The following is a 72,089-nucleotide window of genomic DNA, read 5'->3' as shown; positions in this document are numbered from 1 at the left end:
CATGAAGTTCACCTCTTCTGTCTTAAAAAGCATGAAGTAGGCTTTGGAGAAATGTTTTACCATGGTTTACTTGATGGTGGGTGGAGGCGGGATGAGGATATCTAGGGTAATTAGCTTATGGTTGGATCTGACTTCAGGTGTGGAACACCGGTCACTCATGTTGGTAATGACTAGGTGTAGGATATTGTTGCCCCTGGTGGGGGTGTGGATAAGTTGATCTAGGGCACTGGAATTTATGAATTTTAGAAAGCGTTGAGTGAAGAATTTGGTACATGAGTAGTTTTCCCAGTTAATGGTGGGGTAGTTGTAATCACCCATTATTAGGGTGTTTGGTTTAACCCTAATATTTTCCAGTATATCAAGAAAAGAGGAGTGGAAATCCTGGGGTATGGTGGGGGATCTGTAGCAAACTACAATTTGGATTGCAGTTTTGCCCAGAGTTAGTTGTACTTGGATAACCTCGGATGCATTATGCTGCGCAACTAGCCTGGAGGTGTGAATATCCTTAATGAATATGGACACACCTCTGCCTTAAGTGTTCTGGTCCAGGTTAGATGGCCAAAATTGCTGTTAGTACCACTGACTGAATGTAGTCTGACATGCTGTATTCTGTTTGTGTTCCAGGTGTTTGTGTGTCTGCAGGCTGTGGGCTTGCGATACTACCAACATGGAATATGGCAGCGTGGAACAACACCAACCATTTCATAGCCAAGGTATAGATTTATATGTACGTTTACCAGGCATGTATGCATGTAACAGTGTGTGATGGACACTGTTGTCAGACAGTGTGACCTTGCATACATACGCCTTGTCACAGACAGGTAGCCTTCAGACATGTCATCTTAGTGTTATGTATTACCACAGGCTCATACATATGGAACTAGTTACTGGAGCACTGTCAGTAGGTCCCTCACAAGCTTAGCCTTTAGATTGACTGCAACAGATTCATGTGTCAGCACCTGTTGCCCCTGCCATTTCTTTTTCATACACTCAACCCTGATGCAGTTGGTGAGGGCATGCATGGTACTGTGTATCACAGGTTTGCGGTATGTATTCCTGAGTTCACAGGGTGGAACAAGGAGACAAAATGGTATATCCTTGGCATACACACAGTAAAGACTGACACAGGGGATGTGCATACAGTAGCACAAACACAATTTGCAATAGACAGATTTGTAAACCTACATATCCACTTTAATGTACTATAGTGCTACATATACATGACATGCCCCACATAGATTATAGGTGTGAGACACAACCCACTACCTCTTACAACATGTACTGTTGTCAATGCCTTCATGGAGGGTGAGATAACCCACCAGGAATAGCAACTGGAGTCATCTATTGCTCCTACAAACCTGGACAAGTGACAGGGTAACAGACATTGTATCAGCATGATGTTTCAGTCAGGTATGATATCTGATGCTGGCATGTGCGTCAGTACACTAACTGTGACCAATTTGGCAACAATATCACATACATGGCCATTGTTAGGGGACACAGCCCACATATGGGTTGCAAACATCCAGATATTCTGTAGACATCTGTACAGATGACTGGAATGGCCTGTACGATGGTTTAACATGCTGCATATGAGGCATATGCCATTAACATGCTATATAAAGTAATGCCATCGGGAGATGGTAAACAGGCATGGATGGTACACACATCAAAATGATATAACCCATGCAGGATATGACTCTCAACCCAAACACACACACACAAATAGTTGCCAGTATTGAGATTAGAACCCCTGTCTATCTACTTACTTCTACTATAGTGTTATGCAGTTATCAGATGCACCAGGGAGATTATATGAATTCACCTTCTCCTAAGGTACTTCTAAGGTGAATGACATCAGCAGGGCCTGCAAAGAAGGATGATGGGAAATGTACAGGGTGGTACACTACTCAAAATAGTATAACCCACAAAGGATATGATTCTCAAGCCAAACACATACACACACACACACACACACACACACACACACACACACACACACACACACACACACACACACACACACACACACACACACTTCCCAATATTGAGATTAGAACCTCTACCTATCTAGTTATTTCTACAACAGTGTTAGAGATTTATCAGATGTGCCACAGAGCTTATATGATTTCACCTTGTCCCAAGGTACTTCTAAGGTGAATGACATCAGCAGGCCTTATAAAGTAAGGTGATGGGAAGTGTACAGGGTGGTACGCAACTCAAAATGGCACAACCCACAAAGGATATGATTCTCACACACAAACACACCTACTTGCCAGTATTGAGATTAGTACTCCTGCCTATCTAGTGATTTATACTAAACTGTTACACAGTTATCTCACGTGCTACAGAGCTTACTGGGCTGACAACTGGCCAAAGATACTGATGGGGGAATGAAATCAGCAGGATTGATGAAGTAGGGCACTGGGTGGGAAATTTATCAAACTACTTCTTCTTACAAACATACACACACACTTATACTCCCACACACACATTTGCTGGATCTGAGATTAGATCCCCTGCCTAACTAGTGATTTGTACTATAGTGTTACAGTTATCACACACCCTACAGAGCTTACTGGGCTGACAACAGGGCAAAGGTGCTCATAAGGGGAATGACATCAGCATGTCTAATAAAGTAGGGCACTGGGTGGGAGACTTATCAAAATACGTCTTCTTACAAATATACACACACACTTATACTCCCACACACACATTTGCTGGATTTGAGATTAGAACCCCTGCCAAGCTAGTGATCTGTACTATAGTGTTATGCAGTTATCTCATATGCTACAGATCTTACTGGGCTAACAATTGGCCAAAGGTGCTAATAAGGAGAATGACATCAGCAGGACTGATAAAGTGAGGCACTGGGAAGTGCTGTGGATGGAGTGGCCTAAAACTGTTTCACCTACAAACAAACAAACAAATACACACTCCCTCACTCTCACATACACAACTGTCACATACACACACATTTGCCAGTATTGAGATTAGAAGCCCTACCTATCTAATTATTTGTACTATAGTGTTACACAGCTATAGCCTGCACTACAGAGCTTAGAGGGGTGATTGGTGTCCAATGGTACATCTAAGGTGAATGACAGCAGCAGATCTTGTGAAGTAGGACAATGTGAAGGGTACTGAGTGGGAACAGTCTCTCAATACTTATACACACACACACACACACACACACACACACACACACACACACACACACACACACACACACACACACACAAATGCTGAGGCAGGTGATGTGATATTATAAACCCAACCTCAGTACTGTTACACAACAGAGCTCACCTTTAATGCTGGCATGTGCAACTGTTTACAACTAGTATGCCACTGTCCACAGCAGGACATAACTGTATGCCATTCAGGGTATCCATGTGTGTGACTCATTCTGTCTGTGTCCCCCTGTGTCTCTCTCTCTATCAGTGTCTGTCTCTCACTTCCAAAATCTATGTGTGTGTTTATGCTTAAAATATGTTGTTATCTGTTGCCCATATATATGTGTATGTATCTCATGCAATAGATGCAGATATATCACATATGGGCCACCTACAGCTAGCTGAGGGTAATCCTGTCTGATGTGTGTGTGTGTGTGGGGGGGACAATTGAGGTGTACATAGCTGTCTGTATGCATAGACATATATACACAATACAGTCATATATTCCGATGTGGGTTCCAACATGTCCTGTGATTCTCCAAGTGTAGAGCATGCCCAGTGTGACCTCCTATAATTAGAGTGGGACTCCATTCTAGAAATAGGTTAACTCCAGTCCAGAGTTTTGTGTGCTACAGCCATACCTCTCAAGAGTACACAGGACTTTCCTCAGCGTACTGGCTTTGTTTAACAGACATTTTCCAACATATATGTAGTCTGACACTGCAATGTATTGTGTCATTACCTAGAGCCAGACATCCTCCAATCATCATAGTGCTTTACCAGAGGAATACTAGTTGTATGATGCATAAACTAATATTATGAGGGCAGCTATGTACATTCTTGCCCAACAAGGCCATTTGTGAGGTGCGGCTACAGCTGGTTTAGTAATGATGCACTGTGTAAACAGTCCTGCAACCTGGTGATATACTGGCTGGGGATCTCCTGCTTGTGTGGTATCTTTTTAACCTGAGATGTCATATCCTTGTGTGGGTATACCTCTCACCTGTACATTTTTTGGCAGGTTGTCCAGGTGTTTGGCTAGAGGTTTCATCCTGTCTATGTAAACTTCTGTTTTTATGTCAAATTAGTTACATATAATTGAGTGATGTTACAAAATAATGACAGACATTACTGTTTCAGACTACATAACTTTCAGACAATTCCCACTACTGCAAAACCCTCACCCTACCAACTTTCTCAGTATTTAAGGGTGATATTTATAACACATGCCTATCATTGTGCCTTTGTTCCACTTTTATTCCTGCCCTTGTCCAGACATCTTACTGTAAGAGGCTGGGAGTTATGGGTGTGGGTAGAGAGTGCATTCTACTGTGCAGGCATGTCCATTACATGTAAAAGCAAACAAAAGAAAAAAGGTTTATTGAGAATAACTACTGGCAACAGTACCAAAAAGCACTTATATTTACAAAAGCTTTGGCACAACAGCTCCACATCCTTCAAGACCCCCTTATATGTGTAGTATACTCCACATAGCACTGTGACTTCCAGGTATGTCAGTGGCAGAACAGTGGGTGTCATTGGTATGCATAACAGTTGGCACTGCAGTTATCTTCCCATGGTCCTGTCAAAGACAGCACTGTACCTAGGGCACTAAAAGACAACTGCCAGGAGAATGTGCTGGCCACATCCAGACAGTATTAACCACACATACACTTTGCTCACTGACCCCTGCATATTGTGGACAGGCAACATGTTTTCATGTTTATTGGTACAGCCCTGCCAATGTGTGCATTGCTGCTATTTCCCTGCAAACATACATGTTACTGCATTTGTGTGAGTATATGGGGGAGGCACACCTGTCAACTGTACACATTTGGACCGACTGTGCTGATATTTGCTTTACATTTTGGTTCCATTTACCATACTATTGTGCCTCATCTTGGGGACTAGAGGCATATCAGTAATGAGCACAGATCAGATTGTACTGACATACATTTGAGTTTCAGACTTCTTGCCCTTCATAGCCTTACTGCAACTGCAGGTCCTGCTGTGCTATCATTGTGTGTGTTTGTAGGAGGGTAATGCAACATTTCCACCATTTCTGTGCCTTTACCAGACATTTGTTTGTGGTTTTCTACAGCTGACTTACTGTGTGGGTGTGAGGGGTGGGTATGGGACCCCCACACTGTCAGCCATGCCTGTGACCTATGACCCCCAGTTAGTTGTCCCCACACATATACTGCAGTGGGATTTGCCACCTTGGGTACTACTGCATAATGTGTGGAGGCCAGTTTTGGCCAGACATTTCTTGGTGTCCCACATAGCTGTCAGTTGTGTGCTGCTATTCCAGTAGGCCATCCCATTCTCTTGCATGCATGCAGCATTACCATAGATATGCTAGCAAAACATATTGTTAAGAAGACTGACTTACCTTGTGCTTGCAGCAGTTGTGAGGACGGTGCTTGAGGGCCGTCTATGTTGGATGCACACAGTACACTGCCTATACATGGTAGGTTACATGGAATGTGATGTGTGTGTCATCCATTTTACTGTGTGTGCGAGTCAGAGAGAGGTGATAAGATCATTTGAAGAAGTCCTTGGGGTTGAAAATGCTTGGGAATTGTTAGTGTGTTTATGGTTATTAAACAGCTGCCTGCATGATCCACAGTGTCGTGTATTTGTTGGACCTCCTGGTGTCTGGTGCCTTGCCCTTAAAACATACTTGTCTCTTCTCAATATACATTTATTTTTTCACAATCCATTAACATATGTGTCCAATCAGCTTTTAAATCTTTACTACATCTCCAACAGACTAAAGAACTCATTTTACTAAACTTAGAGATTTTGTAGGGAGCAGCAAATATTCTATGTATATTTAATTTAATTTTCGATAACTCATTAATGATTTTCTTTTGTTGCCATTATTTAATCCATTTACATTAATAGATTAAAATGTCCATACTATGTATTTAAAAATATTTCTTTTAAAATATAATATGGCACATTTATCCACTATAATAATTTAATTATGTATAAGACTCTAATACATTTCTCTAACACTATCTTAACATCCCACATTTTTAATTCAACCTTTCTACAAACTAAACTACTAAAATTAGAAAATAAAAATAAATCTACAACTATAACTTTATATTTTACTAATAAAACACAACCTACCATGGATAACAAAGTTCCTAGGTTGCCTTTCAAAAATCAAACTACTATACTATCTCTCTACCTGCCAATACATAAAAATTTGTCAAAAATACCCAAACGTTGCCATTACTTACAAATAATTAATACAATATTATATCTAAGTTAAAATATAAAGAGACTATTAATTTAGTTATATATGTTGGCATTTAAATCTAAAAAGTTTAATAGACCTCTTCTGCTAATCACAAATATCAAATGATCCAACAAACAGTGTACTATATACCTATTTATGTAATAGTATTACAAATTATCCATTAAATATTTCAAAATTATTCACTCATTCAACACTATTATAAATAAATTTCTAAATAAATAAGTAGAACAAAGTGGGACGTGAAGAGATAAAGATATCTGTAAACTTATGGGTGACAGGTAATCTTATCATACTAAAGTGTTAGACAAAAGGAAAATAAATGCACATATATATTCATCATGCTAAAAGTTATACACATATTTTATCAATCTCACAAAAGCTCTGAATAAATTTTAAAAGTACAAGTATCTATATCTCAAAATTGTGTAATACTCTTAATTTGATTAATATCAAAATATTTAAAAATCATTTAGCTTATTAAACTAATTCATACAAATATGTACATCACTGAGGTCAAAAAGAATATCGTTATTTCTATGGATTCAAAAAATTGCAGTCTATATTGTATTCAAAAGTTACAATGTACGTAATTCAAATCCCATTTTCCCTTCTCTGATTCAAACATATTGACAAATCTACTTTACTTTCTATCAAAATAGATGTACTGATTCAGCAATATAACATTCAAATTTCAGCTCTTACTTATGAAACAAGTTATTTCAGGTAGTATCAATGATTCTAATAACATATAATATGCAAAAAGCTTCAAAGTTCACATGACCAAGCTTCAAATTTCAGCTTTAAGGATATTTCCAAATATTTTCATTTGATTTTCTATGTAAATTATTTGAAATCTTATACATCCGCATTTCTGCCATATTCAGTTATACGCAATATGCAACTTTCTTATATAAATAGCATTTTCTGTCTTATTTGCCCACTAATAGCCTGCCTTATTATATATAACTTGTATTTCTAAACTCTCCCATCAAAGAGCTATTTAATCATCAGCTCTCTATTAGAGATTACAGTATGTGTATGCCTATTATTCATAAGATGTTTATTCTTTCTATTAATTCTAGTATTACAAACAATCTTAACTATATATGAAAGAAGTGCTGCTTGTTTAATTTGAATGTGTGTTTCAGCCATTGTGAACTGCTGTTTTGATCTAGTCTTCATATCTTGACATTAGAATTTGATTACTGTATGTGAAAATGACAACTCACACAGTATATGCAAATTTCCTCTGTATGTTTCTCATTCTTCTTAATTCTTTTAATCTGTTCTAATCAGGAACAAACATCTAACTTTACTTCTTTCCATTAAGATGTACAGTTAGAGTTAATAACACTCCAGCATAAGCTATTAACATTCAACAAAATGTAAGCCAATTATATGTCAGCAATAGCTCAATGTGAAATATTATTGCTTTTCTTTTACCAATTCTTTACTTCTAAGAAAAGAAAAAACAATGCTATTGTAAGTAGGTTTCTCACATGGATCCACTACGTAATTTTGAAAGTTCAAAATCCCGAGAATCTCAATCCCAACACTCAGATGCTCAAAATTTTTAAATCTCGAAATAAAAAAAAAAACCACACAAAACAGTCCAAACTCACATTTTTGCAGGGGGGCAAGCCCCCTGCACTCCCCCCATTACTTAAATATACTAACTCCAAGATCGCACTACAATGTAAAGAATGGGAAAGCTCCCATTCCGCATTGTACAGTGATCTCCATTATACACTTTTTGGGATTTCAAAACCTCGAGCATCTGAGCGTCGGGATTCTGATGCTCGAGATTTTGACATTTTGAAATTGTAAAGTGGACCCTTCTCATATATATATATATATATATATATATATATATATATATATATATGAAAAAGAAGAAAGAAAAAGAAAGTCCCTTTTTGTTTTCACAGACATCAGTGATGGACTTTGACCTAGATTTTTTCCAAAACAGCTCAAGGAGGAAACCAAGGCAAGCAAGAATCCATCATTCTGACACAACTAACACATTCTTTTGTTCTCAAACTTTTTAAAATAAAGTTATCAAGATTTTTAAGTGTTAATTTCTTCATAAGTGACCTTTTACTTAAATGAAAATTAATTGTTTCAGAAAATAAAAGTATTGCAATCAGAGAATAAAAGTCATTTGTTTTTAAGCTTTTTAATTCTAGAAGTAGTTTTCCAGGAATTCAGCTCACACTGTCTGTTGAGGAATATACTGTTCTAATCAATTTATTCAGTAATATTAAGGATTTTACTTTTTTTGACAAAAGTGGATTCCTCCTCTAGTATGTCAAATATTTTATTTCCTTCAGAACAAAATAATTTGGTCTTTGCAGGAAACACCAAAATGGCTTTAATATTGTTCTTTTCAAGTTTTTGATCAGCGGTAAGCAGGCTTTTACTCATTAACTTACTAGAATAATCATTGTCAAATCTGACTACATGTTCACCTATTTAATAGGTCATCTGGACCATGCTGTTTTTAATATTTGATCTTTTTCTAAGCTAGACATAAACTTAACTAGAATTGAACATGGTGGTGAGTTTCCTTCTTCGAAGGTGCTCTAAGGCATCTATGCACCCTTTAAATTCTAAAAGATAAAGCTTCAGGTAGATTTAACTTGTAATGTAGCCAGATTATTAAGACGTTTATTATATTGTTTCCCTCATACTTTTCAGAGATACCATAAATTCTAATGTTATTTCATCTCAGTCTATTTCTAAATCATCAATGTTCTCTATGAGCCAGTTATTTTGTTTTAAAAGAAATTTAGTCTGAGGCTTACCTTCAGTTCTTCTCCATTGATGATCATTTAAATGTTCCATACTGCTGATTTGTGCACTTTGTTGTTATATAAGAATTTCTAAATGTTCCATCTTCTTTCTGGTCTCTTCTTTAAAGCCTTCTATTTTGGTATCCAGTTCATCCATTTCTAGTAATACATCCTGCATACCAAATATTACTGACTGGATGTCTTTTTTAATGCAAGAATCCTAAGCGCCATTTCTTGAGTGGTTCATGTTGAAGTCTGTTCTCTCTTAACCAAGCACTTGGAATTCTGACAGGAAAATTATAGCTTTTGAAGAATTTGAAGTGCTAAATCTTTTTTTCTGACTATTAGTGAAAAAATGTTTAACAGATATCTCCAAATTTTAATTTTTTGATTATATTTTCTGTCAGAGAAAAGTTTTCAGTCATAGAGCTTTCACCAGTTGGTGCTCTTAGTTAGCCATCTTGGCCATACCCCTATTAATTATTTTTTGAATTGTTCAACTGCACTTTGTAGATAGATAAATATAGATATAGATAGGAAGACAGAGGAATCAGCATATGTATGCGTTGTGTTCTATATACAGAAGATGATTGTTTGCAAAGCATTTTAGAACATGTATAGACATGATTTTACAAAATATAGATAAGAAGGAGTCTCAGTGAAGCCCATTTTCAAACATATCAATATTAAAAAAGATGGGTTCCAGGTGCTGAATCTGATTAAGTTAGTTTATAGAGGTAAGGACTATGAGTCATTTTTGCTCTTGAGTAAATAAAAACAGTAGTAATGTCTCCAAACAAATTAAAAGTTACATTAGCAATTTTCTCTTGAACCATGGTTAAAAGTGAAATGTTTAAACTTAATATATGAAGCTCAACAAGGATATTATTAATGATTTTGTTCATAATATACAATGATCACACATTTCTGACTCACAAAATACTGCACATTATAGAAACACATCATGGAATTGCATAGGTGCCGGAAGCTGTTAAAGACTGGGGGCGGAGGGTGACAGGGGCACTTATGAACTAAAAAAGAGTCATTTTTTATAACTATTTGCTACCACAGCATAGGTTCACTTGGAAGACATTTTAAGCTTAGTCAATTCCCTTTTGGTACTTGAATTAACATTTTCTGATTGGTCTTAGCTATCCCCATGGCTGATAATTATATATTAGCCCTAGTGAGAACAACTGTGATCATACCATAGATAATTTGAGGGGGCCATGTAACAGATGCAGCATTTAGGAACTGCCTCTATCCATTAGTGGCATGAGAGGAAATCCTGGAGCACATTTTCTATTACCCATCCTTAGATCCAAGTTGCATTTGAATATGGATGGATGAGCTTTGCTTTATTTTTATGGCTAGTCTTTTCTGGAACAGTGGTAGCCTCTGTGATATATATCCATCTCTCCACAACATTCAGTTTAGATACCTGGACTGAGTATTTCTGATGCCATTTGACTTGCTGATGTTCAGTAGGTCCATCTGTAGTATGTCAGAGGATGCTTTGTATGCCAGACATGTAACCTCTAAGCACTCTGTAGGATACTGAGTATAGTAATAAATCTTTGAGGTGGTCCATGCAAGACATATTGTTTAGGACTTTTATCCTTTTAGTAAGTTATCTCTGAAGGTATTCCAAGTATTGCATGGGGCTGGACAGATACATGCCAAAGTGGGCATTATACAAAATGATTGACATAATGAGAGCTTTGTAAAGGGAGAGAACATCATCTCTAAATCTAGTCACAATCAATTTGTTTATAAGCCGTGCAATATAAAAAGGCTTTATGACTCTGGGCACATGTTGGTCAAAAGTTAGGTCACTGTACACACAGTTCCCAAAATGCCAAACAATTGGATCAGTTCTCAGAGGGCATTGTCATGATTTTGACACCAGTTATTATTTGGGACAAACCTTCCTGTATGATGGTTAAGTCATTTGGGGATTCAATAACTTCTCCTAGCTTGCAGTCATCTCAAACTTAGCTGGCCAAAGCTCTTTGGTATTTCCTTTTACTTATGAGATGTATATGCCAAACAGAAAAAGTCTCAGCACTGAACCCTGGGGGACTCCATTGGTGACTGGTCTCTTCCTCTGTTTTGATCTCCTGTATCCTGTGAGCCAAGCTGGCAATGCAGCTGGTGATGTAAGTGTTTGCTCCTATATTATTCATCTTTTGTACTACATCTGAGTAGGGGGTTGTGTCAAAAGGCTTGGCCAGGTCAAGGTAATATGGTGTGAACTGTTTTGCCTTCATCCATTGCTTTAGTAACAAGAGTAAAGCTTAAAATTTGCCCATGATTTTGAGCTTTTCACACTTTCCTCTGAGCTGTTTTCAAACACATTTTTAGGGCCATGCATACATGTATGCATTCCTTGATTCACCTTCCTGATTGTATTAAATTATATTCCTTGTATAATACAGCACACTTGTTAGACTTAAGTTAAAGCGCATTTTAAAATTATTGTTTAAACATTTTTCCAGTAGGCAATGAAACAAAAATGCATTAACCAATAATGACAAAACTGCCCTATTCAGAACATTTCCATCATAAAGGTCTACTTCCACACACAACTGCATTTTAAATTTATTGTTTGAGCATTTTTCCAGTAGGCAATGAAGCAAAATGCATGCACCAATAATGACAAAACTGCCCTATTCAGAACATTTCCATGATAACAGTCTACTTCCACACACACAACTGTAGTTTAAATTTATTGTTTGAACATTTTTCCAGTAGGCAATGAAGCAAAATGCATGCATCAATAATGACAAAACTGCCCTATTCAGAACATTTCCATGATAACAGTCTACTTCCACACACAACTGCATTTTAAATTTATCATTTGAACATTTTTCCAGTAGGCAATGAAGCAAAATGCATGCACCAATAATGACAAAACTGCCCTATTCAGAACATTTCCATGATAACAGTCTACTTCTACACACAATATATAAATACAGAATCACAGTAGACTGTAAGCCATAGGCATGTTGCACAGCTTCTTGAACTTATTTTTAATTGGGGGGGCAAAAGGCCAAAAACCAGGGACACATTTTAAACATTCCGTGCATAATTTTGGAAAGTTGCTTGCATAAAATGTTATTGCCACCATGCATTTCACTGCCAAGTCTTGAACCCAGAACACTGTGCACTACAGGTGGAGCAATATACCACTAAACTAAACCAGCAGTTTTTTGAAAGACAGGAAGACAAACTTAAATGTCTATCATATCATTTAGTGAATTCAGTTCTCACTTCTCATCATAGCTCTCAACCTCTTAGTACAAAAATAAAGAACAAAGCCAATAATGGGGGAATACAGCCTCAAACTATGGACACATTTCAAATACTAATTTTATAACCTTAGAAATATAATTTTGGAAAGTTGCTTGCATAAAACATTGTTACCACCATGCATTTCACTGCCAAGTCTTGAACCTAGAACACTCTGCACTTCAGTCAGAGCAACATACCACTAAACTAAACCAGCAGTTTCTTGAAAGAAAGGAAGACAAACTTAAATTGCTATCATATCATTTAGTGAATTAATTTCTCACTTCCCACCGTAGCTCTCAACCCCTTAGCACAAAAATACAGAACAAAGCCAATAATGGGGGAACACAGCCCCAAAATAGGGACACATTTCAAAAATACTGATTTTATAACCTTAGAAATATAATTTTGGAAAGTTGCTTGCATAAAACATTGTTACCACAATACATTTCACTGCCAAGTCTTGAACCTAGAACACTATGCACTACAGTCGGAGCAACATACCACTAAACTAAACCAGCAGTTTCTTGAAAGATAGGAAGATAAACTTAAATGGTTATCATATAATTTAGTGAAATCAGTTCTCACTTCTCACCATAGCTCTCGACTTCTTAGCACAAAAATACAGAACAAAACCAATAATGGGGGAATACAGCCCCAAAATAGGGACACATTTCAAATACTGATTTTATAACCTTAGAAAATTGCTGCAAACTAGAAAGAACAGAACAAAAATGTGAGGCAGAAATTCACAAGTGATGGTGGCTAGGGACTTTAGGCTCTTATTTTACCTGTACCCAAGGTACAGGGTTTGAGCCTGAGTACCTCTAGCCACCAGATGTACCCTGCTGGTGGGATTTGCACACACACACCACTGCTAAACAGACTTTTTGTTCCCACACACCACTTTGCTAGAAAGACTCTCTGTTCCCACACACCACTCTGCTAGACAGACTCTCTGTTCCCACACACCACTCTGCTAGATAGACTCTCTGTTCCCACACACCACTCTGCTAGACAGACTTTCTGTTCCCACACACCACTCTGCAATTAGTGTACTCACTCTGCTAGACAGACTCTCTGTTTCCCTGCTCCACTCTGTAATTCCAAACTCCATCTGCAGCAGCTTATATCGCAAATAACAGCTGGAACTCCATTCTGCAGCAGCAGCTTCTGAATATCCCGCTCGTAAATAACGGCCGGAAATGCACTGATGTCATTGCGGCAAATGCTTGCAAAACTGAAAGAGACAGAGGTGATCTGCAAAGTGGGGGGGGCTCCCCTCCCCCCGTGCTCTATGGTTCTGGTGCCCATGTGGAATTGGAAGCTAAGATTAGGATATTTTTCTCTGAATTGTTGACATCATAAACTTAGGGGGCTTGTTGATCATACCCCCTACAGAAATTTCTAATTTTATTTTATTTTTCATTTGTTTTTGTGCAGGAAAAAGTAAACTGGAATCCTTAGATACACACATACACACACACACTCATACACACACACACACACACACCCACGCATACCCACACACACACACACACACACACACACACACACACACACACACACACACACACACACACATTCACATGCACACATGCCAATGTAGTCACAGACACACTCATACACATGTTATCATCATCAGTCATCATCATTTATTTATTTATTTATTTTATTTTATTTATTTATTTATTGTCATTTGTTAACCGGGTTAGTCCAACTGGGCTTTTGGCCCATTTTCAGTGGAGACCCGAGGAGAAAAGCTCCAGAAAATTGCATAAAAGTACATTGATTGCACAAAGAAGTATAGTTCTAAAATAGCTAAAGGATTTACAAAGCTGTTAATAATAACAAAGTTGAGTAAACAATAACAAACTCAAAAGACAGGCACAGCAGATCAGCAAGAGATGTTTATTTTTACTCCACGAACAAACCTCACAGTACAGAAACAAAAACAATTGTTGTTGGTGTTGTTGTTTTTGTTTCTGTACTGTGAGGTTTGTTCGTGGAGTGAAAATAAACATCTCTTGCTGATCTGCTGTGCCTGTCTTTTGAGTTTACCAGTGTGAGTTTGGGCACATTGACCATTTATTTTTATTAAACCATAACAAAGTTGAGTGCAGAAAAGAACAATTACAAAGCTGTTAATACATAAAATATATACATGAAGTTCTATCATCAAATGTTTTTTTTGTTTAGCGAATGGTGTGTAGAAAAGTGTGAGACAGAAGAGGGAGACTAGGTGGGTTCATGACAGGAGCAAGTCTTGGAGTTAAGTAGAAAAGTTTTTCATTCATTTTTAAACTGGGTGTAGTGGGTAATGGACCGTAGGCTAAGGGGGAGTTTGTCCAGCCATTGGCGATAGTATGTTTATAGAATATTTTCCCAATAGATTTGTTTGGGTGATATATGTCTAGTAGCTGTTGGTTTGATGTACAGAGGGACCGGGATGGAGTATTGGTGGAGACTAAGGGTGAGAGAGATGGACAGAAAGAGGGTTTGTAGAGAATAGAGTGTAGTATTTGAAATTGAGATAGAAGCAGTTGTTGGGGGAGTTCTAACCATTGGAGAGAGTTTAATGCAATACAATGGTGTGTGTTGTATGGTGAGTTGGTGATGAATCTAGCTATTTTGTGATAGGTTTGTTGGAGTTTATTCAGGGTGGTGACTTGTATGTTGGTGAGAACAGGGGCGGCGTAAAGGAGGGAGGGGAGGAGTAATAGTGCCAGTCCAAGTGTCAGTCTAGCCTCTGGGGTGAGAATTTTTTTGTTTCGATAAAGTAGACCTAGTTTTTGATGTAATTTCTTTTCTTTTCTTCATCACCTCCATTTTCCCCATTTTTTATGTGTGGTCCAGCTGTCACATCAACTGTCACCATCTTTCTCGATTTAGTGCCACTCTAATGCAACAGTCATGTCTGATTGTCACAGGTCTTCTCTCACTCAAGCAACTGCCTCCACTGCCAAGTTTTCTGTACCATACTGAAGTACTTGTCACACTACTGTTTTGTACACTTTATTTTTCAGCTTCTTTGGCATTCTTCTGTCACTTACTATCCCTGACACTGTGTGCCAGTTGGCTCAGTTCCTCTGATACTAGTTTTAACCTCATCATTCAGACTTCCCTTCTCCTCAAACACCCTCCCAGATACTTGAATCTGTTAACCTGTTCCACTATTTTCCCTTCTATCTCAGATTTCATCTTCTTCTGATTTCCCCCATTTGATGCCATTAAAACTGTAGTCAATTTCATCCTATGTACTTCAGTTTTGAATTCTATTTCCCTAACCTTTCCTGTAGCTATTGTTCAGACTCTGCCTGCAGCAGATTTAACTCATTCGCTCAGTACAGCTCTATCAAGTCTGTACCTTTAACTCCCAGTGGGTGTTGCTTGAGCCTTTAAAAAATGAATTTATCACCTTTCAGTTCAAACCAGTACTCATTGACAGATTAGTCATCATGTATACTTGAAGATGAAATATTCTGATACCTTTTATGTAGCACGGTTTTGGAATTATTAATGCAAATATGACCAAGCAATATTTGACGCCTAGAGGCACAGTAGGAGATAACTGCAGAAATGCTTGGAGGCACGCTCAGCTGTAATGATCAAACCCCTGCAACCTGTTTGCTAGTGTAGTCCATCAATACTATGAACAGCAGTAGGCTCAGAGCTGAACCCTGATGCACACCCATTCTCACTGGGAACCCCTCTGTGAGTCTGAGCACTGTTCATACTTGTGTCATTGGGTCCTTGTACATAGTGTGCAGCAATTCTACCAACATTTCTGGGACTTCAATCCATTGCATGACTGCTCAAGCCAGCTTTCTTGACACCTTGTCAGATACTTCTGTAAAAAGTCTGGGAAAGTCCATTTGGGTTCTTTCTTTATCTCTAGCTTCTTCTCAACTAAACATCTCACTGCAAACATCAGGACAGGTATGATGCATCCTAATATGAATCTAAACTGTTCATATCTCCCATCGTACTTTCTACTGCTCTGTATATTCATTTTGCCATCATCCTGTCCAGAACTTTCATACTGTGTGATAGGAGTTTGATACTTCTGTGCTGCCTACAGTTGTGAATGTCCACTTTGCTCTTATGCATTGGCACAAGAATGCTTGTTCACCAGTCATCTGGAATGCAGCTTTCTCTCCATACTGCTATGAGTAACTTCTGGAGCCATTTTTCCATAACTCACTCAACATCTTGATCTTATCTGCTGTGACCTCATCTGAGCCTAATACTTTCCATGACTTTATTTTCCTCAGTGCTGTTATTACTTCTAGGTTGGGTTCCTCTTCTTCCTCTTTCATTGTACGTTGTGCCTGGGGCATAGCTCATTTGGAAGCTGCTGGAAGTACCTCTTCCATCTGTCTTTGATGTCCTGTACTCTGGTAAGCAAGTTATTGCTGACATCCCTTATGAAGAGTGTTTGATGACTATCTTCTTTATTCTTCTTTATTGTTCTGTTTTTGCCTTGCAACATGATAGAGTTTCTTTGTGCCATCTGCAGAGAATTTATCCAGAAGCTGGTAGATTGCCTCTGATGCCTTTTTATTTGCTATTTCAACTGTTCGCTTAGCCTCTTTGTTAGCCAGCCAGTATTCTTCCTTAGCCTGGTCCATCTTTTCTGTCTTCCACTTATTCCTGCACTCTTTCCTTCTTTGGATTACTTCATGAAATTCTGCATTCTATCACTTGGTTTTCTTATGTACCATATTTCCATATCTGCTGTGTCCACATATCTGCTCTATAGTCCTTACAAATGCTATTTTGAGGTGATGTCATTCTTCTTCAACTCCACCTATTTTCTCTTCTTCCTAAGGTGCTAGATGACTAAGTATTTCCTTGAACTCCTGCACTTTTTTTCCAGTTAGCTTCCAGGTCTTCAGCCTAGTCTCTGTTGAGCATAGAGCATTCTCTGACCAATGCTTGCAACTGATTATGGCAATCAGCCTTTTATGCTGTGGAATGACTGATTCACTGAAGATGACTTTATAAAAATGATTTTATACAAATGTTCTTTCCTTACTAGGAGAAAGTCTATCTGAGTTACATGTTGGCCACTCTTGTATGTGATCTAGTGACTGTGTCTCTTGCTGAGCTATATTTTGGCCACCATCAATCCATTTGGCAAAAATAAGTCTAGAATGGTCTCTCCTTCTTTATTCCTGTTACTCCATCCATGTGGACACAGGAAGTTCTCATATTCTCCTCTGTTTGATCTGATATGTGCATTCAGGTCATCCATAATCAAAGCCAACTTACATCCTGCTTTTCTAGTATGTCCTGAAACAGCTGTCTGAATCATCTCTTTTCCTTGGTATTCCAAACCTGCTGTGGGGCATAGGCTGAAATATGAATACTATCCTAACCTTACATTGGAGTTTTATTGCCATGAGTCTGTCACTAATTCTGATGACATCCTTCACTGTCTTCTGAAGCCTCTTCCACACCATAATTGCCGTACCATTTCTAGTCTCTTCCCCCTGAGTGGTAGACCCTGAATCCTGAGCCAAATGGCTTTGCTGAACTGCCATTCCATATTATCTACTAAAAACAGAGGATATGTAGTCTCCTCCTTACCATATGCCATTCACTTCCAAGCTGCCTCCTGTCAGTGAATCTATACTGAGTGTAGCAGTTCATGCTTGGCAAGTTGATTGGTTTTACTTCCAGCTTTCACCCAAGCTGGGCAAATTGATACCAGATGGCTAGTAGTTTATTGGCCCACAGCTACATGGCCTTAAAGCATGCACACACTGGCCAATAAGGGTATATAGACCCCACACCACCGTTAGCATGGGTCAGTGGAGTAGGTCAGATCCTCAACCCACTTATTACTGGCAAATACCTATGCCCATATTCGGTAACATTAGTCAATGTTACTAAATCAACTAGAACCAATTTTTACACCACTGAGTGGCTAGCCCTGACACAGCATGCAGTCTGTGATTTATGTGTTCTAGCGAATACTGTGCACCAGCATTGATGCCCAAAGTGGTTGGTCTATAAAACTCTTCCCGCTATACTGCAACATCTAGAGTCGCCAACACATGCCATTTATAAAGTACAGGTGACCCAAGATGTACAGCATTAAAAAAGAAAGGAAACAACACAAAGAGACACTACATATATGTGGAAATGCAAACAACCATGTTTCAATTTAGATGAGTTGCGACTGACACATGGGGAGAAGTGTTGATAGTAGCATAGGTAAACCTATCATTCAAGAATCATTGGCAACCTATGCACCTATCCCATGTTACATTTTGTGGTCCATTTTAAGGAAAAGTGTTATTGTTACACATGCAGGACAAGTACAGTTTAGTAGTGATGACACACTTATATGCTTGCCACTATCAAAGATTTGTACAGTGTAATCTAGAAGAGACCACTGCCTGAAGGAGAAGTAAAGGCAGGTTTTCCATAAGAAATATGCAGGTGAAATAGGCAACTAAAGCTCCTGTTATGTAGACATTACCAGTACACATACACATAAAGAAGTCTTAGAAGTACAAAGAGACACATCTGCATAATCAACATTAGTTTATTTTAAAACATAACAGCTTAACAAAACACACACACACACACACACACACACACACACACACACACACACACACACACACACACACACACACAAAACAAAAACACAGAACAAAAAATGTTAAAGTATTCAAGGCTGAGTCTGTGAGAACTAGTTACTGGGGTATTGTACCATTAAGTACATGACAAAAACATTCTAGCAGGGGCTTCAATCTCAGTAGCCATGCTGGCAGCACAGTTTCCCTACTCCCCTGCTCTTGTTGTTGCACTGTAGGGTCAGCTGTTCTGACTCCAACATTTGAGCCAAAAGTCTAAGATTCTGCACTGTCCTGCTGTCAGTGTCATCCATCCTGTTCCTGTTTGTCACATCTCCTATCACAGAATAATGAAGCTGCCTTTGGAGTGGGGGTGCACACTGGTACCAGGCCAATGAATCATCATCATCATCATCATCATCAGCTCACTTTTTCCCATTTTTCTACGGGGTATCGTGTTAACTGTCACCAACTCTTTCGATTCAGTGCCACACTCCTGCCTTCTTCAACACTCATACCTGACTGTTGCAGATCTTCTTTCACACAAACGATCCACCTTTTTGCTGGAGATCCTCGTTTCCTCTTACCTTCTTCCTGTCTGTCTCAAATCTTCCTTGCCAGATTGTCTTCTGCTTTTCTACATGTGTCCAAACCACCATAATCTGTTCTCTTTGATCTTTTCTGCAACTGGAGATACTTTGGCTTCTGTTCTTATGTCCTCCTTTCTTCATCTGTCCCACAGTGTGCATCCTACAACCTTTCTCAGGCACTTCATTCCCATCACCTCTACCTTCTTCAACTGTTCTGCCTTTACTGCCCAGGTTTCTGTACCATACAGTAGTACCAGTCACACCACTGTCTTGTACACCTTACTTTTCAGCTTCTTTGGCATTCTTCTGTCATAGACTACATCTGATACTCTATGCCAGTTGGCTGCAGCCCCTCTGATTCTAGCTTTGACCTCTTCATTCAGACTACCCTTCTCCTCAGCTACTCTTCCCAGATTCTTGAAGCTGTTTACCTTTTCCACTATCTTCCCTTCTATCTCTATTCTCAGCTTCTTCTGATTTTCCCAATTTGCTGCCATTACCACAATCTTCTTGGTGCTTAGTTTCATCCCATGTGCTTTCAGATTTGCATTCCATTCTCCTATCCTTTGCTGAAGTTCTAGCTCAGAGTCTGCCTGTACTGCCACATCGTCTGCATACTGCAGCTTTGTTGATCTGTCCCCTCCAACCAGGTCAATGAATATGCACTGCAAAGGTTGGCAAAAATAATAGATATGAGCATCACTGACAGGAGTGACAGCTGTTACTCATGCAGACTTCTCTTACTCACAGTACAACATGGCCTGAGCATGCTCTTTACATGCTGCACATGAAGACTAAATCATAATTGGACGTCCATAAGATGTACAGCCCCTAGACAATGCATGCACATGTAGATATCAAAATCTAAGCCTGCTTATAGCACTGCATAGAAGACCCATATGCAACCTTCATGTCTATCATTGATAACTTTCCAGTAAGATGTCACTATACATAGTTGTAATAGAGCTCATCTTGTGGCTCATGCTAATATACAGAACTGAAATATGATAAGGAGTGTTTAGAAGTAAGCCACTGACTATCAAATGTCATATGTACACAGTGCTCTAACTCAATGTGGCTGCATCTAGAGCTGTGTATATGCAGCAGGTACATCGTTGTAATGCCATGTAGGCATTCATTTATTTATATTTATTTATTTATTGACATTTGTTTATCAGGAAAGTCCAACTGGGCCTGTTGTGCCCATTTTCAGCAGAGGCCTGGGGAGAAAAACTCCATAATCTCAATTATTAAAAAAAACAGAGGAAAACAACAGAAAATATATCAAAAAACAAATGTAACAAACAACATAACTGGAAAAATGTAGGAGCAGAAACACAGTAGATTATTCCTTAACAAGAAGATCTAAAGTAATGTATAATCATCATGTTGACTGTAGATCACAATCAAAGCAATATTACACTTATAAAGCAGTTTATTGAGGGTTAAACAGAGATTAGGTAACCACCTCGGGTAGTTAGTAAAAAAAGGAGCAAAGAGAAATCATACTTCATGGTCCAGCTGGTTTGGTTCTCTCAAATAAACATCAGTCATGTTGGCTACTGAATACTGTATGCATCCAAAAACAAACTCACTACACATGGTCAGACAAGATCTCTCAGCTCTGACAGTGACTTCTCTAAAATAACTCATAGACGGAAAAAAAAATATATGAAAAGCAAACTTACTACAATATAGGACATGCAGAGGATGACAGTACATATTTTATATATTCATCTATCTATCTATCTATCTATCTATCTATCTATCTATCTATCTATCTATCTATCTATCTATTTATCTATCTATCTATCCATCCATCTGTCTGTATTTGTTAACAATGGTGCAGCACTAATCCACATAAACCTTTTTCCAGACTCATCCTGGGCTCACTGTTTGGTTAGGTAACTTGCACAGAATTTTACACACTGAATATAACACTATAATGCTACAGTAGTCCATCTTTGAAATATTCATGTAAATGGCATACATCATTAAACTGTCCTTTTATACTATGCTACAGCCCCTTGCTTGATTTATATTGTGTATTGGAAGCTGCTGTGCCCATAGTCCATGCTATGGAATGTTGTTCTGGGCATGATAATCAATATGACAGGTGGTTATCATATGGCAGCACCTTACTTGGATGCCTTTACTGAAACCCACGTAAACTGCACTGTTAGTTATACAGACTCTACCTGTGGTGTCATGCACTACATCAGTATTGCTATGCTAAGTATCTTTCATTTGCTCAGGTCTGTGGTGTTACACACTAACATTGGTATTGCTATGCAATGTGTCTTTCACCTTCTCAGATCTGCAGTTTTATGCACTAACATTGGTATTGCTATGCTATGTGTCTTTCACTTCCTCAGATCTACAGTATTATGCATTAACATCAGTATTGCTACGCTATGTATCTTTCATTCGCTCAAATCTGTGATGTTAGGCAATAATATCAGTATTACTATGCTATGTGTGTCTTTCATTTACTCAGATCTGTGGTGTTACACACTAACATCGTTATTGCTATGCTATGTATCTTTCATTCGCTCAGAAAGAGAAAGAGTACAGGCACCTGTTACTCCAGTAGCAGCTATAGAAAATTAATTTAGGTTCATAGGTTGGTACTAGGCTATCGGCCCTAGGGCCTATGCAAGCCTAGCCATAACAATTCCCTGGATATTTCTTCCCACAATATTTACTTCTCCAGGCCCCTGTCTAGCAGGGCAACTGACATGGTATAGGTTCATGAACAATACCCTTGCAAGTTTCAAACACAGGACCTTGCACACTATAACTCAAGTGCTTTATCAGTAAGCCATGTTAGATATGAAAATCATTCATTTCAACTGATCCTCATTAACTTTCAGGTGCCATACAGCCATTTGGCATCCAGCTTAGATTGCTCATATGAGCCCATGCTGTCCAGGCATTAGTTTGAAGATCTGCTAAACACTGATTAGCAACATTTTTAAATATAACGCCATTGTGCAACACAAGTCTTATGTTAATGCACCATCATTATCATGTGTCAGAATACTGTTCCTCAATACTTTTCGGTGCAAATAATGAATTCCATTACTCTGTTAATCTAATGCTGTAACAAGCTGCACAGCATTATTATCTATCAAAACATTGGTCTGTATCTATGTTTTTAAACTGATGAAACACTGAATTGGATTATAATGTGTGTTACCAAAATATGAAGGTGTAGACCACCAGCATACTATGCTGCTTACATTTTGTAGGTTTCACTGTCAAATGGCAAACGATGCCAAGGCAGAAAAATGTAGTGTTATAGAAACAAACAGTCCTCCCGCAGGCCATGAGGGAGCATGGTCTCATTTTATTCTGGAAGAATGGCCTCTCCAGGGAGCAAGGTGAACAGCCAAAGTAGGCTGTCTACAGCAGATCAGTGCAATCAGAGACCATGGCAAGATGCTCCCACACTGTGGCCACATAGCTATTGACATGACTGAACCAAATTATAAAAAGGTATGGGACATCAGTGCATAATGGAATGTCACTGGCTGGGTAGGCCAACTACTAGCCAGCTGACAGACATTGAGGCCTTTCTAGTATCCCTGACTGGATCTCATGTTTTAATTTTTTGGGTAGGGGGGCCCACAAAAAGCAAGCTACCCTGACCTGGAGAAGACGGGGGGGGGGGTAGAAGTGAGGACATGAACAAAAGAGCGATCTGAGAGAGAACCTTGAGTCATCAGCACATAATTTACCACTCCCACCCCTTTCCTGATCACTTAATTCCTACTCCTAATGTCAAATGGCAAAACATCCAACTTTTCTGCTCAAAACTCAACCCACACCCCCTGCTAATTACATATACACACTCAGAAATTGCATGACAGTGGAAGAAGGCCAAATTCCCCAAACTATGTTGTACCATAATCTTAGGCAGAACAAAAAATGGCAATGTGAAATCAGCTGACTTTTGATCAGCTATAATGGCTTTTTTCGGTTTGACCACATGAATTCTTGAAAAGAAGTAGGTATCACATATGTGTGCATTGCATTTGTCAAAACTGCATTTTAACGAAAAATTTCTTGCTGACACAATTGTTTGAGTGGTTGGATGATTGAGCATAGCATTTCTTAAAGTGATGAATATTGAATAAAAGATAAATGGGATTAGATAGTAAAGCAAAAACTTTCATTTACAATGAAATTTTTGACATTCAGGTTGAATGTGTGTGTATGTATGTATGTGTTTGCAGGTGGGGGTTAAAGTTAGAGCTAGGGAATAGGATAAAAGTGTTTGGGGCTTGTGTTAGAGCAAAGGTAAAGTAAGTGTGTGTGTGTGTGTGTGTGTGTGTGTGTGTGTGTGTGTGTGTGTGTGTGTGTGTGTGTGTGTGTGTGTGTGTGTGTGTGTGTGTGTGTGTGTGTGTGTGTGTGTGTGTGTGTGTGTGTGTGTGTGTGTGTGTGTGTGTGTGGGTGTGTGTGCGGTATGTGTGTGTCTTTTTTATTAGTATTGTTAGGGAAAGGATATTTAGTACCCTAGTGTGTAGAGTTGTGTTGAGTATAGGTACAAGGACGGCTTCAGTGAAAATTGTTTGAAGAATTGTGATCCATTGTAAGGATTTTTTTCTTTACTTTATGCTTATACATTTTCTATATTTATAGCACCTGATAACACTGGTTATCTGTGTTCCTCATGTCAAAAGTTGGATGATTTTCTTACCATTATTAGTATTTTATTTATTTTTATTTTATTTTACATTTGTTGACTGGGAATGTCCGACTGGATACATGTCCATTTTCAGCGGAGGCCCGGGGAGTAAAGCTCCAAAGGAAGTTATACAAACATCTTTACAAAGTACACATTAACTCAGTTTACAAAGTCTGTGGATAGATATAAGTCATACATGAAACACTTATTAAAGAACTACAAAACAAAGGGGTTCCAAAAAATAGTATAACTATACGATTCAAGCCTAACAATCAGTCAGACTTGGAGCATGGACATAACCACTGAGACTTGAAATACTGCTTGAGACATTTCTTGAAGCAAGATAAGGATGTATCTAGGGTAATGTCAGCAGATAAAGAGTTCCAAATGTTGCCAACATAACTGGCAAACAAGGAGCCTCCAGCAGAGTTATTGGATTTGATAGTTTGAACTACTGGTCTATTAGAAGAGCGTAGTGTTCTAAGATTAAGGTGGGGATAGATAATATCTTTTAATGCTATAGTCTTTTCAGGTTGTTTGAGTACTTTATAAGCCAGTATAAGTTGGTTATACTGAAACAGTCTGGGTAGCTCTAGCCATCCAAGATTACTTAGGTTAACACAGTGGTGTGTTCTATAGGGCAAGCCAGTGGCAAATCTGGCTATGTGATTGTAGCATCTAGAGAGCTTGTTAAATTCTGTTTTATTTAAGTTGGTAAGTAGAAGGGAGGCATAGAGTAGGGTAGAGAGTAGATTGGAGCGGGCAATGGCAGTTCTGGTAGATGGGGTTAGGAAAGGCTTTATCCTATATATGGATTCAAGTTTTTTGTTAATGGTTTTGACAGTTTTATTGATGTGCACATCAAATTTAAGATTGTTGCCGATAATAACTCCTAGGAGTTTAGTATGAAGGTCTGGGGAGGTTATGATTCCATTATTGGACATGATGGAAAAGGATAACAGTGGGGACCTGTGGGTGGGGGAGAAGAGTAGGAGCTTTGTTTTGCTGGGATTTAAATAAGACAGCGGTCAGCAAACCAGTTTTCTACTTGGTTAAAGGAACTCTGCGTGATTGCCTGCAGCTTTAGTTGAGAGGTAACAGTGCAGACCAACGTGGAGTCATTCGCATATTGGATGCAATTTACCTTTGGAATAACAGTGTGAAGGTCATTAATAAATACTGAAAACAGAAGAGGTCCCAGAATAGAACCCTGGGGAACACCCAGTGTGTTGGGCAGGAGATTAGTTTGTTATGCCATAGGATGGCTTGTTGCCTATTATGCAGGTATGATTGAAACCATTGGAGAGAGTGTTCTCCCAGTGACATTGTTTTCAGGGTCTTGATAAGTAGATGGTGGTTGACCATATCAAAAGCCTTTGATATATCCAAGAAGAGAGCAGAGGATAATTTGCTATTGTTCCTGTTGTGGTTGATAGTATTAGAGAAGGAGAGTAGAGCTGTGGTGGTACTTTGGTGTGGCCTAAAGCCATGCTGAGAGTTGGCCAGTAGATTATTCTGAATTAGATGGGACAGAAGTTGTTTTTGGATGCATTTTTCCATAATTTTAGCAAGTGAGGATAAGACAGCTATGGGCTTAAAATTGGACAACTCAGTAGAGCTTCCAACTTTATGGAGGGGTATGACCAGTAATATTTTTCAGATAGAGGGGACTTTTGCTTCTGATATAGAGCGGTTTATTAGAATAGAGATGGAGTATGCTATAGCTTCTGCAGCTTTTTGCAAGTATTCAGCAGGGAGTAGATCAGCAGCTAGAGTAGTGGGTTTTAACTTTTTGATTAGAGAACAAATGAAGGCTGCAGGTACTGGATGGAAGCTAAAGGATGACTGAATTTTGGGAATAGTTACCTGTGTGCTAGAGGAGTTTACAGGAAATTGGCTATCTAGGGTTTGGATAGTCTTGGTAAAGAAACTATTGAAGGTGTTAGCGACCTCCTCTGGAGATTTATCAGTAGAGGCTGAAGGAGGTGGGGTAGTGATATGACCTGGGTGCATAAGTTTATTTATCCCTGCCCAGAACATTTTAGGATTATTTTGGTTTCTCTGTTGGAGTTGGAAGTAGTAATTTTTTTTTTTGTCTAGTAAGGTGTTTCTTTTCTTGTCGTTCCTTAATTGCTAAAATTTAATTTGATCTAGAACCGCTTTTGTGGCACACCATTTATTCCATGCCTGATTTCTGAGTTTGATATTAGATCTGGTCTTTGTAGAGAGCCAAGGTGCGATTTTAGTTTTGGTCCTAGTTGAGTGTGCAGGAGCATGAGAATTGAGGATGGTGAGGAATTTATTGTTGAAGTAGGCAACAGCCTCTTCAACGAGCATATTTTTAAGGGCCGACCATTTACATGTTTTGAGTTCATCTTGAAACCTGATAGGATTAGTAGTAGTAAATCAAGACTTGCTGATGGTGATTGGACTTGTGAAATTGGCACAGCTTGGAAAACTGTTGTTACATATATTAATGACTGGACTGGTGAAATAAATAATGTTACGCAAAGAGCAAACAGGAATGGATATGTCTATTGTCTGTGAAGATCACTTAACCCCTACAAAATAAGATAATGCCAATGACAACTTTGGAATTCTGTATAGATGTAGTCAGCAATCTCAGGATTCAGAGTGTATAGAATGGAATAAAAAAGAAAGAAAAGATGAGGTTGACAACAAATAACAAAGAAGAAAAAGAAATGTCTGTAAGGCAGATAATTCATATTAAAAATGACATTGCTTTTGTTATGAAACATACAGATTAAAATGAATGATAACATTTTTCTAAAAGTAAATCTTCAGTCTACAGAAAAAAGCATATGTTTTCCAAAAGAGAAGCTAGAGGAAAGAGTCAAGGGGAAGGTGAAAAGGAAGAAGTCAAAATTGAACATGGAAAGACAGAAGAACATTACTGTGAGAAAAAGAGGAGAAAGACAGATGGCAACATGGCTCAAGCTGTGGATGTACAAAGCCAGCTGGATGAGAACTGTATGCTTGTAAATGTAATAAGCAACAAAAACAGTAGGATTAATACGACTAATGGTGATGAAGATCATTCATTTGTAACAATTGATAGAGCAGATATTGCTGAATTAGAAGATGAAGGTTCTTCAGACCTGGTTCGAAAATATATTCATGTAATTGGAGATTCAGTTATTAGATGAACTGATAACTTAAATTTGCAGAGAAGATAATGAACATCGAATAGTGTTATGCTTGCCATGAGCAAAAAAGAGGATGTGAGGCAGGCCTGAGATTAATATAATAAAGTAAGCCTCTGTCTTTATGCAAGTCAGTGCAAAAGATTTCATCCATAAGGACTCTTTGATTGTTAGCAGGGAACTTACTGTCCTCTTAGATAGCTTCTATAGATGTTAGGGCACATTTTTCACAAATCACATATAGAAAGGAAAGTCACCTCACCATGAATGAAAGATTTTTTCGGTAAATACCCATATGAAAAGTCCAGATTCAAAAAATGGAAATGTGTAGAGCATCCAAACCTAACTTTGGGCACACAAGTTTAGACAAGATGGTGTGCATTTGTCCAGATCAGGGAAGAGAATTTTTGCAGGAGATATTTTAAAACATTTGACAAACACAAGGCAGGATTTTTGCCAGCTCAAAATTTTAACAGTTCACAGATAGCCGCATCTGAGGCACTTCTAATGGTTTTTAATGCTAGGAACATTAATAAAAAAGATTGTTTTATTGGAGAATTTGCTACATTACCACAAGATTGATGTTATTATCACTGTGAAACAAGGTTAAAGAACAATGACTGGAAACCAGTTCTGTCAGGGTTAAAATGTTTTTACTGTAACAGACATTCTGACAAAAATAAGGTGAATGTGTTACAATAGGGATTAAAGATAGTTAGGAGACCTGTGATTATTACGTGTAACATGATAAACACCAATAGTATAAATTGTGTAACTGTGACAATAAAGGCAATCCTGGAACATCTAAATATTATTGGAGTGTGTAAGCCACCAAAGTCAAATGCAGATGACCTAGAAATCATACTTTTCTTGCATGAAACAGAAAATGGAAGAATGACAGTGGCTGGGGACAAATTTACCAGAAACAGACTGGAATAATATTGACTCAGCAATATTAGTAAGAAAATTATTCACAGTCTGTATGCAGATGACTTGAAATTGAGTAAACTGATTGCATGTGTTATAGATAGGGCATGTCTACATAAGAATTTGACTAAATTGACTATTTGGGCACAGGAGAATAATATGCTGATAAATACATCAAAAACTAAGCATATGAGATTTGGGAGACATACATTTAAAAGGTGTATATTTAATACAGCACATGGTGATTGAAACTGTAGATTTATTTAAGGACCTGGGTATATGGGTATATCCAGCTTTGAGATTTTCTTATCGTATCAACCAATTGGTTAATGGTAGTTATAGAACTGTAGGTTGTATTAAAGATTTATAAAGTTTAGGACATCAGGAATCAGAAATGATGAAGCCATTGTTTGTTAGCTATATTAGACCCAAACTTGAGTATGGAATAACAGTATTGAAATCTTACTAGAAATCAAGCATGAGTAAACTGAAAAGAGTACAGCAAAAATATGCCAAAGGCATCCATGGATGTGAAAATGGAAGTTATTATGAAAGACTAAAACATATGAACTTGCACAGTGTCTCATATAGATATTTAAGAGGAGAGTTTATTCAGGTATACAGGGCTTTTAAAGGCAACTAAGGCTCTTGCCACCCCTATAGTGCCTTTTTTAGGCAAGATTCAAATGACAAATTCACCACCATAACAGGTACAAGCAAGCAAAATCTGATGGTAATGCTACTCAATGCTAGAAGTCTAAACCTCAAAATGCATTCACTTGAGGCATTCCTTAAAATGGAGAACATCGACATCTGTGCAGTGACAGAGACCTGTTTCAAGGCTCCAGAGAGCACCCCTGCATTACCAGGCTATAATTCATACCACACCTTTGAGCCAACTAACCTGGACTGAAACACTAAAGGCGGAGGTGTGTCCATATTCATTAAGGATATGCACATCTCCAGGCTAGATGCTCAGCATAATGCATCTGAGATTATCCAAGTGCAACTAACTCTGGGCAAGATCACAATCCAAATTGTAACTTGCTACAGATCCCCCACCATGCCCCAGGATTCCCACTCCTCATTTCTTGATACACTGAAAAATATTAGGGTACAACCCAACACCCTAATAATGGGCAATTTCAACTACCCCACTATTAACTGGGAAAACTACTCATGTACCAACTCTTTTGCTCAATGTTTTCTGGAATTCATAAATTCCAATGCCTTGGATCAACTTATCCACACCCCCACCAGGGGCAGCAGTATCCTAGACCTGGTCATTACCAACATGGGCGACCACTGTTCCACACCAGAGGTCAGTTCCTTGTTGGTCAGATCCAGCCACAAGCTAATCAGCCTAGACATCCACATCCCACCCCCACCCCCCACCCCATTAGGGAAACCACCGTAAAAAAATTCTCCAAAGCCTACTTCACACGTCTTAAAACTGAAGTGGTAAACCTCACGACACCCATGCAGATGGACAATAGAGGTACAACTGCTGAATCCTACACAAATGCACTTTATAAGCACTTACACGAGTGCATGGATTGTGCTATCCCTAACAGAACCAAGATGCTATCCTCCAAAAAAAGGAAGCCAATCTGGTGATCCCCTGCCATAAACAAACTCTACAACAGAAGAAATAATGTTTCAAAAAAGAGTCTCTGAGCTACAGCACAATGACACTAAATATACAGAACCAAATTATATTGCTCCTCAACCCCTAAATAATGTTTCAAAAAAGAGTCTCTGAGCTACAGCACAATGACACTAAATATACAGAACCAAATGAAATTGCTCCTCACCCCCTAAAGAGCCCATCTCTATACCGGAAGAATGCAAATTTCCTGTAATCACGGCTGCACAGCCTAGAACACAGTGTCCATTGGACCTGACAACATCCCAAGCTGCATTCTACATGAACTACAGAATGAACTGGCACCCCACCTAAGCACCATGTTCAATCATAGCCTCACCTTAGGCTTTATGCCCACTGAATAGCGCACAGTGACATTTATCCTACTTCACAAAGGGGGAGCCACCACAGATCCTGGTAACTACCGCTCTATTAGCCTAACAAGTCTGGTCTGCAAGGCCATGGAACATATCATAATGGAACTTATAAACAAAGACATTGGTAATCTCCAAACTCTGGACCCCACCCAGTTCGGGTTTGTAAAAAGGCAGATCATGTCTCCTAAACCTGATTGACTTCTTTGAAGCAGTCACCAAAGCCTTAGATGAGGGTAAAGTGGTTCACACAGCCTATCTAGATCTCGCCAAGGCTTTTGACACCATCCCCCCACTCTGGAATTATAGATAACTCACTAAACTAGGTATAAATCCCTATGTCACAAGATGAGTTGTCAACTGGCTCACTGACAGAACCCACACTGTGAAAGTAGCAGACTCCAAATCCGACTTCAGACCAGTGACAAGTGGAGTACCACAGGGTTCAGTCCTGGATCCTCTCCTGTTTGGTATCTACGTTTCTGAAGTACAGGCTAACACAGAAGGTCTTTGGCTAATGAAGTTCACAGATGACTGCAAACTAGGAGCCGTAATTGAAACTCCTAACAATGTGGATATCCTACAAAAGGGCCTCACTGAGACAGATGCCTGGTGTCAAAACCATGGCCTCAAGTTCAATGCTAAAAAGTGCACTGTCATCTCCTTTGGTAAAAACGTTGTACCCATGAGCTACCCCATAGGTGGTAGTCTACCTAACACCGAAAGTGTGATAAGAGACCCTGGGACACAGGTGGACAGTAGTCTCTCCTTTGATAATCACATTGCCACAGCAGTCAGGAAATCCTTCTACGTGGCACACCTCATCACAAAAGGTTTCTCATCCAGGAAAAAAGAGATCATTGTATCCCTCTACTCATCACTCATTAGACCTATTATAGAGTACAGCGCCCCTTTTGGTATTTACCTCACAAGACATCTACAACAACTGGAAAGGCCACAGAAATACCTCACAAAGAAGATTACTGGCTTCAAACAGATGCCCTACGCAGACCGTCTCAAAAAAACTCCAGCCTTACTCCGTCGCATATCACCTACTCAGAGGTGATCTCTGCCTAACATACAAAGCTATGTCAAACCCAAAGCTGTTGGGCATGCTCCACTTAAAGAAATCCCAATCCCTCCGAGCTACATGCTCTGGGGGCCTAAACCTTGTCACCACAATAAACAGAACATGCTGGAGGGATAGATTCCTGTCCCAGAGGCTTCCCATACTCTGGAACAAACTACCTATCTATATCAAACAAAGCTCCTCATTAGCACTCTTCAAGAAAAATCTTGATAGGAAATTCACCCCAGGGATCACCTCTGTCGCTCTGCTCGACAGGGGCACAGGAAAATAATTTTTTTGGGTGGCGAAAGCCAGGGTAACTTTTTGGCTAGGCTTGTATAGGCCCTAGGGCCGATAGCTTAGTAGTGTGTGTGTGTGTGTGTGTGTGTGTGTGTGTGTGTGTGTGTGTGTGTGTGTGTGTGTGTGTGTGTGTGTGTGTGTCTGTGTGCAAATATGCAGCCAGAAACATAAACTGAGATACTCAAGAAGTATAAAATGTCTCACATAGAGTCAATACAACACCAGGTGTCCCACTACAATTTCTTGATCCAGGCCCAAAAAAGGTATCCAAAACAAGGATAAAAGAAAGCATTTTAATAAATAACTATATTAAACAACAAACAATATATCCCAATAAGAATGGTTAAGCACTTTTGTCCATAACTTATCACAGGATTTCATCTGAACTATAAAATGTAAGACTTGATTTAAATAACATGTTCAATAAGGTCACATGTTCACAACCATCCAATTGTGAATAATATAAAATAAAATAAGTACATAAAACAGACCAAATTTAAAACATATTCTTAAATGTAAAGTCACAAATTGATAGTTAATAAAACACCTAAAATCAAATATAGGAAATGGGTAAAGATAGTGAAAAGTTAATAATAAACCCTAAGTAATGGGGCAATAGAAACTTGTTCATTTAAAACAAATCCATTATATGCATTCAATCATACCTACCAAATCACTTCTCTATATAACATCCTAGTTTCCCAGGAGCCACCCCGTATAGCATAGGAAACTACTTCCAATAAACCAATACTGAATTGCAAAGACTTACATACCTGTGCATGTTTAAACTGCATTATTTAAATTATTCTTTGAAATAGCATAAAGTTGCATATTTTCTCTTTCTAAACTGTCTTTCAGTTTTCCCCACATAATAATTGGAGCATCCCTTACAAAATGCTATACAAATAACACCCTTAGATGCACAATTACCAGAAGCCAACAGAATTTTGTAGGGAAAGACATCCAAATTAATGAAATCTTGTTCTAATATGGAGGGAGACTGAGTACAGGCATCGTATTTCCTAGCACCTTTAAAACATGTACCCGTGATTTTAATGGTTGGGTGTTCAAGTAAACATTTAGAGTTCTTGCCTCTTAAACATACATTTTTGATGCCTCACCTAGAATATACCAGTTGTTGGTAACAATGTTCTTAATCATTTTAGAGGAAGAATTAAATGTAACCACTAGGGATTTTGAAAAACAGTCCCTGTTCTGATTTTCAAGTGACGATTTCTGGATTGTGGTTGCACACTAAGCACCTAGAACAGGTATGTATTCTGTACCTCATCCATCAACCACTTCATCATGTATTTTTACTGAAAAATCTAAAGCGGAGGTTCTGTCCAAGGACATCTTGAACACCTTATCCATTTCAAGAGCAAAATTCTCAAAGTCCAAACACATTTTTGCTATCCTGACTAATTGCTCTTTGAAAATATTTTTCTTGTAATGTTCTGAATGGCCACAAAAAATCCAAATAACTGTTAGAAAAAGTAGGTTTTCTATAAATCTTTGAACCAAAACATCTTTTTATGTTGTCCTTAAAAGGTTCTGCATCAAGGTAGTCTTCATGGTATAAGGAATGTGTGTGAGTGAACCTTAAAAATCACACAGTATTGTTATTATAAGAAACAAACTCACCTGCTGCATTCTTCAAGTCCTTCCACAAGATGAAAATGTCCTCCAAATAGTGTAAATATAAGTACCAATGCTGTTCATAATCTGATCTTAAAATGCATTGCTTTTCCCAACTATACATAACCAGATTCACATAAATGAGGGCACAATTAGCCCCCATAGCCACTCCTTTGATCTGGCAAAAATATTTACCTTTAAAATAAATGAAATTATTGGACAACATTAGGTCCTTAACTTCCACAATAAAATTAATCAAACAGTCATCCTTAAGATCTGTGACAATAGGAGGTACTGCCAGCACAGCTAGCTGGAATTTTGTAAATAATTATATGTCATTTGTGAATATCAAACTGATTTATACAAGATGTTTGTGTTACAAATGTATTAGCATGTATGTCATGTTTATATCAAACTGCTTTGTACAGATGTTTGTGTTGAAAAGTTATTTGTAAAGTGCTTCTGTGTGAAATGTATCCATAGTGTGCCCTGCTGGAGAGAACAGAAATGTGCATGCACTATTGTAACTGGAAGGTTAACCTCAGTCCAAACTTTAAAATATATCTGAAATTAAACCATTTTACAGGCTAGGCCACAAAGATGCTATCTCACAGGTTTCAATGCAGCCAGAGACACAAAGTCTGTACCAGGAAGCTTTCTATATTGTTTTTGAGGTGAACTAATTGCTACTCTGGAAGCACAGAGGTATGAAATTGTTTTATGACTTCCATTACCTGACACAGACCTGATCAAAAGTCCATGTGTGTGTATTTTTAAAGCTAGATGCTTAATCCTGCCAGCTTCCAGCAATGGGGGTTTTGCATGGGAACTAGAAGTCAGATGACCAGGACTGATGTCACTCTGCAAGCTATCCAGAGGTAATATTTTAGATATTTTTTGAAAAGTCTCTTAGTGATACTGAGCATTCTGTATTCTGTCTTAGGCCTGACAACAAAAAGGGTGAGTCACCACATTACCTGTCTTGCTCTATTAAGTAAGTTATTAGGGAATAGTATAATTCTCTTAGATTCAGTCAGGAATATAGTGAAGCTTAGTTCAGATATTCTTTCTTTATTTGTCTGAGTCTGTCCTGCAATATTATTTTAAATATTTCCTGTGATTTTGAACTCTGTCACTGTGAATAGATATTTAGTATTGTTTTGTTCTTTTATTATTTATTACTAAATATATTTAAACCTTTCATTGTGAATGATCATTGTAGAGATATTTATGTTTAGAGAGTATTTGCATATTTATTTGGTGACACTGTGTGCCACTCCTAATAGCGTTGCTCTTGGTCAAACTACCATTTGTATTAATAGTAATTTCACTCAGTATATTGAGTATACTTAGAAGGGCCTTAAAGTAGCTGGTAAGGGGGTCTGGTGGCAGTGATAACTACCTTATAGTCTGAGGAAGAGGGGGCATAGCTAGTGAACCTGTGTCACCCTTTCTCAGGTGTGTGTGTGTGTGTGTGTGTGTGTGTGTGTGTGTGTGTGTGTGTGTGTGTGTGTGTGTGCATGTGTGTGCATGTGTGTGTGTGTGTGTGTGTGTGCAAATCAAATCTCAAAGGGGGTATGTGTCAGCTACTTGGGCAAGGACATGAAGCACTGGTTGGACACAGACAGTGTTGGAGGACTTAGCTTGGAACCTTGACTAAGTACTCAACTCTATAGCTGTGCCAGTGGGGATTCTTATTGGGTATCTGAGGAAAGAGAGAGGAACCAGCCCCAGACTGATTGTGTTCGCTGTATACTCTTAAGGGAAATTGTGTCTCGTTGTTTTTGATGCAGAGAGCTGTATCTGGAAATACTGTGTGTGTACCTGTTAGCCTTCTAGTGAATATTCCCCACAGGTGCCAGTGGTGAGGATTGAGGCTCCTTGATTACTGGCCCAGGTGGAGGGTCATCACAAGATCTATAATAGCTGAATGAAATAATTCTAATCATACCTGGTGATGTATACTTGTAAACAAATCTGCAACATCAATAATTGAAAAAACACAATTTTCACAACAAAAATGTTTAATTTTCGTTAAAAATTCCTATGAATCTTTCAGAATGTGTTCAGTTGAACTAATCAATTTCTTAAGGATTTTGAGCAAATGCTTTTTCATGAAACAAACAAAAAAAAAAAAGAAAATGCTCATGTTGCCCTTACTCCAGTTTTGTGCAATCTTGTTTAGTTTATAAAACTAGCAGAGGGTGTGGGGGGCTTGTCCACCTGTAAAAAATAGAAAGAAAGAAATGTTAATTTTTTGAGCATTTGTTCATGAGTATTCATTCCAAACTGATCACTGTTTATATTTAGGCTCATATGAGTGTTTGCTGTTTCATGAGACCCTCATACAAGTGTACTGAATAATATCAAAACACCCTAATGTTGACTGTCAAAACATTTAAAATTACATTGGTACATGCAAAATTTTCAACTAAATAAAAGATTAAATTCTCATTTTATGCAGGGAGGCAGGATCCCCTGCACCCCACATCCCTTATTAATTATATATACTAACTCTGTGATTGCAACAATGTTGGGGAATGGGCATATTTCCCAACCCTGAAATTGTCTATCTCACATGCCTATCAACCATCTGTGCAGTAGACCAAATGTTGCCAACTAAACAGACATCAACCAAATTGTGGATTCAGTCTAATTCAGATCCACCACACACACACACACACACACACACACACACACACACACACACACACACACACACAATTCTTTCATTACTATTATTTAGTTATTTATTTATTTACATGTATAAAATTATAGCTGCATTAGGAGTGACCACAGTAAATGGTGCAATGGTGCTGGTTCAAGGGCAGGTTTGTTTTGTTAGTAGGTATGATTTCACTGGAATTTTACACTATGGATGTAAAATGATTACAATAAGAAGGGAGCTTACTAACGAGGGTGTTACAAAAGCAGGACAGTTTTGTTGACAGGTATGCTTTCAATGAGGTTTTAAATAGTTAATCAGATAAAATATTTCTGATGTGTTTTTGGGAGAGAGTTTCACAGTTTAACAACTTATACAGAGTACAAACAGTCACCCCTATGATTTTTAGAGGTATCAGTTCAGTGAACACAGATCTGTGTGGGATAAGTACCAGTGTAATAACTGTCTGGTGGAATAGCATCTGCTGGGCTGTAGAGGATGCTCATAGGTTCATAGGTTTATAGGTTCATAGGTAGGTACTAGGCTATCTGCTCGAAGGCATTTATAAGCCTAGCCGAAATGTGTTGGCTTCCGCCACCCCCCTTAGATTAGTTCTCAGTGCCTCTGTCCAGTAGATCCATTGAAGTGATCCCTGGGGTAAACTTTCTGTTTCCCATCCACTCGTCAAGGTTTCTCTTGAAGAGTGTTAGCAAGGAGCTCTGCCTAATGTAGATTTGGATCTTGTTCCAAAGCACGGGAAGTCTCTGGGACAGGAATCTATCCCTCCAGCACATCTTATTTATTGTTATGGTGAGGTTTAGATCCCTAGAGTGTGTGTCTCGAAGGGATATAGTTTTCTTTAGGTGGAGCATGTCCATCAATTCTGGGTATGTCAGGCATAGATCACCTCTGAGTAGGCGGTATGCAACCGAGTACAGCTGGAGTTTCTTCAGTCGAGCTGCATAGGGCATTTGTTTGAGGCCAGGGATCCTGTTGGTGAGGTACTTCTGTGATCTTTCCAGCTATTGCAGATGTCTTGTAAGGTACATCCCAAATGGGGCATTGTACTCTATGATGGCTTTGATGAGTGATGTGTAGAGGGGCACAATGACCTCTTTTGATCTGGATGCAAACCCTTTTGTGATTAGGTGGGCCACATAGAAGGATTTTCTAACCACTTTGGCAATGTGATTATCAAAGGAGAGATTACTATCTACTTGGGTCCCCAGATCCCTTATTACGTCTTCCATATCTAGGGGGCTACCACCTATGTGGTAGTTTGTGGGTACTTTGTTTTTTCCAAAGGGAATGACTATGCACTTTTTGTCATTTAGCTTGAGGCCATGGTTTTGACACCAGGTATCTGTCTCAGTGAGACCCTTTTGGAGGATGTCTCTGTCAGCCAGAGAGTCAATTATAGCCCCTAGTTTGCAGTCGTCTGCGAACTTGATCAGACATAGACCTCCTGTGCTTGCCTGTACCTCTGAGAAGTATATGCCGAACAGGAGGGGTCCTAGGACTGAGCCCTGGGGAACACCACTTGTAACCGTTTTAGAATCAGACCTAGCTCCTGCAACTCTTACCATGTGGGTTCTGTCTGTGAGCCAGTTGGCTACCCATCTCGTGATGTAGGGGTTTATGTTCAGGCTGGTGAGCTTGTCTATAATACCAGAATGGGGAATGGTGTTGAAGGCCTTTGCAGAATCTAGGTAGGCTGTTTGGACCACCTTTCCCTCATCTATAGCCTTGGTAACTGTCTCAAAGAAGTCCACCAGGTTTAGGAGGCATGATCTGTCCTTAACAAAGCCTATCTGGGTAGGGTCCAGTGTTTGGAGGTTCCCAGTGTCTCTGTTAATGAGATCCACTCCATAGCCTTGCAGACCAAGCTAGTCAGGCTTAAAGGGTGATAGTTCCTGGGGTCTGTTGCTGCTCCACCTTTGTGGATTGGAATAACCATTGCTGTGCACCACTCTATGGGCATGTAGCCTGTGGAGAGGCTGAGTTTGAACAGTGCGTTTAGGTGAAGGGTTAGTTCATCTTTGAGCTCATGTAGGACACAGTCTGGGACACCATCCGGTCCCATTGATGCTGTATTTTTGGCTTTGGAGAGGGCTGTTTTAACCTGAGTGTCTGTGATTTCAGGGGCACTACATTCTCCTGGTATGGTTATGGGCCCTTTTGGGGGTGAGGGGGGGGTGAAGTTTACACTGAACCTGTCTGCCAGGATGTTGGCGATATCGGTTGGTTCAGTGTATTTTGTGCCATTCTGCACTAACTCCGAGCAGATCTGAGAATTGCCACTTAGATCCTTAACATAGCTAAAGAATGCATTGTGGTTATCCTTGGAGTCCTTGGCAATTTTTCTTTCGAAGCTAACCTTGGATGATTTTATGAGGGATCGTAGTTTCTTGCTGATACTGATCAGGGATGCCTTCCCTTCTTGTGATTTTATTCTTTTCTGTACTAGTTTCCTCCTTCTATTGCATAGCTTGTTTATGGCAGGGGTCCACCAGACTGGTTTCCTTTTCGTTGAAGAGTGAGTCTTGGTTTTGCTTGGGATAGCATGATCCATGCATTCTTGTAGGTGCCCGTAGAGTGCATTAGTAAAGGATTTTGCAGCTTGGGTAGCATTATCCTTTAGCATGGGGGCTTTGAAACTTTCCACCTTGGTCTTAAGTAACGTGAAGTTTGCTTTTGAAAAGTTTTTCATGGTGGTTTCTTTGACCGGGGTGGGGGAGGAATGTGGATATCCAGAGTGATTAGTTTATAGTCAGATCTAACCAGCGAGGGGTTGACCTTCCGTGTAGAACACCGGTCGCCCATGTTGATGATGACCAGGTCCAATATGTTGTCAACTCTGGTGGGGGTATTGACCAGTTGATCCAGGGCGTTTGAGTTTATAAATTCTCGGAAATGTTGGGCAAGGAGTTAGTACTTGAGTAGTTCTCCCAGTTAATGTTTGGGTAATTGAAATCGCCCAATATCAGGGTGTTTGGTAGGACCTTTATGTTTCCCAATGTTTCCAGAAATGCAGAATAGGGGTCCTGGGACATGGTGGGTGATCTGTAGCAAGCCACAATTTGAATTGCAGTTTTGCCCATTGTTAGTTGCACGTGGATGATCTCTGAAGCATTGTGCTGTGCCACTAACCTGGAGGTGTGGGTATCCTTGATGAATATGGATACGCCCCCGCCTTTTGTATTTCGGTCCAGGGTTTGTGTCCAAAATGTATTGTATGATTTGTAGCCTGGTAGTGCTGGGGTGCTCTCTTGAGCCTTAAACCAGGTTTCTGTTACGGCATATATATAAATTTTCTCCATATTGAGGAATGCCTTGAGTGCGTGCATTCTGAGGTTTAGACTTCTGGCATTGAGTAGCGTTACCCTCAGTTTTATGTTACTTGTGCTATTTACAGTGGTGGGTTTGTCTTTTGAGCCTTGCCTAAAAAAGGCACTATGGGGGTGGCAAGAGCCTTAGTCAGTATTCAAAAGCCTAAGGGTGACAGGTGCAAGCCATCTCTAGTGAAGCAGGGTGGCTTGTCGAGCATGTCATCCCAGGCTGACAGACACTGGATCCCCTTTGAATGACACCAGAAGCTTAGCCAATTGTTGAAATTGATAATTTCTTCTTTATACCGTGGTATCATTCTTGGTGATGGCAGAATGCTACTCAAGGTCAGGGTCATACCGGCCTGGGCTATGTGATCAGAGAGCTCTTCCATGTCTCTTTTCATGGAGTCCAGGGAGGTACGGCTCAGGTCATTCACACCAACATGGACAATGACAGAGTCATATTTGTACTTGTTCTGGAGTGACCTGAGTGCTTGTGTTATGTGGCGGATCCTGGCACCCGACAGGCAGCTAACAGTAACCTTCTCCTTGTTCAGCCTGGTGAGTGGGACGTCAGTGTGCCTGACTATAGAGTCACTTATTATTAGTGTGTTGGGTATGTTATTTTGCCTTAAGGGCTGTGATTGCATGGCACACTGGTTTTGTGAAGTATGTGTTTCATGGTTTGTGTTGGGGGGATGGAGGTTGCTTGGGTGTCTGCTTTGGAGGTCTCTGTTGCTTTTGCAGATTTTTATTTAGAGCCTCCGAGTATTTCTTTATGTATTTATGTGTGTTTTTTGCCAGTGCTGGTTTCATAGGTCTATATGAGACTGGTGGTGTGATGCAAGTAATTCCCTTCTCCTCTTGACTGTCTGGTCCAGTCTTGGGTTGAGAGAGCTTAGCCTCCAGTTTGGCTGTGCAATTGCATCTCTCGCATGTGTTAATGTTTGTTGGTAGTAGGAGAGGGTTGTCTGTATACTTGAGGCAGTTGTAACATTGCCTCAAAATGCCCAGATTCACCAGTTGGACTGGAGAGTACACCTGAAACTGCCTTTTGGACATGCCTGGATAGGTGCAGTGAACTGTTTTACTGATTGGCTTGTAAGGTTGAATAGAGAGCCTTGTCCTTCTCTGCAGTAAAGGGGGGTCTAGTGCTAAGGTTTATTAGTGGTTGCTATGACTTTTGAGCAAGTGCCGGGCTGAAAAGTGAATGGTTTGAGTGCTTAAGTTGAAAGTTGTCTAGTTCCAAGGGAAAAATTGAAGAGTACACTTTGTGGTGCCGGGAATAGTGTGTGAGTCTTGATGTGAACGAAGCATAATAGATTAGGCACTTCCAGCCAGTTAAGAAACTGAAGTAAAAGACAGTAATGACTTCAGTTAATGTGGTTTCTTTCAAACTTCAAGAATTATTATAAGGTTCCTCCATTAGCTTATTCATCATTAACCAATGCTTATTTAGCACTGCCTCAGTTTCTTCTGTTGTTACAGATGCTGTTAAATGCTCATGCCCTTAGTTTTTATATGCTCATGCCCTTAGTTTTTTATTCTCTTTATCATAAATGTAAGTTTAATAATAAAACAAATGGCTGTATGAAAAAACTTTAATATTCCACAATACATAAAATGCAACTGGTAAGCACTTTCATTCCCCTCTAGGAACTTCATCAGACCAAGTTGCAACATTTACAATTTCATTTAAATACTTAATGAGCCCCGATGTGATCAAAGCTTAATGCATTGTCCCTTTCCTTTTCAAAATCGTTTTTTAACATGGTTTTTTAAGCATTTATATGTTGATTTAACTTATATCTATGCACTTGGACCAATGAATTAAATTAATTTATTTAGCTTATGACAAAGTAGCAGCACTGTAATAGTTTAGAAAAAGTGTTTTATTTACTCATTTATTGTCTTAAATTGTCTGATCTATGAGTTTCACCTAAGAACTCATTCACTTTTCTGCTTTTCTGACTTTAAACACCCCCCCTTCCCTCCCCCCCTCCCCCTTCCTTTCCTTCCCTTCCTTTCTCCTTCCTATCCCACCTTCCCTTCAGATCTTTTTCAGCTTTTTGTTTTTTCCATTTTTCTATTTTTCTTTTGCAGTTTATATTCTGTTGATAATTTCATAAATATGTTGCAATGAAGTGTAAAAAACTCCATAAAAACCAAATATAGACATAACTTAAAGTTCAGACTCTTATTAAACATCTTAGTATGTTGATTTATCAAATATATTATTTTATATTTTTGATCAGGATATTAATTTAACCTAAATGTGTAGTTTAGTACTTTTAACTGAAACTTTAAAATAGGACCTGCACACAGATTCAGTTCTATAAATATATGTTTGAATACATACGTTTAATGAAATATTTTAGCTTAGAAAACTGTGATTATAACCTTTTTAAAAAGGAAGCTTAAATATTGCCTTGGTCTGCAAAACATGTACTTCTCTGGTAACAAAGTACTTTAGAATTATGCCTTCCACTATGTTTTTAACTATTGTTACTTCTTTTTTAACTGCAGTTGTCTTTAAACATTAATTAATCTTTGACTTAATGAATATGTAATTTGTTAATTTAATTTAATTGATTAATTGTAGGAGAGCTCTTTGTATAAAGCAGTCTGTTTTACTGAGTTATTTTATGGTCTGAAGAAGCGTACAGGAAGGTACGCGAAAGCGCTTACCACAAATAAACTTTTTTGTCTTTCATTATAAAGTCGTGTCGAGTCCGAAGTTTATATTTCATAAAACTTTTCAAAATCACCTTAACATTCTCTGTAATTCAGACCTGGAAAAATATATGCATTTAATTTTATTTGCCAGCAATACTCTCTCCAATCAAGTTCATCTTCCGCATCAAATCTATAGTCGTAATCATTTACTTGATTGATTATTATAACTGAAATAATATTCTACTTATTTAAGGTTAACTTTTAATTATAATAAGGAGAATATTAATTGTTAATACAAATGAAAAGGTAAAGAAGAACAGATAGCATATTTCATGGAAAAATTGCTATACATATACCATGCAATCAACCATTTATCTGAATTACAAATGTATTTCCAATAACAACTTGTCATCCAGTGCGAACTGTACAGTTTTTTTCTTTATTTGTTCATTATATAGAAATGCCTTCATTTTCACATTTCTTTCCTTGTTCTGTTTCTTTTTTTTCAATTACTTAAAATGTAACAATGTTAAATTCTGACAAATCATTAACTTCATTCTTAAAAATGTCTTAGTTTTCCCACTTTGTTATCATCATCATCATCATCATCATAATTTTCTTCTAAACCACTTGTTCTGGCAAAGGTAGTAGTAATAACAAAATAATCAGAGTAAACTGCACTTTTGTATCCCCAGTAATATTCACTGCCAAATGATCTGAGATGTGTAGGTGTTTCCATATGTTCTAGGCCTGTCATCAGGACTCCTGTCAGTATTTTATACCTGATATATCCCCTATTGAAGATACCCTGCTACATCACAACAAGGTAGCCAGACCACCTCAACTGACTCCTCACAAATTGGAGGAGCACATATTACAAGCCCGTCTCTTGAACACAGAGGGTAAGCCCAGCTACCCTTCAAAGGAATTGTACCTTTGATGCTGTCCTTCCAATTGCTATTCAACGTTTGTGACCATATTAGAGGATGAAGACTGAGGCTACTTAGTGAATTCATCATAGGATTCAACTCGTGCCTCCTCACCACATAACAGTACAATTCCTGCAATGTTTTCCCCACTGCTTCACTCTGCTCATCTTAGTGGAACAGCAAAAGCTTTTGCCAGCATGCAGAAGCTCTGATGTGAAAGGTGAAAGCTATATTTGGCAAAAGAGTAATTTTTATTAACTGTCTCATCCCATGCTGACACATATGCAATTTCCTTAGAATGATGTTAACTACTTAGCCAATTGCTGAAGCCAGACATCTTGTATTCGTATTTAGGCATCATACTTGGTAAAGACTATATACTACCAAAGGCTAATGTCAGGTTTAAAGATTTTTAGAGCCCTTGAGATGCTACAGATCCTGGCATCTTGCAAGCAGCTTACTGTCACTGTGTTCCATTCCAGTCTGGAAAGTGTGGCATCTAACTGCAGAGTTATTAATGACTAGAGCATTTCTCTAAATAGAATAAGGCTTTGTCTTCCCTATGAGTGTAGATCTGCTATCCTGTATCAGGCATGCTTTGTTTGCCTTATGGGCAAAGGAATATTAATAAGGTTTACTAATAAGGTGAATCCCGTGTCAGTTATGTGTATATCTGGTGTGAGTGAGGGATATGTGGATAAGTGCAGACATACTTACTGGAAGATGCAATCTCTTGGAGCAGATTTGGGGATGCTTAGGAAGATTTCTTGACAATCTCTGTTTAAGTCTGGTATGTAGCTATGTGGTGGGTCTGGTGTGATGTAAGGATGAGTATTGTGGTTAGCAATAGTCTGTTTATATGTGAGATTTGCCTACAGTTTAACTAAATAAATACATCTCTCTCAAGTAATACTATTGTCTGACATGAGTAAGAGACAGTCGGTAAGCATAAGGTAGTTGATAGATTGCCCTAAACAATAAATGTGATCAGGCTGGCCATAGCGGGAGTGAAGGCAAAGTACTGAGCCATTCTATCCAGAGACAGGAGTTGGGATCTCAGGTCACGACGACTTTAGGAGGTCTGGAGGCTGGAAGAGATCTATTAAATTTTGATATGGAGGTTTTAAGGAGACTGGTGGGTGGAAGGCGTGTATTAATGTTGACAGGAGAATTTAAGAAGTAGTGTCTGCGTCTAAGGCAGAAGAAATAAGTACTAGGGGTTTGTTAATACTAAGCAGGTGTCTAAATTATCAGATGTAACTGGGAAGATCAAATTCATATTAATTTACACACACATGCACACACACGTCTGCACACATGTGTGCGCACACACGTATTTATATATGATTGACTGAAACTCATTTGATTGAAATCGCATTAGACTGAATCATGCTTGACTGAGAGTTGTAAAATCTACAGAAAATCCCTGGTGTGTTTAGTGTTTCTCTTGGTAGCAGTCATTCACCGTGCATGTTTTTTCCTCTTTTCTCCACTGTTATGCAACTGTGGTGTTGGCATATTTAAGAAAGAGGGTGTTGGAGTGCAGGGGTACTTGTACCCTGTGAAAAACAAGAATCATGTTGGATGTAATAAAGTTTTTCAGTGAAATGTGATTCTGCAAAACAAGTTTTCACTCATTTCTTCAGTCACTTGTGATAGTGAAAATATGAGACAATATATATATATATATATATATATATATATATATATATATATATAGTGTACATCATGTCAGTGAAAGAGATATTCATCGAATACATCTTCTGCGAACAACAGAGGTTTTCCCATGGTTTGCAAACATTTGCCCACCAACCATCCAGAACACACAATGGATTAACTCAAATCCATCCAAGTGGGGGGTTTGGCCTCCCACACTACCCCTAACTATATATACCTAACTCCAAGATCGCACTACAGTGGGGTAAAGGACAAGTTTAGATTGGTGACCAAGTGTTTGCGAACCATGGGAAAACTTCCACGGTTCGCCGAAGTGATTTTCAGTGGTTGTTTGATGAATATATCTTTCACAGATGGACATAATATAGACCCATATTTTTATATTTATATATATATATATATATATATATATATATAGATATATAGATATAGATATGTATATATATATATATATATATATATATATATATATATATATATATATATATATATCTATATACATATATACACATATATATATATATATATATATATATATATATACTAAACCTAGTTATCTGAACTTTGTAAGCCAAGATTATGCATTCTATCTAACTCAGTTAAGGAACAGTAGAATCTGAAACTAACAAAATATCACTTTCAAACTATAAAATGATTTAATGTACAAAATCAGAAAGTTGTGAATTCTATGCCTAAAAACATATATGATGTCAGTGCAAGTGAAATAACAAAACAAAACTGCAAAATACTTTGATTTGAGTTTTCCTTGTCAAAATACTTTTAGATGTTATTGGCAAAATGATTGAAGAACAAGGAAACAAGTTCCTAATGAAAGTATTATAAAATTTGATTCATCCCAAGCATACCTCTCAACTGTACAGATTTTTGCAGAATGTCTAGATTTTTGCCTCATAATTTTGGTATGTGCCTCCTAAAATCTGTACTTTTCTGCAAATAGCTGAGGATTGAAGTAATTAAATTTGAGTTTAAGACTTCACATCCTTCGGAAAAATCCATGCTAATGCAAAACCTATTATTCTATCAACTTTCTAAGGTTGTAAGAGCAATATTTAAAATCTGTCCCTGTTTGTACGCCCCATCATTGTAGGCTTCGTCCAGATTGTTTGCTCTAATGCTCTAAGAGGTTGAGAGGTACGATCCCAAGGTGGTATGTAGTGTGGCAGCTGACTAGAGTAGAAATGACACAGAGGTAGAGAAACTGCTAATGTATGTTTCTTTCTTTCTTTCTTTCTTTCTTTCTTTCTTTCTTTCTCTTTCTTTCTTTCTTTCTTTCTTTTTTTTAATATGTGAAAGTATAAGGACCATTCTTGATGGACGAAATTACACATTTGGGAAAGGAAATGCTGTATCATTTAATAACCAAATCTGAATTACAAATTATAAAAGGGAGATGAGTATTGCCATTTTCAGTATAAATTTATAAATAAGCCTTCATGGTGGAATGAAACATGAAGGACATATTTGCCCTCCAATGCAGTTAATGTCATCCCATGGTTGTTTTTCTCCCTATAAAGCCATCTAGACAGGTCTATATCAAAAGTATAGCACTTACCTGCATGAGTCCTGACACTTAAAAAAATGACAATTCAAACAGAAAAGCATTGAATTGCAGAACATGCTGTTACATGTCCCTAGAGTTTTTAAGAGGGATTTTCTGTCCCTTAGATGCCTGGAGGTGCTGTGCCCTGTACACCCGTAATACTTACACATACTAATTACTGTACCTCAGAGCAGGAGGAATGCAAGAAGATATGGACTTTCCACTTGTTGTCAATCTTTCTTATTCCCACCTGTGGTTCTCCTGAACTTAGGATCACACTGATGGTCTCCAGAATTTCAGTAGGCTTCCCAGCAAGCCTTAACAGTAACCATTTCAAATATCAGGACCTGCTAGAGCAAGTAACAAAATGCATAGGCTGAATGGCTGAAAGAACTAACTTACAAATACTAAGTCCAAGATGGCATTTCTCAGAATATTCACTTTTCTCTGTGGTATGGCAATCTTGGAGTTGCTATATATAAGTTCAGGGGGGCTCCTCCCCAAAAAAGAAGTTTTAAGGAGAAGAGCGAGTTTTGAGATTCACTCTTCCCCGGGATTTTTGTCATTTATCGGCTTTTTAGCACTCAGCATTTTGAGTGTTGACATGTCAGTAGGGAGCCAAATGTAACTTCTAGCCTTAAAACCATGTGCTTTTCAGGTTATGCATTTCTATTTTTATTCCTGATCTCAGTCAAGAAGATCCCACCGTGTATTCCTGCTCAAACCTCATATTGTTTTAGCTATTGATTTGTTATAGACTGTGTGACAAAAGGCTATTCGTACCACTATTTTGTAATTTTAACTCTAATTCATCACAAGGATTACCACCTGTCCCACTTTGCGAGGGACAGTCCCTCTTTGGGCAGTTGTGTCCTGACAAAAAATTGTAAAAATGGCAAATCTCCTGAGATTTTAGGACTAAATTATTTCCTATATTTTATGTAATAGTTGCATAAAACAGTTATTCTGTATCTAAAATACCTAAATGTTATAAGAAACAGAATAAGCAACTAAAATGCTACAAGAATAAGCTTTTATTTAGGCAAAAATGTAAGTTCTAACTTTTGTACTGACCGTGGGTATGTGTCGGCCTGTAAAATCTGATGTTTGTACCAAAAATGTCCCACTTTGGCCATTTGAAAAGGTGGCAACCCTATATCATCACCCACAATTGTATACCCTCAGACTGCATTTTTGCAGAGTTCAGTAAAATGCTAGTAAATCACATACTTACAACTAAAGTGGAACTCCTTTCCAAAGAATTAGTTGTTAAAGGCCTCCTTACATGAAGACTAAGGCAAATTTGTATTGTAACGCTGCAGAAACAATGCAGTTAGTACTTTCATTCTCAAGTGGTGAAGCATTGCTTTTATCCATTCGACTATAGAACATTAGGGTCACCTAGCTTTCAGGTTCCTTACTACATCTTTGAAATGGCAGTTGTTAGTAGCGAACTTACAAAGCTTGCAGATAACTTTTCACATTGAAACAAGAATGTGGAAGAGTGTCAAGAAACTGCAGATCTGAATATTTAACAAAACCCTGCTGTTTACTTCCTTTGTATTAGAGTAGAATGCAAATGCAGCAGGAACGGTTTGAAGCAATTTACAGTTAACAAAACTACAGTAATTCAGTGAAAATGAAACATGTCAGTGCTTACAGACACATTCTAAGAACCTACTGATTTACAGTGCAACCACTGTATCAAAACTGAGACGGGGAAATAATTTATTATGTTTAGGTTATCTCATATTATGGGCACAGAAACCTCATTCCAGTAATCAGATAAAGAGGTTGAAAAAAAAAAATCACGTTAATATAGCGGCCTCCATGACAGATATTTTGGGATCAAATATAGTAAAATGCAGTAGTGACTCTGATGCATTGGTATAGCAGAAAATTCCATAATATTATGAAAGTATACATTGCTATAACACAAGATATAATGTTATTATGAAAACACATATTTTAGTTACAGTGTAAGCATTTACCTTCATCTTGCACTATAAAATCCTTTCACATTGCGCAAACACTAATATTCTATCTATATGCTAAAATATATTTCTGAATGCACCTCAGGGTACCTGAATACATACTGCTTCTACAAGCTTAGCAGGCTGTAGGACTCAAATCTGTTGATTGGAGAGTTTGAATGTGACTCAAGCCTATAATCTTCTCATCAGCTAAAATCACACCTGAGCTAATGCATGAAACCTGCCATTTCTTAGGTTTGCCTTTCTATGACCATGTGAATAATGCTGCATATCTAACAGTACCGGGCTGAAACTAAGAAATGGCCAGTCCCCAGAGTTGGTGGCCATTTATACCTCATTCTTATCAGCATTTGAGTTTGAATTGCTAAAATATCATTCTGCAGGTTTATAAAAGGAGTCTTATGTGTTCAAAAATGCCTGAAAAGTCTTCACTTTCAACTTGTAGTCTCTTGATGGGAAGGAAATCATGATTTGTGTGGCCATGATAAGGGACATTTGCACTTCTGCATACCACGCAGTGCCACCTTGAGTTAAATGCCAGAGCATGTTTCTAATGACACATGACACAGAGTTGGTAAGTTATTTCTATCTTTAAATGTCAACAAAGTTCCTGTACTTTCAGGATGGTTCTTAACCCATCAATATGACAATGAGTGCTAAGATAAAAAAAATAATAAAAAATCAGCAGTTATAAAGATCAAGATGGTTGCATTTTAATGGAAAACAGTCATCATGACAGTACCCTACATTCGCACTGGTTCTGATCCAAATGTGCACTTTGAGTACAAAAACATTTTGGCTTACTGGAAGTTTAATATACGGTACTTGATTGTATTAGACAAGTTTTGCTTTTAGGCTGATGCATTGTTTTTAGTACATTACAGCACTCCGTGTGATTGACAACAATGCAGTAAATAATAATGTGAAACTCAATAATTTGTGGCACACTGAGCAGGTCATCTAAGCTGCACTCTTTCTTTTGCTATTTCTGTTTTTTTTTTTTTCCTCAGCTAAATTCACTGCTGCAAAGAACACTTACCCAGTGTTAAAATGCAGATTTAACAATGTGTTCAGAGATTTAAACATTCTAAGAAACAAGCATGACTACATGCTTTCACGTTCCTGCTTGTTTCTAATATTTATTTACTATATATATATACATATATATATATATATATATATATATATATATATATATATATATATATATATATATATTCAGTTCCAGTGTTTTATTTTTGATTACATTTCATCCACAGAACTGTTTTATAACCAACAGCATGACTATAACATGAAGAAAAACATAGTAATGAAAATAACTTCCAAAGTTGAGCCTGAGAAACGTTCCCAATACCATTTTAATACTCAAAATCAAGTGAGAATCCAAGGTTAGTGTTTAGTTTAATAGAAGAAGCAGCTGACTCATTTGCAGCTTTGTCAAATTACAATATCTTGCCTTTATCGGATGCTGAGTATATAACAGAAATACGTGTCAGACTTGAAATTAACAAATCGACATTGCTATAGCATACTGCAGTTTAACAAATAAATAAAGCAGCATATTTCTGCATGCAAAAAGGGCTCTTTTTATCAATGTTTGCCTTTCAGAAAAGCCATGAGAGAGCTGTCAGATTATGCATCATTTGCTGTCTCAGCAGTGTCCACGATAAGCAAGTTAATGAGAGGCAGTGCCTTGCCAAGCTCTTTATTTAGTCTGAATAAATCAATAAATTCAAACAGAATTATGATTCCCATCAATATCTCTGCAGGTAACTACTTGACAGGCCTAGTACGATCATTATCACTTTCTTTTATTTTCTAATGCAAGTCCTGATACTGACTGAGTGGTAATACATTCTTAAATCATCAAGGTGGTTTTATTCTATTGCTTTAATCCTAACATTGCCCAAAGGTGATGGCTTGTTTTGAAACATAAGACAGCAACAAAGTCTTTATTTTCTTATTTGAGGGGCAAGCTTTATACGAATGCAACACTAAGCACATTTATTGATCTTGGTCTTCTTTACTACGTGCACAATAATCTGCCACCTGAAACCATTTCTGAAGTTCTTTTTAAAGGACATTGTCACGTGTGGGTCTGATCTCATGTTCAGTAGTATCCAAAAGCCTGTATAAGCATTGATGGTGCATTACAAAGCCACTTATCGTCATTGCACCAGCAAATGACAAGGCACAATTAAATGGCAGCTGCTGGAGAAGAACACCAAACCATCTTAATGTCATTCTATATTTCATTAAGGTGCCTAGACCAAAACAGCAAACAAACATTAAAACAATAAATAAATAAATACACAACATAACATGCTGGAGCAGCTATGCCTAATACATTCATGTAAACAAATGTAACAATTACAGTACTCAGGATTTAACTGTTATGCCATTAGTAATATGCTTTGTCTTCTGCGACGGGTAATTTGTCACATATCGAGGAGCCTTCAGTGAGAAAAATGCTCACACAGTTCAGCAAACAAAATTCACAAATGAAAGGAGTTACAAAAATGAGTGATTGAAGGTGAAAGCAAGTTTACATGCAGACCTTGGAAAGACATTGATGTGCAAGTGTGACTGTCACTAGAGTGTATGTCGGCATTCCAGGGCATGATGATGTTTTCAGAGTTTTCTTAAAACATTAAGAAACATGCCCATGACATGACAGCAGATAGCAATACCCATAGAACAAGAAATACTGACTCCCAAATGATATATATTTAACTGAGCCTGAAAGTAGAAAATAATTTATTTGTAGTATTTTTTTATTGATTTAGTTACCTTACTTTGTATTTAATTTTGTTGACTGTGTAGATGTTATGAAAATCATGACCTTTTATACTGAGGTCTGTTATAGTACCTACTTTGACTATGGGAAATGTGGCCAGGACAGTGGAGGAATTCTCTGTTGTTCATGAGAAAAGATTCTTTGCCAAAAAGGATGAGTAAAATGAAAATGGAAAAGGCACAATATACTATTATCAGAGTGAGTGAAGACACTAGTGAATTAGTAAAAATGTTGATGGTATCATTGAAGTTCTGCAGTGTATATTGATGCATACAGCATATATATATATATATATATATATATATATATATATATATATATATATATATATATATATACACAGCATATATTATAGATTGATATATTCTCTAAGTATAGAGGGTGGCTACTGCCCCTCAGACCTTTGTTTGATAACCTAGTTCTTCTAATGTGAGGAACAAACTGTCAGTGGCAACAGTATGATAGTTTAATTATTAAGATATAAAAATCACACCTAACAAACAAATGCAGCATGTGCATGGTGTTTTTCAGCAGGCTCCTGCCCTTTGTCATTTGGAGTGCATGTTACTGCGCAATTACTTATAACTATAACACTTTTCAAGGAGTTTATAAGGTGGCAGCCCCACTGATATTCATAAAATATTAAAAAATGTCTGATTGGATACATATGCATAGACTGCTTATTATTTACCTGTTATTTAAATTACCGTTTTACAAATCTTGAGGCATAGACATTTGCGAGACCATATTTGAAAGTATGTCTGGTATACCTAATGAAAGTTGATATTTCTTTCGTTAAGTATTACTGTTCATTATTAACAATTAATATTTATTACCTGACTACTTAGGATGGATATATATATATATATATATATATATATATATATATATATATATATATATATATATATATATATGGAGAGCCAGTGTAATTATAATTCAGATCTGCAGCTGTACAATGTAAGCTCATTTGGGTATGTCAGATGTTGGGTATTACCCAAAACAGTAGAGTAAATTTTCCACACTCTCATAAGTCCAGACACCCCTCATATGCTATTGACTTGTAACAGTGTGGCTAAAGAGACCATACCCCAACACATATTATATACTCGTTATGGTTCCAGCAGTGTGATTTAAATACCTATACCATCATATATTTCTGATGTAAGTGATGGTATTCAAACACTATGCTATTGCCTGTTCATCACAGTCATAACTGACATTGACATATGTACACATACATGCCTCTTTAGCCACACTGTTACAAGTCAATAGCATATGAAGGGTGTCTGGACTGATGAGAGTGTGGAAAATTTACTCTACTGTTTTGGGTAATACCCAACATCTGACACACCCAAATGAGCTTTACATTGTACAGCTGCAGATCTGAATTATAATTACACTGGCTCTCCAGGATTTCGATAAACCTAAACTGAACACAGTGGAACCCAGTGCAATCTTATCATCAGTAAATGAAACTTGTCCAAAAGTATTTTTCACTCAATCGCACATACACAATAGTTTCTAAAAGGGGAAGTAAATGATAATTCTCTAGTTCTAACAATCTTTTCCACACTTTACTAGATGTTGCCACTAAACAAACTATTTTGGAAAAACAAGTTTACCCCAGTCTAAGCCAATTCTTACATATCCGAATGGTATTAATAGCTTGCATAGTAACGCTATGAAAGGTGGATGCCCACCATCAGTTGTACACCATTTCAACATGTATGTCATTAAGCTAATAAACAAGTAAATGACCAACAGTATGTATTTAAAATTCAGTAATAAAATAATTTATTTAGACTAAATAAAATAATTATTGCACTTGCAAAGTGCCAATTTAAAGAAATATTTGTACACATGAGTTAAAGAAGGTTTTAAACTGAAATGGGATATACTACAAACACTATCAGGTGAACTAGGCCTTATATATATATATATATGTGTGTGTGTGTGTGTGTGTGTGTGTGTGTGTGTGTGTGTGTGTGTGTGTGTGTGTGAGTGTGTGTGTACTGTGCTCTTACAATTTCTAGCTTTCTAGAAAAGAACAAATTTTTTCAGGGCTACACAGTCAGTATAATTCAGCTGATTTCTGTCCTCTTGCATTTGTCAGCAGGAAAATCTAGCAAAAGACCCTCTGGTGAACAAAATTTGGACTGATTGAATAAACAGTCTCTTTCCCTTTGTCTTTTTATATGAATCCCAGATAGCATTAATGGGTATGCATAGTGCTTAACAGTGGGCATGTGTATAGTACACTGGGTGGGAGTTGTCACTGCACATCCTCTGGGGTACCATTGAGCAGTTTTGTTATATATTTAAGGGACAACTGCAGAAATTTGTGTAACTTATTCTGGATAAAAAGGCATGCAATGCAAATATAAGACAAAGCAAAATAAAGGCTGGCATAGTCCTCATGCCTATGCTTAACCATATGTAACAACCCCCAACCCTACTACTGCCCTTGATCCCAAAATGTTTAGCTTATTAGCTGGTGCTTTCATCATTTCAGTTCCAATGGACTTTAACCTACAAGATATGCAAATGCAAACATTTTACAATTAGGATTTGTTAAGCTAGTCTATATATTTTTAATCTTGTTATTTTCAGTGAAAAAGTCACCAAAGTCCCATTGAAGGACCTCTCATCCACACTGTAGTCAAATCATTGCATACCATTACCAATTCTGCATTATAAATAAACCCTACTAAAGATCAAACCCTTTATAGTTCACTTGATTGATAACTTTCTCTCCAACACGATGCAATTGAACAAACTAAACGCTTGCTTCTCCAAAATGGAAAACATAAATATCAGCATTTATTAAGAGTCTGTCCTAGGCCCTATTCTTTTTGCAATTATTTTGTCCAAAGTACAAGTAAGTGTTAATAACCTCTGGTTAACTAAATTCAGGCAAGACTGCAGGCTAGTGATCATCTCAAACTCCCCTTCAGATTCAGTAATACTCCAAATCAGCCTCCATCTTATTAACAACTGTTTTTCTAACCATGGTCTTATCCAAAACAGAAAGAAATGTAGTATGGTCACATTTAGTTACCTTTGGTCAAACTAGTGCTCCTGTATGGTATCACATAAACATAGCTTGCCTTAAGGGTGACACTCTCATCCATGATTTAAGGGCATATGTAGATAATACCTCCAATATTGTAAGAAAACTCTTCTCTTTCACACATCTTATCTGACATGGGTCCTCTTCCCAAATGTAGTGTGTCTTGATTCCCATTCAGCTTGTCCTATTTCTCCACATCATAGAATTCAATCTGCCATTTGGTATGTATATTTCTAAATAACTCTCCAAACATGAACATTTATACCCAAGGAAATACAGGGGTTAAAGTATCATTAAATACAATAAAAACCTTGCCATTATGTTCTGTGACCTATAGACTCCATCAAGATGAGCTGTGCCTTGCCTTCCAAGCTATGTCAAACCTTGCTGTCTGTAACCTCCTTCAGTAACAAAGAAATATCCTCTGTAATACTTGTTCTAAACATCTGGTTATAGTCTAAAGTAGAAACAAGTCCTGATTCATCACTAAGTACCTCAGTCACCTATAGACCAAGCTTCCTCTACATACAATGAAAAATCCAAGTGACATTCAACTTCAATTAGATGAATGGATGGGATCCCATACATTTATCTCTGGACCACTGGCTACAAGAATTTAATTATGCAAAACTAAATATTATCACATCTCAATCCTTCCGTTGCTGATACTAATGGTGCAGAAATTGTTACTCAAAATCTGCCTCTGTTCTTAATTTTACTCATGAAGCAAAATATTCCTGTTAGCAGGACTCTTATTTTGAGCTTCACAGATTGACAATTATAAAGTCTTGGATGTCCTGTAATGGTTTGTCATTCTAACATATCAAGTTTGCATAAAAATAATATTCAGCATTTGTTGACATCTCATAATTAATGTATATAAGGATTACTGAAATTATACATAATCCTTAATAGAGAAAACTACAGGTGCTCAATTCCTAAGCACTCAGAAAGAACTGTCTCAAAGTCAGGGACTCAAGAGTTGTAGCTCATTTATGCTGCTGCTTGTGCTGAGAACTGAATTGAAGTTCAGGAAAAAGCTGGTGCGAGAGAGCAGAAGGGGAGGGTTTTAGGGTTAGCCAGCTGGAAGAGAGTTTTAGGGTTAGTTAGCAGTAAGACAGCGTTAAGTCATATGCATTCAAATCTAAAGCCAAATATGCACAAGTTAAACAGAGTTAGAAAGGCTCTATTGGTAAATATGGTTATATGCCATAAACTATTTTGTTGTTTCAGACTAAACAGAAAAAACATAGGACCACAGACAGTGCTTTCGGAGGTTTATCATTTGATATCATCATCTTGCCTGTTTTATCCACAAAGGTTTCATTGAAGATCTATAAAATGTGTAACTCTTTAACACATTCCGCACACATGTATTCTTGTCTCCTGCATTTCGGTCTCAGAATTTCAATAGTGTTTCTCCTCTCACATTAACAGCAAGAAGGTTGCATAAGAAACAAGTTACTCTTTCTGTGAAGAAGCATTTTTTTGTACGGCCCATAAATCTACTTCATTTCAAATCCATAACTTGCTTAAGTGCAACATTAATAAATTAAAGTAAAGCAGTGTAGCTAGGAGAAGTAATGGCCAGAGGACATAACATTAAAATATACTGTAGCACGGAAGTATGCTAGTATAAATACACTTCTCACTTATGAAATGAGTATGACTCATCTGTCTGAAAGAGCATGCACATTTTTCTTGCATGAATTTGATTTAGACTATCTCACTTTTTTCTTTCTTTAGCACCTTTTCTATGAGACCTTGTTCCTAAACAATTTTAGTAATGGTAGTCATGCTTGGACTGTTTGCATTAGATCAGTTATCCTAAACTAGCAATGTCCCCATGTTGCTAAAATCTTGATTCCAGAAAAAAAATGTCTATAGTGCATAATATACACCAGAATGATCTTACTTCCCTGGTTAACAAATCATTAAGTAAACTGTATCTTTCTGTACTTCATTTCATTGCACTTTATTTTATATTCTTCCCATCTGTAGTTCCAGGACTTTTGATTTAAGACTCTTGCCACTGAATTACAATGTCTTGTACCACATTCTTTCTGTGTCCTAGAAGAAATGTGGTCTCTAGCATAGTGACAGCTTTGTAGGTAGAACTCTTTCTGATAACCCTATAAGTTAAATTAGTTCTCCTTGAGTTGTGATAACCTTCCCTAAAAACCCAGAGCATTTTGCTAGCCTATCCAGTTGCTTTGTTACCTGTAGTCCACCTGCTATGATTACTGCAAAGCTTCTCTGTGGTTGGTACCAGAGCCAGTGTACTCCAATAAATAGAATATCTTAATACTGTTGAACGTTTACTTTAATTATGTATAGAACCCTATTGACAACAATGTGTGGCAACATTTTTTTCCTGTATGTATCATCTAGGAGACTTGAGGAAGCTGTAAATTACTAGTAATTGCTGAAATGTGGCATACTCAGTATCAAATGTGCTAGCTATTAATGGCAAAAATGCCCTGTTCTGCACATGGATGCATAAAATGACTATCATTAAATTGTCATAGTTCACTCTGTATTTTGAGCTGTGGCCCAGTAGTGTCTCAAATTATTTATTTTATACCAGTTCACAAACTCAATTTCCCAGTATGAAAAATAGGAAAGAAAGAAAGAAAGAAAGAAAGAAAGAAAGAAAGAAAGAAAGAAAGAAAGAAAGAAAGAAAGAAAGAAATACCACTGAGACTGTTCTCTAGTTAGTGTCAATAATAATACTCAACTGTTTTTGCTCTATCAGTAAACCTTATCATCTCAGATGCATGCATACTATTCATTGAAATAAAACTTTCATACACCAGTGATTCTCGATTAGCCATTATGTATGCTAGTAATATATATAGGTTCATAGGTAAGCAGTAGGCTAAATGCCCTTGTGAGTAATTTTAAGCCTAGCCAATTTCCCTCGGTGAGAATCAAACCCTGTACCTCTTGCCTGTGAGGGAAAACACCTTAACCATTATGCCCATACCCAACCCAGTGTGTGTGTGTATATATATATATATATATATATATATATATATATATATATATATATATATATATAAAATCTCTCTCTCTCTCTCTCTCTCTCTATATATATATATATATATATATATATATATATATATATATATGGGTTCCAATCACATAGTCGAACTTGTACAAGTTCGAACCCCATATGGTCGAGATCATAAGTTCGAGCATTTAAATGGAAATCTCCGTAAGGGGAGGTTTCCATTCATTTCAATGTGGTGCGATCTTGGAGTTGGTATATTTAAGTAGCGGGGGTGTGGGTGGTTACAACAGTTTATTTTGTTTTTACTTCTTTTTTTTTTTTTTTTTTTATCACTAGTCGAAGTTTTATAACTTCGAATGGAATGGTTCGAACATTCCGTGTTCGAAGTTATAAAACTTCGACTATGTGATATAGACACTATATATATATATATGTATGGGTCCACTTCTTAACCTCGAAATACTGAAATCCTGAATTTCAGTATTTCAAGATGAAAATATTGAAACCTGAAAAAAACAAAACTACACAGTCACGAACACTCACAAACTCGAAATGAATACAAACAAAGAAATATCCAACCCACCCCCCCAAAATAATACACAAACAGTACAGAACTAAAACAGAACCCACAACCATACGTTTTTGCAGGGGGCAAGCCCCCCCTGCACCCCACCCCACCCCAGCTACTTATATATACCAATTTTGAGGTCGTACTAACTTGAAAAAATTAAAAAAAAACACAAATGCACTCTTACCTCCCCTACACTCCCATTGCAGTCATATTTACACTCACTAATAACACCAACACACACTACACATGTACTAAAATCATAACATAAAACACTCACACACATACAGTGTGAACTATGTACCCCAACCTATCCCTAAAACTCCCCACAAAAACTAATAACAAATTTCTACCCAAAAGACTTAAAAATTAAACACTTACCTTAATTTCCATACATAAATGAACATCGGCCCCTATAATATAATGCCCTTAAAGATACAGTACACCATCACATATATACCACATCACAGCTATCGTGCATTCGAAAAACTGAGATTCGACAAAGTGCACTTTCGATAAACTGCACTTTCAACATTCTGGTCTCTAAATACTGAAATTCAAGATTTCGGTATTTCGTGATTAAGAAGTGGACCCATATATATATATATATATATATATATATATATATATATATATATATATATTCATTTATGCATGGTTGACAGAGTTAGTCCCACTGCGTTAGTAGCCTCTTTACAGGGGAGATCCAATGTGGTATTTATTATTTATACTACTAGGGGAAATTTGGCCAGGGCATCAGGAAACTTCCCCTACTCTTTGAAGCTGCTAGATGGTACCAGAGTGCTCCCACTGCAGCAAGGAAGAGGCCTAAGGGAAGCATCAGCCAGGAGGAGGAGAGAAAAGCTATGGAAAGTTTGGAGGTGGAACATGAGAATTTGTAGAAAAAAAATTCTGATGTGGAGCTTCTGGATGCAAAGATTTTTGTGGAATGGATGTTACAAATGAGCAGTGTTCAGCTGTCTCCATGGAGAAGGAAGTAAGCGAGTCTATTGAAGTGGGGAAGATAAAAGAACTGGCATCAAGAGGGCTTGTGGGTGATCTTCTGTTAAAAATAATCGAGTAGGACGATCCAGGGGACATCTGCTGTTTCATGGGGTGAGATGACTGATACATTTTTTTGTAAGTGCTGAGGATGAAAATGTGGAAAAGGAATCGGGTGATATGTCAAAAGAGAATGTAGCAGTTAAAACTTAATGCAGCAGTCACAGAAAGTAAAAGAGAAAAACAGCAACAGAGAAAGAAGGGGTCTGCTTTTGGGGTGCATATAATGCTGTAACTAAAACATATGCAGTAGTGATAGCAGGCAAAAAAAGGAGAGCAGGAACAAATGGTAAGTAAAAGTATTTTTAAAAAGAAGAGAAGACCAACTGTGAGCATAAGAACAAAAATGACACCGTAATAGACAGGTATTATGTATGGCAGCATTTGTTAACTGTTGTGGGCTTTAAAGATCAAAAGCACTGGTCTTTTAAAATAGTGGGACAGAGACTGTGACCTAACACTTGAAACTGATGGACTAATGATGAAATTTCTGGAACTGTGCAAGAAAAAAGATGAACATTTATGTGTGAAGCAATTATTTGTTTTCTGATAGTAGCTTAAATGTAAAAATGTTACTTTGCAGTTTAAAAATGATGAACTAGAAGATGTTAAAAAAATCCATGCATGTGTGAAGCTGTTGATAATGTTGTGAAAGTCAGGGATGAGAGAAACATATGGAAGCTGGAGGCTGGAAGTTGTTTTGAAATGTGAAAAAAAAAACATGGTGAAACACTTGCCGATTGTTATTTTTGTGGATGTTTGTAGAGGAACATTATGATATGCTGGCCAGCAAAAAATCATGTTTCTTTTGTAGGGACTTTTCTCATATAATTAATGATTGTGACAAAGTACAATGTTATCAGTGTGGGGAGAAAGGACATGCAACAAGGTTTGTTCCTGAATCCAGGTTGTGTAAAAAAGGGAAACTTTTGAATGGATTGTCAAGAGCAAACAATAAATAATGAAAAAGAAGCAGAAATGGAAGAAAACACACTTGAGGTAGGACAACAAGAGGCTGGGGGAAGGGCTGAACTAAGTGAAGAAGAAACTGTAGAAGAAAAATATGCAGAGGAAAAATCAAGAGAGAGAGATTGCATGATGGAAAAGAGGTCAGGAAAGGATTAACACTAATAACTTTTTGAAGTTCTAACCAGTGAAAAATATGATCAAGTATTAGTGATACATATACCCCGGAAAAATATTCAATTGGGGAAAGATTTTAAAATAAGAAAATTTAAATTTAAAAATGTTTCTCCTAAATTAAAAAGAAGGAAAATAAAAAAAAAATTTGAGTACTTTTAATATATATGAACTATTATTAACACTGTAAGAAGGATATAAATAATGGAATGGTGTGCTAAATGTGATGTGAATGTTATTCTGTTGGAAGATGTAAGATTACTGACAAGTGAAGAAAGACTGCAAACAGAAAAATTGTGGGGTGGAAACATAATATGGCACTTAGGAAGTGAGCAGTGGAGTGGCTATGTTGTGTAAAAAAAACAGTGAAAATATTAGCTGTAATGTTTTTAAGGATGGGAAGGTTAGCTGCTGTGGATGTGAGGTGGAGAAAGCATGTTTATGGAATTATATGTGGATATAGCTAACAATGAGACAGACAATCCATTATATCAAATATTAGACTATGTGGTGGTGAAAATTATAATTGCATGAAACTTTAATTGTCATTTAAGGGGAAAAATAAAAAGAAAGGTTAAGATGTAAAAAATACAGGAAGTCATAAAATGTTGTAAATTAGCTGTATGAAACAAAAGTCAATGGGCTTATAAAATGGGGTGACTTGGATCTGAAATTGATTACTTTGTGATACTGGAAGGCTTGGAGATAGCAGATGGTGATACAGTTGTGATGGGTTTTTCAGACCATTTAGCGATATGAATGGAGGTGATTGATGAAAGGGAGTGTGTTAAGATAGGAAAGGGAATAAAAACAATAAATGACAACTTAGGAAATGGAAATGGAAAGTGGGAATTACTGCCGTTATGGAAGGATCATATAACCATGAAGGACTTTTATTAGAAAAGTGGGTCTGAAGGGTAGATTGCATTTCAAAAGAAGTATAAAATGTGTTTTCCTCAATGGCAGGATGATGTAAGAAAGGGAGAACACGTCAAGTATGGGAAATGTATAGAACTGCATTAGAGGATTTAGAGAATAATATACAAGAGTATTATGATATGGAAAAAAGAAATATATAAAGTAAACTGAGAAAAATTAAGGCATTACTTCTTAGGCTGATATATTATTTATAAGGGAGGAGGCACCTGCATATATAAAAAAAAAAGAGAAGTAAAAAAAATACAAGAGCAAATTATAAGTACTGTAGTTCAGCAAACTGAAAATATGTAACAGAGTAAAAAGAAGGAAAATAAGAGATAATGGAAAGAAAAAATCCAGAACTAATTATGGAAGAATTTGAAAAATAAATTTCTATTAGTGAATTGGATGAAGACTTAGGAAAGTAAATGCTGATTCAGTACCAGACCCAGATGGTATTGTTTATGGAATGCAGAAAAAAATTATGAATTGGCAAAGAGAGTATTTTGTAAATGTACTGAATGAATGGTTGGAGGAAAGGTTTGTTTTTGAAGAGTTATATAGTGTGATATTAAAATGTATATGGAAGAAAGATGAGACGAATGAAATAAAAAATGATCATCAAACTAAATAGCATAGTTTATAACATTCTATGAAAATAATACTGAGGAAACTGAAAGGAAGGATGGGGGCTATTATAACCATAATCCATGGTTGGGTGTGGGCAATGCTGGATTTACCTACAGTAGGCATGGTTTGGTCATGAGGGAGTTACCTGCACCCAGTCATGGCTTATTGCTATTATACAATTACATTATTTATGAAAAAAAATTACTTGGTTTTCTTAAACAGTGTCCTAGCATAATGGCACCATTGTGTTCTTCCGCTTTGTTTACGTATCCTGGTGATTTCTTGGCATACTGCACATGCATATGGGACTTACGTTCCCACTGTTATGCAGCACATCAGTGCTTTGGAAAGCAAGCAATGAAGAATGGCAGATATCCGTTTTAGATATATATATATATATATATATATATATATATATATATATATATATATATACTTTGAAATGTGAACACTTCAGAGGTACAAGACAGCCAGGACAGAGAAAATGCAAAGAAAACCAGATACATTTCTTTAGCTATGCATAACGTACCTGATTTTCCTTGTATTTTCTCTGCCCTGTCTCTCTTGTACCTCTGAACTGTCCATATTTCAAATTTTATTATTTTTTCTTTTTTTAAGGTCAAGAAAACTAAAAAACCTATAACATATATTAACAGAAAAAAGTCCAGGTGACTGGACTTTTTTCTATTGATATATGCCCGATTTACAACAGGGATGCTGGTTGGGCTGACCAATCAGTGTGCTAGTTTTTGAATGTTAATGGTCAGTCATTGTATAATATGAATGAACAGTATGTATGGTATAAAAGGGAAGGGATGTCAAGAACTATTTTTGATTGAGAGACAAATTGTAGATGATATTATAAGTAAAAGAGGGGATGTGAAACATGAAAAGTGATATAAATAAGGCATTTGATACAGTAGGACATGATGCTTTGTGGGATGTTATGGAGAAGTATGGAATAGGCAATAGAATTAGGAAATTGTCTATGTCAGTATATCAAAATAATAGGGTGAGAGTGTTATTAAACGAGTGGCTGAGTAAAGAATATGCATGAACTGTGGTACAAGACAAGGGTCTGTCATGAGGGGAATATTGTTTGCACTGGTAATGAATTCAATAGTGAGTGAAGTAACTTACAAAATGAAAGACGCTAGATAGATGATGCATAAGGATGTGGTGATTCCAGTAGTTTTGATATACACAAACAATGCAATTGTAGTTGTTAAGAACAGAATATGGATGAGGGAAATGTTAGTTTGTCTGAATGGATGATTAAAGAAAATGGAAATTACCTTGAATAAAGATACAAGTAAGGGTTTGGGTCGTGTGGTGAAAGATGGGGGTGTGCATTTTTCAATGAGTGAGGTGAATTTGCTAGGGATAACATTTGGGAAAAATAATGTAGTTATATTTCATTGGGACGGTTTGACATAAGATATGAAAGAAATATATTTTCTGTGGAGGATGCATAGATTAGCATTTAGGGGACAGGTTTATCTTGTGAGTTCTGTATTAATGGGAAAATAGCATATATAACAAATGTTTATATGATCCCAGAAAAATATGAAAATGAAATTCTGCAAATGATGTTTTCTTACATATGGGTTTTGAGATTAAATCCAGTAAAAACAGACATGCTGTACATCAGTGAAGATGAAGGCAGACTGGAGATGCTAAATCCAGTTTTTTATTCTGCTTCTTTAAACTTGTATAGGATATTAAAGTGGGTAAAGGAACAGAATGAGAAATTAATAGTGAGAATTTTTAAGTATAAGTGCAAGAAGTTCCGGGAGATGATGAGAACAAGAACAGAAAAAGAAACATAAAGAAACGCTCCACATAAAATACATAAAACATTTAACAATTGACAGATAATTATACATCTTGATTTCTGTTCGGATACGGATAAATATTGTTTAGCTAAATAGATATATTCTAACACAGAAATGTACTTGTTTGGTACGGTTGATTGATTCATTCAGAAATACACATAATAGGCTTATTTTGTATAGAGTAGTAGCTTTACAGTTAGTTTTAGAGTTTTATAGAGTTGGTTTCAGATAAGGATTATTGAAATTGAGGGAGTGTAATGGCAGAGGGAAGAAAGTGTAATAGCTGAGGGAAGAGCTAATAGGAGGGTTATGGGGAGTGATAGTGTACAGAGGGAGATGATGGTGGGTGTGGGTTAAGAGTAATAGGAGAATATCATTTTAATGTATATCGCATTGGGAACAGAGAGATAGGTTGCTAGGAAGGAGACTAGTTAGGCAGAGGAGATAGTGGGGGGATGCATAGAAGATAATGGGGGATGCAAGTATTGTGTTTGGGGAATGAGGATGGGACACAGTGAAGCAGAGGAGAGGCATATGAAAAAGTAATTAGACAGTATGAGATAAGAGCGAAAATATCAGAGTAGAGTATGTAAGTTTTAGGGGGGAGATCAGGGACAGATAGGGGTGTTGGAAGATTTTTTTAAGTGAATTTGAAGGTCCTAAAGGAATTTAAGATGTTAATGTGTGAGAGGAGAGTACTTCAGAGTTTTGAAATAGAGAAAGAGTATAGGTTTTTGCCAGCTCTTTTATCTGGTTTGTATACTTCTAAGAGTTGTTTATTAGTAGAGTGGAGACTTCTGGATGGGTTGTACGGTTGTATGATAGGCTTTAGAGCTGGGCAACTGTCGGATTTGTATATTACTTTATGAGCTTGGGTTAGTTGTACATAACTAAGGTATTGGAAAAATCTGGACAATTTAATGCCATAAGGGCATGCCAGTAATGTGTGAGATAAGATAGGCCAGTTGCAAATTTGGCAACTTTATAATAACATGATTGTAGTTTGTATTTGAGAGATTTGTGCAGGTTTGTTAGAATGGGGACTCCATATATTAGGGAGGAGAGTAAGTATGTATTGCCAAGTGTTTTTTTGGTGGGGATCTCCATGAAGTATTTTTGCCTATAGAGTTTACCAAGTTTAAAGTGTATATTTTTAATGGTGTTTAGTATATAGTATTCAAAGGTGTGTTTATTGTCGATGGTGATGCCCAGTAGATTTGCTTGAGTTACAATTTCAATTTCTGTTATTTAGAGAAAATATTTTAAAGTCACGCAGAAGAGGTTAAGGGGTGAAAAATAGCAGTTTGGTCTTTCGGGGGGTTAGCAGTAAGTCTGCATCATTTAACCAAGTTTCAACACAGGAGAGAACAGTTTGAGTCATTGAAGGTTATTGGAGGAGGAGATCATGGTAGAATCATCGGTGTATTGAATAAGTTTGCTTTCAGGTGAGGCAGTATGGAGATTATTAATAAAAATATTGAAATGTAGGGGTCCAAGAATGGAACCTTGGGGTACTCCAGCTTTTGATTATCAGATATTGCGATAGATTATGTTGCCATCGAACACATTGTTTCCTATTGGTTAAGTAGATGGCAAACAATTTTAGAGTGGGCAGCAAGCGTCCCAAAGTGGATAATTGTACTAGGTTTTGATGAGATACTGTATCAAATGCTTTGGATAAGTCCAGTAAGATACCTGAGGTTAGCTGGCCAGCATCCAAGGCTCTGTTTACAGTATCTGTGAAAGATATAAGTGCGGATATACTGTTTCCTGGATGGAAACCATGTTTAGAGGGAGAAATGAGATTATTCTTGGAAAGATATTTTAGTAGTTGTATGCAAATGCACTTTTCAATTATTTTAGACAGAGGGGAGAAGATAGAGATAGGGTGATCGTTTGTAAGTTCATTGGGATTTCCACTTTTATGTAGGGGAGTTACAATAGATTCTTTCCATATTTGTATGACTTCAGATTCAGTGATGGACTGGTTAATTATTATATTAACTGGGTAGGCAACAGAGTATGCGGCAAGTTTTAGGTACACTGAAGGGAGGTTGTCTAAGGAGAGGGAGAAAGCTTTTAATTTAAGAAGTTTATGTATTAGAGAGGTGGGGATACGTTGTAGAGTAAAAGTAGGTATGGAAGTGGTAGCTGTGTGGCTAATGTGTGTGGCAGGCTTTTTTATGTTACTAAGATTGTTTGATGCGTCAGTTGCGGGGGAGGATTTTGTGGAGAGGTAAGATTGTGTATAAACTAGAATGCGAGGCACAGTGTAACAAACACTAATAAATGATAAAAACACTGTGGCAAGGACAAACGCACCGGACAGCCGAGTAATATGAAAACTTTTAATTTCTAGGTTAAACGTTAAACAATCTACCACGTTTTTCATCAACAACCTGCAAGACTTCATCAGACAAATCACAATAAAATTAACACTCTTTTATATACTGACACAATTTGAATCACCCAATGAAATTCATTAAAACCAATTCTCATGAATATATATGAAGAAACTCTCATCCAGACAAATAGAATGGAATACAACTTAAAATGCATCGCTGATTTGCAAATATATGTATTTTTAAAAACAATGTTTTGAAAACAATGTTTTAAAAGCTGAAAGCAGTAAATAATTGATTCAAAGCTTATAAATATATTTTCTAAAAACCTTTTGTTATATATGTAATCATATATAATTCATATTATTATAAAAATCGCGTTTGAAGCCATAGTATATTCATCAGTGCAATAATACTCCCATCTGGTGGCCAAAAGTGGTAATTAATACCTAATTCCACATTAACAGAAAACATAAATCAAGCATAAATCAGGATCTATAACATAATAAATCAACTGAAAATACCCTAATATATATACTATTTTAAATGCTGGAACCCAAAAGACTATGAATTCATGAATATATGTGTGTGTAATTATATAATATACCAATGTAATAATAAATACTATACCTGGAAAATATATAAAAATATATATAAAAAATATATACAAAAATATATACATAACTATGAGTGTATTGTCGTATAAATGTATGCACAATATATAAATATAAATAAATATAAGACTAATGAATATAAATGTAGTGTATAAATGATATAAACGTGATATAAAATGAATAAATATATCAAAAATGAAGTATACAAATATGGGTGTACAATATCTACAGTACATATGAACACAATCCTGATCTTGTTACAATTTAGCTGCCCTTAACTTGAGAACTGGGGCAGGTGAGATGTAATCGTTCAAGCCTGGGAATTTATTGGTTTCTAGAACAATCTGCCAATATAATTCCCGGTATTCGATCTGTGTCTCCCACAAGCCTCCTCTCTCATCCTTCTGAATTTCTTCTAAAATGAAAAATTTGTATTTTGCTAGGGGACAAGTGTTGAGATGTTTATATAATGCATTGAATTCTTTCTTGTTTTTAATATCATTTAGGTGTTCATATATTCTTCTTCTTATTTTCCTTTCGGTCTTTCCAACATAGAAAGATGAACAAATTTGACAAACCGCAATGTATACTATTCTGAAAGAATTACAATTACTATGTACCTTCCCAACAACTTCCCTATCTCTTGCTTCAATGTAAATGTTGTGTGAGTTAAACATAGATGAACATTGCATACACATACCACATGGGTAAGTGCCCCCTATTTTTGTGCTTTTTTTCCTCCCTCTATGTTGAACTGTCAAACAATCCTTTATATTCCGTCCCTTTCTGAAAATAATGTTAAAAGAGTCTCTTGATTTATTTAAATTGAGATCAGTAATACTGAGGAACTTATTCCATTCTCTTTCAACTACTTGATAAATCGCCCCCGCATCTCCACTGAAGTCAGTTATAAATGCTTGACTATAAATTTTTCCTTTTTTAAGATCTTCGAATCTGTTGCATCCATGTCACCAATATTCTGGAGACTGTAATTCAATACAGGTGCAAACCTATTGTTTCTCCCTTGAATAATATCTTTTTTAATTTGATTACATAAATTAAGTGGATAGCCCCTCTCCAAAACATATCCACCAAAAATTCCAATTCAACCATGAAATCTTGGTCATTAGATGTCATCCTAGAGATCCTTACCATTTGACCTTTTATAATACTATGCTTTTGATGTAAAGGGTGTCCACTTTTAAAGTGGAGATATGAGTTAGGAAAGGATTTTTTCTGGAAACCTTAGACTTGAATTTATCCTCGTCTTTTTCTATCGTCACATCCAAATAGTTTATACTCTGGGTATTCTTTTCATGAGTAAATCTTAAAAAAGAGGTAGTATCATTGATATATTTGATAAACTCATCTAACTTTTCTGTACTATCCTTCCAAAAGATGATAACATCATCCAGAAACCGCTTGTATAAACTCCAACATTCACTGTATACACTGTGATAAATAAATTTGTCTTCCCATGTATTTAAAACCATATTGGCAAATATGGGAGCACATCTTGCTCCCATAGCTACCCCACTTATTTGATGGTAATATTCTCCTTGGAAGAATAAATAGTTATGTTTTAAAACTAATTCCATCAGATTAACACAAGTATAGATTTCATCATCTTTTAGTTCTTTAAAAGATCTTATAGCTTCTTCAAACCACTCAAGTCCTGTTTTATGTGGTATTGAACCAAACAAGTCTACTACGTCTATAGTAACCAAAGTAACATCTTTGTTTGTGTTAATATTCTTAACTTTTTTAAAAAATCCCAAGAATCCTTCAAATAGGACTTCCCCTTAAACATAAGATTCTTCAATTTGATGTCAATATATCTTGCTAAAGGTGATATAACTGATCCTTCTGCTGCTACAATAGGACGTAAAGGGGGGTCTAGCACATTTTATGCACTTTGGGGATACCAAATATTGATGGAATTTTTGGTTTGTTATTATGTAAAAATTCAAACATACTATGTTCAATAAATCCTTCCAAGAACAAGTCATATAAGGTAGTGTAAATTCTTTTATAACCAATATTGATTTCATTCAGGGAAACATTACTGTATTTTGATTCTTCCAGTAATATATTAAGCATTTTGCCTTCGTATATAATAGAATTCATAAGAACCACACCACCCCCTTTATCCGGTTTCATTATTCTCAAATTCAAATTCTCTCTTAGTTCTTTGAGTAGTAATGATTCTTCTGGTGTAAGGTTGGGAGTAAATCATTTTTCTGATAGTTTGCCTTAACTCATTCTCCACAATATTTTCAAAATTTTTAATTGAGTGTGCATAGGGGATTCCAAGTGCTTTTTCTTTAACTCACTAGTGTTACCCATTTCACTAATGAAATCGCCAGAAATGAATTCTAAATTAATTTTCCTCAAGAACATCTTGACATCAATAATCAGTCTACTCATTTCACATTTGGTCCTTGGGACGAAATTAAGACCTTTGGAAAACAGTTCAAAAAAGTGTCATTAACATTCAATTCAGTATAGTTAAATATGTTAAAATTTTTAAAATTATTACATGTGCAAATAATGCCTTGGTCGTCTGTATCTTCCAAGTCTCCAACAATGTCATCATTAACAATGTGAGTACTATCATAGTCTTTATAACAAAATTCTAAAAATCTATGATTTATTGTCTCCTGCCCCTCCCCCTCCCCCCCCCATCCCTCCATCCATTCCTTTGAAAATTTTCTTTTTTCTGGTTCTTGATTCTTTCCGACCTTCGAAGAGGAGGAAAGTCAGAGGGGTCAAAAATATCTTGTTGTAAATCACCCTGTCTTTCATTATGATAAACAACATCATCCTGTCCATATTGGTTATTATATAAATACCTCTCATTTTTATAATTAAAATTACTTCTAGGTTTTGGGTATTGTATCCCTTGTTCATATTCAAATGTATCTCTCATTATTTTTCTTTTCTTTTCTACAATTTTATAACATTTCTTGTCTATATCATTTCTTTAAATTAAATATTTCTGTTTTTCTTGTTCAACAGTGAATAAAAGATCACTAGTTATCTTGCCATTGACAATATCAATTTGCTTCATTAAACAATCAATTTCTTCTTCATTATGTTTTATAATAGCTCTCAAGAGCTCAAATCCCCACCCATCAAACATATTCAATAGTTTCTCATGAAATTTTGTACCTTCCTTTACATTATTAGGGAATTTATAAATCGCAGACCTTTTGGTACAATTTTAGCATTCAAACATTCTTTCAAATAAGCGTTGTTTATATTCAATATTTTGAATTTAAACAATAAATCGTTCAATTTGTGAACATTATCAGCATATGTACAAAAGTTGTCATTTTCAGAAGGTGAAACATCGTTCAGTTCAACCTTTTGTTTTAGCCACTCATTTAAAGATGTGTGGTTAAATATACAGTCGCCTTGTTTTTCTGCCGAATTACGAGTATGCCCATGAGCATTGTTGTCCACTTGAGAATTTGTCCCTTGGATGAGAATATTAGGATAGTTGTCAATACCACCAGGTCCCGTGTTCACAACATCTCCGGAGCTACAAATTAAACCATGTCCATCTCCACTGTCACCACTCTTATTACCACGAAGCAATAGTGCATCCTGGTTCCCAGGAAGGGAAACAGTTCCGCTTTGGCGTATGAGCGAGTAACACAAAGGAGTCAACAAAGCAACAAGCTGGCTCAGCTGGCCAATAAGTGCCGGTAACTGATTTCCCTCAGATGTAGCAGTGTCCATACGGACCGGGGAAATACTGTCCTCACCCTCCATGGAAAACTAATAAACTAGAATGCGAGGCACAGTGTAACAACCACTAATAAATGATAAAAACACTGTGGCAAGGACAAACGCACCGGACAGCCGAGTAATATGAAAACTTTTAATTTCTAGGTTAAACGTTAAACAATCCACCATGTTTTTCGTCAACAACCTGCAAGACTTCATCAGACAAATCACAATAAAATTAACACTCTTTTATATACTGACACAATTTGAATCACCCAATGAAATTCATTAAAACCAATTCTCATGAATATATATGAAGAAACTCTCATCCAGACAAATAGAATGGAATACAATTTAAAATGCATCGCTGATTTGCAAATATATGTATTTTTAAAAACAATGTTTTGAAAACAATGTTTTAAAAGCTGAAAGCAGTAAATAATTGATTCAAAACTTATAAATATATTTTCTAAAAACCTTTTGTTATATATGTAATCATATATAATTCATATTATTATAAAAATCACGTTTGAAGCCATAGTACATTCATCAGTGCAATAATACTCCCATCTGGTGGTCAAAAGTGGTAATTAATACCTAATTCCACATTAACAGAAAACATAAATCAAGCATAAATCAGGATCTATAACATAATAAATCAACTGAAAATACCCTAATATATATACTATTTTAAATGCTGGAACCCAAAAGACTATGAATTCATGAATATATGTGTGTGTAATTATATAATATACCAATGTAATAATAAATACTATACCTGGAAAAATATATAAAAATATATATAAAAATATATACAAAAATATATACATAACTATGAGTGTATTGTCGTATAAATGTATACACAATATATAAATATAAATAAATATAAGACTAATGAATATAAATTTAGTGTATAAATGATATAAACATGATATAAAATGAATAAATATATAAAAAATGAAGTATACAAATACGGGTGTACAATATCTACAGTACATATGAACACAATCCTGATCTTGTTACAATTTAGCTGCCCTTAATTTGAGAATTGGGGCAAGTGAGATGTAATCGTTCAAGCCTGGGAATTTATTGGCTTCTAGAACAATCTGCCAATATAATTCCCGGTATTCAATCTGTGTCTCCCACAAGCCTCCTCTCTCATCCTTCTGAATTTCTTCTAAAATGAAAAATTTGTATTTTGCTAGGGGACAAGTGTTGAAATGTTTATATAATGCATTGAATTCTTTCTTGTTTTTAATATCATTTAGGTGTTCATATATTCTTCTTCTTATTTTCCTTTCGGTCTTTCCAACATAGAAAGATGAACAAATTTGACAAACCGCAATGTATACTAATCCGAAAGAATTACAATTACTATATACCTTCCCAACAACTTCCCTATCTCTTGCTTCAATGTAAATGTTGTGTGAGTTAAACATAGATGAACATTGCATACACATACCACATGGGTAAGTGCCCCCTATTTTTGTGCTTTTTCCTCCCTCTATGTTGAACTGTCAAACAATCCTTTATATTCCGTCCCTTTCTGAAAATAATGTTAAAAGAGTCTCTTGATTTATTTAAATTGAGATCAGTAATACTGAGGAACTTATTCCATTCTCTTTCAACTACTTGATAAATCGCCCCCGCATCTCCACTGAAGTCAGTTATAAATGCTTGACTATAAATTTTTCCTTTTTTAAGATCTTTCGAATCTGTTGCATCCATGTCACCAATATTCTGGAGACTGTAATTCAATATAGGTGCAAACCTATTGTTTCTCCCTTGAATAATATCTTTTTTAATTTGATTACATAAATTAAGTGGATAGCCCCTCTCCAAAAACATATCCACCAAAAATTCCAATTCAACCATGAAATCTTGGTCATTAGATGTCATCCTAGAGATCCTTACCATTTGACCTTTTATAATACTATGCTTTTGATGTAAAGGGTGTCCACTTTTAAAGTGGAGATATGAGTTAGGAAAGGATTTTTTTCTGAAAACCTTAGACTTGAAT

The sequence above is a fragment of the Protopterus annectens genome, chromosome 8.part0, assembly GCF_019279795.1.
Source record: "Protopterus annectens isolate FY-2018-M chromosome 8.part0, PAN1.0, whole genome shotgun sequence".
NCBI lineage: Eukaryota > Metazoa > Chordata > Ceratodontiformes > Protopteridae > Protopterus > Protopterus annectens.
The sequence above is the reverse complement of the archived record's forward strand: the minus strand, read 5'-3'. Positions refer to the sequence as shown.